This window comes from Passer domesticus, chromosome 19 (genome assembly GCF_036417665.1).
Source record: "Passer domesticus isolate bPasDom1 chromosome 19, bPasDom1.hap1, whole genome shotgun sequence".
NCBI lineage: Eukaryota > Metazoa > Chordata > Aves > Passeriformes > Passeridae > Passer > Passer domesticus.
Genome location: NC_087492.1, coordinates 7,080,486 through 7,148,533, shown reverse-complemented (window position 1 = coordinate 7,148,533; position 68,048 = coordinate 7,080,486). Strand labels below are relative to the sequence as shown.

At 64.9% G+C, this 68,048-nt stretch overlaps 1 protein-coding gene across 1 annotated transcript; it reads left to right on the top strand.

The window, feature by feature from the left end:
- The first annotated feature begins 41,042 nt into the window (after positions 1-41,042).
- Positions 41,043-43,886, top strand: LOC135283892 (serine/threonine-protein kinase pim-1-like). The gene is made up of 7 exons (XM_064395035.1): positions 41,043-41,514; positions 41,671-41,892; positions 41,986-42,089; positions 42,182-42,232; positions 42,545-42,911; positions 43,311-43,487; positions 43,783-43,886. Exons 1-7 carry the CDS (start codon positions 41,043-41,045, stop codon positions 43,884-43,886), a joined length of 1,497 nt encoding a protein of 498 aa, XP_064251105.1.
- Positions 43,887-68,048: the final 24,162 nt, after the last annotated feature.

Below are 68,048 nucleotides of genomic sequence, written 5' to 3'. Positions count from 1 at the left end.
ACCTGAAGGCCTGACCTAAGCCATGATCCTTCCAGCCAGGACCCCACTGTGAGGGGATGGGGAGAGCTCTGTGTGTCAGCCCTGGTCTGGGGGCCAAGCTGGGAGTGATAATTATCCCTTTCCTACCATCCTGTGATCAGTGATTGCCAGTTCTCCAAGGGCCATGACATGTTTCGTGCAGGAGGACGAGGTCCCCGTGTCCGCACAGCCCCGGAATGCCGCGGGCCACAGGCCCTGTCCTGCTCTGCCCCGGCCCAGAGTCATAGAGAGCTGGCAGTCTCCAGTCACCCCATGATTTCTCCTCAGGCCAGGGGAGATTCTGACACTCTGGGGCCTGCCAGGGTCCCACCTCACCTGGGACCTTGTGACAGTTCTACACCTATGGGTGCTTTCCCAGGTGATCCCCATTCCTTCAGGAGTGGCCATTTCCCCCTCATGGTTTGCCCTAAAACGACGGCTCATCCTCAGCCTGGCGGTCATGATGAGGGGACATTGGGGCTTGGCTGGGGCTGGAAATGCTCCCAAATGGCCTTGAACTCCTGAGGGAAGCGGGCCAGCAAGGAGGTGGCACTAGTGCTTTCAGGGAATTGCGAGGAGAGAGAAGGTCTCCTCTGAGCCTCCTCTTCTCCAGGATGAGAGAAACGGTGCTTGGAATGCCCATCTTTCTTTGCATTTACAGAACCTGACAGGCACAGTGAGTGCTTCTGGTGAGGAGGGAGGTGTGTGTGGGGTGTGCAGCCAATCAATAACGATGGTTAATGATGGCTTTGTTAGCCAACAGTGTAAAGGCCATTGCCATGGGCCTCATGGAGCTCACAGGCACAGCAGCCAGAGTGCCCATGGAGATAAAGGCCTCCCAGGCTCTCCGTGGCTGTGGGACACTCAGCTCAGCCCTCCGTGGCTGTGCGGCCCACCGGGGCCAGCAGGAGCCCCATGCCCAAAGCCATGCCAGGCATCCTCTCAGCACAGGCTGAGCCACTCTGGCTGGCAGAATCCTGTGGCACTTCAGCTCTCGGAGCATCCTCTCTGGTTTTGGCTGATCCCAGTGTCCTTGTCCCACACACCCTGGCTCTGCCAAGGACCACTGGCTTCTCTGGCTGCTGAAGGGTGTCCAACAGTGGAGCCACAGTGCCGTGAGGGACAGCGACCTTCCATTTGGGATTGCTTGGACCAGAACAATACCCGTGAGATGTGCTGTTGGATGGGATTCATGCCAGTATGTCCCAGCGGGATGCCCCCAAATCATCTACCCAAAGGGCTGAAAGCCCAAGCAGGTCCGTGCTGGCTCAGTGTTCTCCAGCTGTATCTGACTTGGCAGCAAGGGCTTGGAACTGTCCAGGAAACACCATCCTTCCAATCTAATCCTGACTGCAGGAAAAATGGTGGGATGGTCATGGTTGGCACTGCCGGGAAGCGATGGAAGGACACACCAGTGTCAGCCATGGGCAGCATGAGATACCAGAGGGAAATTCCTGTTGACCTGATTGATTATCCCTCTGCCATGAGGTCACCTGGCTCGTGGGTGATGGGAAGGCAATGCAGGTTTTATTTGAGGGGTTTAAGGGGAGTTCTGATTGTGTCCATCCGAGGATCCGTCTGGATTCTCTCTCCATCAGGTGCGAGATGAGCAGGGACAGGGTGTGCTGGGTGTAGAACTGACTGATGGACTGGTTTGCAATGGGATAGGATCCGTTTTCTTGCCAGAGAGTGGCACCCAGCTGGGTTTGGATTCAGGCTGGGACTCTACAGGATAGCAGCCAGATGGTTTAGATGCTGCTGAGCAGGGCTTGCCCTGTTCAGGGACTTTTCAGTGTCCCTTTGGACAAGCCATGTCCCGTGCTCTGCCAGCAAGGAGGCGACAGCATCACCGCTGCCCTCCTCATGCCTGTGTGCTGCTTAGACAAGAATCTTCCATCCACTCTGCTCCAGAGGGCTCTCGAGTGCCCACGGGGAGCCCATTTTTCCCTCGTGTGGCACTGGGCAGCGCTGGGGCGGGGCAGGGCTGTGATGTCACACGCCTGTCATGCCACAGCACTGTGACATCAGCATGCCTACTTAGGCCGGGCCAGCCCCCGCGGCTGCCAGTGCAGTCGCCATGGGCCGTGCCGGAGCCATGTGTGTCGGTGCCGTGCTCGTGACTGCGCTTGTGCTGCTGCTGGCCGCCGTGGCTCTCTGCTGGGCCATGGGCCGCTGGCAGCCACGGAGGCGGCAGGCAAGGACAGCCAGGAGGCGCAAGCGCCCCGGGCTGCGGCCCAGAGGCACACGGAGGAACCGGGGAGCCCCTGCGGCTCCCAGGCTCCGCAGGCCTCGGGCCACCCCTCGCAAGCGGCCAGGTGCCCCCGCCAGCCCCCTGGGCAGCTCCTGCAGCTGCGGCCCCTGCGTGGCAGTGGCCCGAGAGCTGCAGCAACTGATGAGCTTGCTCTGGGCTCCCAGCGGGACATCTGTGCCGCTCTACTCTGGGATGTGGCAGGCCCTGTGGAAAGAACTGCAGGAGCTGGTGCAGCGAGGCCACCTGCCCTGCTGTGGCTCGCCCAGCTCCTCCAGGAGCCCCCATCCCATTCAGAGGCAGCTCCCAGGAAGCGTCTCCGTCCCTGGGACAGCCTCAAGCCTTGCAAGGATGGCACACCAGGAGACACCCGCCATCCGTGCAAGAAGCTCCGGCTGTCAGAGAACGTCCATCCTGCCAGGAGCCTCGGCTATCTCTGACAGCCGCCATCCCTCAGAGAGGCTCAGTGAGACCTGTCAGCCTGCAGAAGCCGCAGAGCCCGGGCACAGGTCTCCCGGCTCCCTTGGACCCACGGACACGACGGGCGCAACCCTGAGCCATGACGTGGCCAGGGAAAGCCCGCGAGTCCAAGTGGGAGCCCAGCCCGAGGCAGGGGAGCCATCTCAGGAGCAGGTGGCGGAGCAGCCAGTGTCCTGCAGCTGGCACTTACCGGCCCACAGCTCCCGGGACGCTGTGCCGGCTGTGCCAGCGGGCAACAGCCCGTGCCTGGTGGAGGAGATGATCCTGGAGACACCGGGAGACCTCCACGTCCTGGAAGCTGCTCCCAGACAGCCACCGACCAGCAGCAAGTCTCTAGTAGAAGGTGAGATCTTCTGAGGAGCCGTCTGCGGCTCCCCTGGGGCTTGTGAGGGGCATTCCCAGGCCAGGCCAGGCCAGGGCCTCTGAGAGCAGCCTAGTCCCTGGCTGGTCTCAGTGTCTCTGATGGCACGGCTTGAAAAAACCCCTGTGTGGTTTGCAGCTGCTCCTGGGACGGCCCTGTGGCCCAGCTCGGGCTGCAGCCCCGGCCGTGCAGCGGAGCAGGGTCCAGCGCAGGAGGCCGGGGACAGCGAGGGTGCCGCCGTGCCCCGCTGCAGCGGGGCTCCTGCAGCCGCCTGTGCGCGCTGCCCTGGCCCCGCTGTGCCGCTCGCCAGCCCGATGGCTGCAAGGCGGTGGCCGCTGCCCGGCGCGCAGCAGGAAGCAGGTGAGAGCAAGGTGCCCGCGGCGGCCCGGCCCGCTTCAGCCGCGGGCACTGGGGGCCCTGGGCGCAGGGCTGATGGCTGGCTCTTGGCCGCAGGGCAAAAGAAGGAGCTGCAGGAGCTCTACCAGCTGGGCCCGCAGCTGGGCAGCGGTGGCTTCGGCACCGTTTTCTCGGGGACCCGCCTCTCGGACGGCAGCCCGGTAAGTGGCCGGCACGGCCGGGCGTGGCCGCAGGGTCAGGGCCGGGGCCGGGCAGGGCTTGAGCTCAGCCCCCCTGTGTCCATGGCTTGCAGGTGGCCATCAAGCGCGTGGCCCGGGAGAGCGTCCTGCAGTGGGTTGAGTGGGTGAGTGAGCGGGGCCAGCGGGCCGGAGCGGGCCGGAGCGGGCAGGGATAGGCCCGGGGCCCCGGGGGCAGGGGGATGCCGTGGGCTGAACGGGCCAGGGCTCAGGCTGCGAGGCGGAGCGTGGCGGGCCCGGGGATGCCCGACACCGGGGCTGGGTCCAGGCAGGGGGGCAGCTGCCAAGCGTGCCCTGGGCGGGAGGGATCCCCAGCAGCAGGGAGGCTGCCCAAGGGGCCACTGGGGCACGCCGGGCAGGGGCAAGGGGAGGCACAGGGCAGCACCAGGACCGCTGGAGGCATTGTCTCGTTCCCGCAGCCCGAAGGCACCCGTGTTCCCATGGAGATTGTGCTGATGGAGAAGGTGGGCTCTGGCTGCCACAGCATCATCCAGCTCCTGGACTGGTTCGAGCTGCCTGACAGCTTCGTGCTGGTGCTGGAGCGCCCGGAGCGGTCTCAGGATCTCCTGCAGTTGCTGGCGCAGCAGGAGTTCCTGAGCGAGGAGGCGGCGCGCTGGCTTTTCTGGCAGGTGCTGGAGGCCGTGTGGCACTGCACCGCCTGCGGCGTCCTGCACCGGGACATCAAGCCGGAGAACCTCCTCGTGGACCCGGAGAGTGGCGACCTGAAGCTCATCGACTTCGGTTGCGGCACCTTCCTCCAGGAGCAGGCCTACACGCAATTTGCCGGTGAGCCACGGCCCGGGCCCTGCTCCCGCTGCCAGGCCCTGCACTGTGCCATTCCCTCCTGGGCCGTGGGGCGCGGCATTCATCCGGCTGCCGGCCGCCCCGTGCCACGGGGCAGATGCTGTGCCCCAGGAGCCGGCTGCCGGCTCTGCCGACACAGGGGGGCTGCAGAAGCCAGGCCCCGGCCCCTCGGCTTGGCAGGCCTGCGAGGGCTCCGGCTGCTCTTCCGGCCTTCTGTGCCTTGCCCAGCGGTTTCCTGGCTCCGGCCAATTGTCTGGGGCTGCAGGATGCCCTTGGGGGAAGTTGTGTCCGCCGGGGCAGCCCCTGCCTCTGGCAGGAGGCTGGCGCCAGGCTCTGGAAGGCAGCAGCCTGCGCCCGGCCAGCCCCGCCTGTCACCCCTAGGAACACACACGTACAGCCCGCCCGAGTGGATCTGCCTGGGCTGCTACCACGGCCATGCGGCCACCATCTGGTCCCTGGGTGTGCTGCTCTTCGAAATGGTCTGCGGCTACCTGCCCTTCCTGGACGACCACGACATCGTGCAGGGCCAGCTCTTCTTCGGGCAGCAGGTCTCTCCAGGTGGGTGTCAGCCTCCAGCAGCCGGGCTTTGGCAGATGGCAGCGCGCAGCCCGGCCCGGCCCTGGCGCGGCTCGGCGGCAGCTCCATGTGCCCTCAAGGGCCGGCCGCAGGAGCTGGCCCCTCAGGGGCCGGCTGTGGCACCTTGGCTGAAGGAGGTGGCCGTGTGCCGCCGTGCCGCCGTGCCGCAAAGGGCCGCTCTGAGCACTGGCAGCGTGGCCCGGGTTCTGCGGGCGCCGGCAGCAGCCGGGCAGGAGCCTTCTGCCCGTGACCGGCGCTTTGTGCCTTCTCTCCCCAGAGTGCCGCCATCTGATCCGCTGGTGTTTGGCCAAGCACCCCGCGGACCGGCCGGCGCTGCAGGAGATCTTGCGCCACCCTTGGCTCTGCGGCGGGGACCTTTGATGCCCGGCTGGAGCCCCTGCAGCACCCAGGGACCGAGTCCCACGCAGGACTGAGGGCCGCAACAATAAACCTGCCACCAACCCACTGCGGGCTGTCACGTCTGCTCCTTGGTAGCAACTTCAGCTAAAGAAACCTCTTGGGAGAAGGGGCAATCAGAGTGTTCCCTGCAGCCCTTGTCAAGGTTTTGATGCCTCTCCTCCATGGAGGTGGTTGTTCCAGCTCAGGCTGGAGTACGGGTGGTAGGAGGGGCTTTAGCAAGGCAAGAAAGGCAACAGTGAAACAAGAGCTGCCCTGTCAAACTGACAAAGCAACTTGGGCTCACCCGAGGTGACACATGGGCCTGCGTGTGCCTTCCAAAGGCCTCCGGCTGACAGGAGCAGAGACCGTGCGCCTCTCCACAGCTGCAGAACAATTAGAAGTGGCAAGATGTCCTTTCAGGATGAGCCCTGACAAAAGGCTTCCTCTTTCTTGCCCTGAAATGTGAAGCAGGGCTGGGCCTTTGACCAGCTAGGACTGCAGCGTCGCAAGTCCCAGGCACGGAGCCCAGGGGAAATGTTGAGATCCCATGGTGGTGGGCTCATGGGACCCCCACCAAAAAAAAAAAAAAAAAAAAAAAAATCACGGTTTGCCTAAAAATGACAGATCCTCCTCAGCCTGGTGGTCATGATGAGGGGACATTGGGGCGTGGCTGGGGCTGGAAATGCTCCCAAATGGCCTTGAACTCCTGAGGGAAGCGGGCCAGCAAGGAGGTGGCACTAGTGCTTTCAGGGAATTGTGAGGAGAGAGAAGGTCCCCTCTGAGCCTCCTCTTCTCCAGGATGAGAGAAACGGTGCTTGGAATGCCCATCTTTCTTTGCATTTACAGAACCTGACAGGCACAGTGAGTGCTTCTGGTGAGGAGGGAGGTGTGTGTGGGGTGTGCAGCCAATCAATAACGATGGTTAATGATGGCTTTGTTAGCCAACAGTGTAAAGGCCATTGCCATGGGCCTCATGGAGCTCACAGGCACAGCAGCCAGAGTGCCCATGGAGATAAAGGCCTCCCAGGCTCTCCGTGGCTGTGGGACACTCAGCTCAGCCCTCTGTGGCTGTGCGGCCCACCGGGGCCAGCAGGAGCCCCATGCCCAAAGCCATGCCAGGCATCCTCTCAGCACAGGCTGAGCCACTCTGGCTGGCAGAATCCTGTGGCACTTCAGCTCTCGGAGCATCCTCTCTGGTTTTGGCTGATCCCAGTGTCCTTGTCCCACACACCCTGGCTCTGCCAAGGACCACTGGCTTCTCTGGCTGCTGAAGGGTGTCCAACAGTGGAGCCACAGTGCCGTGAGGGACAGCGACCTTCCATTTGGGATTGCTTGGACCAGAACAATACCCGTGAGATGTGCTGTTGGATGGGATTCATGCCAGTATGTCCCAGTGGGATCCCCCCAAATCATCTACCCAAAGGGCTGAAAGCCCAAGCAGGTCCGTGCTGGCTCAGTGTTCTCCAGCTGTATCTGACTTGACAATTCCTGTCGACCTGATTGATTATCCCCCTGCCATGAGGTCACCTGGCTCGTGGGTGATGCGAAGGCAATGCAGGTTTTATTTGAGGGTTTTAACGGGAGTTTGATTGTGTCCATCCAGGATCCGTCTGGATTCTCTCTCCATCAGGTGCGAGATGAGCAGGGACAGGGTGTGCTGGGTGTAGAACTGACTGATGGACTGGTTTGCAATGGGATAGGATCCGTTTTCTTGCCAGAGAGTGGCACCCAGCTGGGTTTGGATTCAGGCTGGGACTCTACAGGATAGCAGCCAGATGGTTTAGATGCTGCTGAGCAGGGCTTGCCCTGTTCAGGGACTTTTCAGTGTCCCTTTGGACAAGCCATGTCCCGTGCTCTGCCAGCAAGGAGGCGACAGCATCACGGCTGCCCTCCTCATGCCTGTGTGCTGCTTAGACAAGAATCTTCCATCCACTCTGCTCCAGAGGGCTCTCGAGTGCCCACGGGGAGCCCATTTTGCCCTCCTGTGGCACTGGGCAGCGCTGGGGCGGGGCAGGGCTGTGATGTCACACGCCTGTCATGCCGCAGCACTGTGACATCAGCATGCCTACTTAGGCCGGGCCAGCCCCCGCGGCTGCCAGTGCAGTCGCCATGGGCCGTGCCGGAGCCATGTGTGTCGGTGCCGTGCTCGTGACTGCGCTTGTGCTGCTGCTGGCCGCCGTGGCTCTCTGCTGGGCCATGGGCCGCTGGCAGCCACGGAGGCGGCAGGCAAGGACAGCCAGGAGGCGCAAGCGCCCCGGGCTGCGGCCCAGAGGCACACGGAGGAACCGGGGAGCCCCTGCGGCTCCCAGGCTCCGCAGGCCTCGGGCCACCCCTCGCAAGCGGCCAGGTGCCCCCGCCAGCCCCCTGGGCAGCTCCTGCAGCTGCGGCCCCTGCGTGGCAGTGGCCGGAGAGCTGCAGCAACTGATGAGCTTGCTCTGGGCTCCCAGCGGGACATCTGTGCCGCTCTACTCTGGGATGTGGCAGGCCCTGTGGAAAGAACTGCAGGAGCTGGTGCAGCGAGGCCACCTGCCCTGCTGTGGCTCGCCCAGCTCCTCCAGGAGCCCCCATCCCATTGAGAGGCAGCTCCCAGGAAGCGTCTCCGTCCCTGGGACAGCCTCAAGCCTTGCAAGGATGGCACACCAGGAGACACCCGCCATCCGTGCAAGAAGCTCCGGCTGTCAGAGAACGTCCATCCTGCCAGGAGCCTCGGCTATCTCTGACAGCCGCCATCCCTCAGAGAGGCTCAGTGAGACCTGTCAGCCTGCAGAAGCCGCAGAGCCCGGGCACAGGTCTCCCGGCTCCCTTGGACCCACGGACACCACGGACGCAACCCTGAGCCATGACGTGGCCAGGGAAAGCCCGCGAGTCCAAGTGGGAGCCCAGCCCGAGGCAGGGGAGCCATCTCAGGAGCAGGTGGCCGAGCAGCCAGTGTCCTGCAGCTGGCACTTACCGGCCCACAGCTCCAGGGACGCTGTGCCGGTTGTGCCAGCGGGCAACAGCCCGAGCCTGGTGGAGGAGATGATCCTGGAGACACCGGGAGACCTCCACGTCCAGGAAGCTGCTCCCAGACAGCCACCGACCAGCAGCAAGGCTCTAGTAGAAGGTGAGATCTTCTGAGGTGCCGTCTGCGGCTCCCCTGGGGCTCGTGAGGGGCATTCCCAGGCCAGGCCAGGCCCGGGCCTCTGAGAGCAGCCTAGTCCCTGGCTGGTCTCAGTGTCTCTGATGGCACGGCTTGAAAAAACCCCTGTGTGGTTTGCAGCTGCTCCTGGGACGCCGCTGTGGCCCAGCTCGGGCTGCAGCCCCGGCCGTGCAGCGGAGCAGGGTCCAGCGCAGGAGGCCGGGGACAGCGAGGGTGCCGCCGTGCCCCGCTGCAGCGGGGCTCCTGCAGCCGCCTGTGCGCGCTGCCCTGGCCCCGCTGTGCCGCTCGCCAGCCCGACGGCTGCAAGGCGGTGGCCGCTGCCCGGCGCGCAGCAGGAAGCAGGTGAGAGCAAGGTGCCCGCGGCGGCCCGGCCCGCTTCAGCCGCGGGCACTGGGGGCCCTGGGCGCAGGGCTGATGGCTGGCTCTTGGCCGCAGGGCAAAAGAAGGAGCTGCAGGAGCTCTACCAGCTGGGCCCGCAGCTGGGCAGCGGTGGCTTCGGCACCGTTTTCTCGGGGACCCGCCTCTCGGACGGCAGCCCGGTAAGTGGCCGGCACGGCCGGGCGTGGCCGCAGGGTCAGGGCCGGGGCCGGGCAGGGCTTGAGCTCAGCCCCCCTGTGTCCATGGCTTGCAGGTGGCCATCAAGCGCGTGGCCCGGGAGAGCGTCCTGCAGTGGGTTGAGTGGGTGAGTGAGCGGGGCCAGCGGGCCGGAGCGGGCCGGGGTGGGCAGGGATAGGCCCGGGGCCCCGGGGGCAGGGGGATGCCGTGGGCTGAACGGGCCAGGGCTCAGGCTGCGAGGCGGAGCGTGGCGGGCCCGGGGATGCCCGACACCGGGGCTGGGTCCAGGCAGGGGGGCAGCTGCCAAGCGTGCCCTGGGAGGGAGGGATCCCCAGCAGCAGGGAGGCTGCCCAAGGGGCCACTGGGGCACGCCGGGCAGGGGCAAGGGGAGGCACGGGGCAGCACCAGGACCGCTGGAGGCATTGTCTCGTTCCCGCAGCCCGAAGGCACCCGTGTTCCCATGGAGATTGTGCTGATGGAGAAGGTGGGCTCTGGCTGCCACAGCATCATCCAGCTCCTGGACTGGTTCGAGCTGCCTGACAGCTTCGTGCTGGTGCTGGAGCGCCCGGAGCGGTCTCAGGATCTCCTGCAGTTGCTGGCGCAGCAGGAGTTCCTGAGCGAGGAGGCGGCGCGCTGGCTTTTCTGGCAGGTGCTGGAGGCCGTGTGGCACTGCACCGCCTGCGGCGTCCTGCACCGGGACATCAAGCCGGAGAACCTCCTCGTGGACCCGGAGAGTGGCGACCTGAAGCTCATCGACTTCGGTTGCGGCACCTTCCTCCAGGAGCAGGCCTACACGCAATTTGCCGGTGAGCCACGGCCCGGGCCCTGCTCCCGCTGCCAGGCCCTGCACTGTGCCATTCCCTCCTGGGCCGTGGGGCGCAGCATTCAGCCGGCTGCCGGCCGCCCCGTGCCACGGGGCAGATGCTGTGCCCCAGGAGCCGGCTGCCGGCTCTGCCGACACAGGGGGGCTGCAGAAGCCAGGCCCCGGCCCCTCGGCTTGGCAGGCCTGCGAGGGCTCCGGCTGCTCTTCCGGCCTTCTGTGCCTTGCCCAGCGGTTTCCTGGCTCCGGCCAACTCTCTGGGGCTGCAGGGTGCCCTTGGGGGAAGTTGTGTCCGCCGGGGCAGCCCCTGCCTCTGGCAGGAGGCTGGCGCCAGGCTCTGGAAGGCAGCAGCCTGCGCCCGGCCAGCCCCGCCTGTCTCCCCTAGGAACACACACGTACAGCCCGCCCGAGTGGATCTGCCTGGGCTGCTACCACGGCCATGCGGCCACCATCTGGTCCCTGGGTGTGCTGCTCTACGAAATGGTCTGCGGCTACCTGCCCTTCCAGGACGACCACGACATCGTGCAGGGCCAGCTCTTCTTCGGGCAGCAGGTCTCTCCAGGTGGGTGTCAGCCTCCAGCAGCCGGGCTTTGGCAGATGGCAGCGCGCAGCCCGGCCCGGCCCTGGCGCGGCTCGGCGGCAGCTCCATGTGCCCTCAAGGGCCGGCCGCAGGAGCTGGCCCCTCAGGGGCCGGCTGTGGCACCTTGGCTGAAGGAGGTGGCCGTGTGCCGCCGTGCCGCCGTGCCGCAAAGGGCCGCTCTGAGCACTGGCAGCGTGGCCCGGGTTCTGCGGGCGCCGGCAGCAGCCGGGCAGGAGCCTTCTGCCCGTGACCGGCGCTTTGTGCCTTCTCTCCCCAGAGTGCCGCCATCTGATCCGCTGGTGTTTGGCCAAGCACCCCGCGGACCGGCCGGCGCTGCAGGAGATCTTGCGCCACCCTTGGCTCTGCGGCGGGGACCTTTGATGCCCGGCTGGAGCCCCTGCAGCACCCAGGGACCGAGTCCCACGCAGGACTGAGGGCCGCAACAATAAACCTGCCACCAACCCACTGCGGGCTGTCACGTCTGCTCCTTGGTAGCAACTTCAGCTAAAGAGACCTCTTGGGAGAAGGGGTAATCAGAGCAGCCCTTGTCAAGGTTTTGATGCCTCTCCTCCATGGAGGTGGTTGTTCCAGCTCAGGCTGGAGTACGGGTGGTAGGAGGGGCTTTAGCAAGGCAAGAAAGGCAACAGTGAAACAAGAGCTGCCCTGTCAAACTGACAAAGCAACTTGGGCTCACCCGAGGTGACACATGGGCCTGCGTGTGCCTTCCAAAGGCCTCCGGCTGGCAGGAGCAGAGACCGTGCGCCTCTCCACTGCTGTAGAACAATTAGAAGTGGCAAAATGTCCTTTCAGGATGAGCCCTGACAAAAGGCTTCCTCTTTCTTGCCCTGAAATGTGAAGCAGGGCTGGGCCTTTGACCAGCTGGGACTGCAGCGTCGCAAGTCCCAGGCACGGAGCCCAGGGGAAATGTTGAGATCCCATGGTGTTGGGCTCATGGGACTCCCACCAAAAAAAAAAAAAAAAAAAAAAAAAAAAAAATCACGGTTTGCCTAAAAATGACAGATCCTCCTCAGCCTGGTGGTCATGATGAGGGGACATTGGGGCGTGGCTGGGGCTGGAAATGCTCCCAAATGGCCTTGAACTCCTGAGGGAAGCGGGCCAGCAAGGAGGTGGCACTAGTGCTTTCAGGGAATTGTGAGGAGAGAGAAGGTCTCCTCTGAGCCTCCTCTTCTCCAGGATGAGAGAAACGGTGCTTGGAATGCCCATCTTTCTTTGCATTTACAGAACCTGACAGGCACAGTGAGTGCTTCTGGTGAGGAGGGAGGTGTGTGTGGGGTGTGCAGCCAATCAATAACGATGGTTAATGATGGCTTTGTTAGCCAACAGTGTAAAGGCCATTGCCATGGGCCTCATGGAGCTCACAGGCACAGCAGCCAGAGTGCCCATGGAGATAAAGGCCTCCCAGGCTCTCCGTGGCTGTGGGACACTCAGCTCAGCCCTCCGTGGCTGTGCGGCCCACCGGGGCCAGCAGGAGCCCCATGCCCAAAGCCATGCCAGGCATCCTCTCAGCACAGGCTGAGCCACTCTGGCTGGCAGAATCCTGTGGCACTTCAGCTCTCGGAGCATCCTCTCTGGTTTTGGCTGATCCCAGTGTCATTGTCCCACACACCCTGGCTCTGCCAAGGACCACTGGCTTCTCTGGCTGCTGAAGGGTGTCCAACAGTGGAGCCACAGTGCCGTGAGGGACAGCGACCTTCCATTTGGGATTGCTTGGACCAGAACAATACCCGTGAGATGTGCTGTTGGATGGGATTCATGCCAGTATGTCCCAGCGGGATCCCCCCAAATCATCTACCCAAGGGGCTGAAAGCCCAAGCAGGTCCGTGCTGGCTCAGTGTTCTCCAGCTGTATCTGACTTGACAATTCCTGTCGACCTGATTGATTATCCCCCTGCCATAAGGTCACCTGGCTCGTGGGTGATGCGAAGGCAATGCAGGTTTTATTTGAGGGGTTTAAGGGGAGTTTGATTGTGTCCATCCGAGGATCCGTCTGGATTCTCTCTCCATCAGGTGCGAGATGAGCAGGGACAGGGTGTGCTGGGTGTAGAACTGACTGATGGACTGGTTTGCAATGGGATAGGATCCGTTTTCTTGCCAGAGAGTGGCACCCAGCTGGGTTTGGATTCAGGCTGGGACTCTACAGGATAGCAGCCAGATGGTTTAGATGCTGCTGAGCAGGGCTTGCCCTGTTCAGGGACTTTTCAGTGTCCCTTTGGACAAGCCATGTCCCGTGCTCTGCCAGCAAGGAGGCGACAGCATCACGGCTGCCCTCCTCATGCCTGTGTGCTGCTTAGACAAGAATCTTCCATCCACTCTGCTCCAGAGGGCTCTCGAGTGCCCACGGGGAGCCCATTTTTCCCTCCTGTGGCACTGGGCAGCGCTGGGGCGGGGCAGGGCTGTGATGTCACACGCCTGTCATGCCGCAGCACTGTGACATCAGCATGCCTACTTAGGCCGGGCCAGCCCCCGCGGCTGCCAGTGCAGTCGCCATGGGCCGTGCCGGAGCCATGTGTGTCGGTGCCGTGCTCGTGACTGCGCTTGTGCTGCTGCTGGCCGCCGTGGCTCTCTGCTGGGCCATGGGCCGCTGGCAGCCACGGAGGCGGCAGGCAAGGACAGCCAGGAGGCGCAAGCGCCCCGGGCTGCGGCCCAGAGGCACACGGAGGAACCGGGGAGCCCCTGCGGCTCCCAGGCTCCGCAGGCCTCGGGCCACCCCTCGCAAGCGGCCAGGTGCCCCCGCCAGCCCCCTGGGCAGCTCCTGCAGCTGCGGCCCCTGTGTGGCAGTGGCCCGAGAGCTGCAGCAACTGATGAGCTTGCTCTGGGCTCCCAGCGGGACATCTGTGCCGCTCTACTCTGGGATGTGGCAGGCCCTGTGGAAAGAACTGCAGGAGCTGGTGCAGCGAGGCCACCTGCCCTGCTGTGGCTCGCCCAGCTCCTCCAGGAGCCCCCATCCCATTGAGAGGCAGCTCCCAGGAAGCGTCTCCGTCCCTGGGACAGCCTCAAGCCTTGCAAGGATGGCACACCAGGAGACACCCGCCATCCATGCAAGAAGCTCCGGCTGTCAGAGAACGTCCATCCTGCCAGGAGCCTCGGCTATCTCTGACAGCCGCCATCCCTCAGAGAGGCTCAGTGAGACCTGTCAGCCTGCAGAAGCCGCAGAGCCCGGGCACAGGTCTCCCGGCTCCCTTGGACCCACGGACACCACGGACGCAACCCTGAGCCATGACGTGGCCAGGGAAAGCCCGCGAGTCCAAGTGGGAGCCCAGCCCGAGGCAGGGGAGCCATCTCAGGAGCAGGTGGCGGAGCAGCCAGTGTCCTGCAGCTGGCACTTACCGGCCCACAGCTCCCGGGACGCTGTGCCGGCTGTGCCAGCGGGCAACAGCCCGTGCCTGGTGGAGGAGATGATCCTGGAGACACTGGGAGACCTCCACGTCCAGGAAGCTGCTCCCAGACTGCCACCGACCAGCAGCAAGGCTCTAGTAGAAGGTGAGATCTTCTGAGGTGCCGTCTGCGGCTCCCCTGGGGCTCGTGAGGGGCATTCCCAGGCCAGGCCAGGCCAGGGCCTCTGAGAGCAGCCTAGTCCCTGGCTGGTCTCAGTGTCTCTGATGGCACGGCTTGAAAAAACCCCTGTGTGGTTTGCAGCTGCTCCTGGGACACCCCTGTGGCCCAGCTCGGGCTGCAGCCCCGGCCGTGCAGTGGAGCAGGGTCCAGCGCAGGAGGCCGGGGACAGCGAGGGTGCCGCCGTGCCCCGCTGCAGCGGGGCTCCTGCAGCCGCCTGTGCGCGCTGCCCTGGCCCCGCTGTGCCGCTCGCCAGCCTGACGGCTGCAAGGCGGTGGCCGCTGCCCGGCGCGCAGCAGGAAGCAGGTGAGAGCAAGGAGCCCACGGCGGCCCGGCCCGCTTCAGCCGCGGGCACTGGGGGCCCTGGGCGCAGGGCTGATGGCTGGCTCTTGGCTGCAGGGCAAAAGAAGGAGCTGCAGGAGCTCTACCAGCTGGGCCCGCAGCTGGGCAGCGGTGGCTTCGGCACCGTTTTCTCGGGGACCCGCCTCTCGGACGGCAGCCCGGTAAGTGGCCGGCACGGCCGGGCGTGGCCGCAGGGTCAGGGCCGGGGCCGGGCAGGGCTTGAGCTCAGCCCCCCTGTGTCCATGGCTTGCAGGTGGCCATCAAGCGCGTGGCCCGGGAGAGCGTCCTGCAGTGGGTTGAGTGGGTGAGTGAGCGGGGCCAGCGGGCCGGAGCGGGCCGGGGCGGGCAGGGATAAGCCCAGGGCCCCGGGGGCAGGGGGATGCCGTGGGCTGAACGGGCCAGGGCTCAGGCTGCGAGGCGGAGCGTGGCGGGCCCGGGGATGCCCGACACCGGGGCTGGGTCCAGGCAGGGGGGCAGCTGCCAAGCGTGCCCTGGGCGGGAGGGATCCCCAGCAGCAGGGAGGCTGCCCAAGGGGCCACTGGGGCACGCCGGGCAGGGGCAAGGGGAGGCACGGGGCAGCACCAGGACCGCTGGAGGCATTGTCTCGTTCCCGCAGCCCGAAGGCACCCGTGTTCCCATGGAGATTGTGCTGATGGAGAAGGTGGGCTCTGGCTGCCACAGCATCATCCAGCTCCTGGACTGGTTCGAGCTGCCTGACAGCTTCGTGCTGGTGCTGGAGCGCCCGGAGCGGTCTCAGGATCTCCTGCAGTTGCTGGCGCAGCAGGAGTTCCTGAGCGAGGAGGCGGCGCGCTGGCTTTTCTGGCAGGTGCTGGAGGCCGTGTGGCACTGCACCGCCTGCGGCGTCCTGCACCGGGACATCAAGCCGGAGAACCTCCTCGTGGACCCGGAGAGTGGCGACCTGAAGCTCATCGACTTCGGTTGCGGCACCTTCCTCCAGGAGCAGGCCTACACGCAATTTGCCGGTGAGCCACGGCCCGGGCCCTGCTCCCGCTGCCAGGCCCTGCACTGTGCCATTCCCTCCTGGGCCGTGGGGCGCAGCATTCAGCCGGCTGCCGGCCGCCCCGTGCCACGGGGCAGATGCTGTGCCCCAGGAGCCGGCTGCCGGCTCTGCCGACACAGGGGGGCTGCAGAAGCCAGGCCCCGGCCCCTCGGCTTGGCAGGCCTGCGAGGGCTCCGGCTGCTCTTCCGGCCTTCTGTGCCTTGCCCAGCGGTTTCCTGGCTCCGGCCAACTCTCTGGGGCTGCAGGGTGCCCTTGGGGGAAGTTGTGTCCGCCGGGGCAGCCCCTGCCTCTGGCAGGAGGCTGGCGCCAGGCTCTGGAAGGCAGCAGCCTGCGCCCGGCCAGCCCCGCCTGTCTCCCCTAGGAACACACACGTACAGCCCGCCCGAGTGGATCTGCCTGGGCTGCTACCACGGCCATGCGGCCACCATCTGGTCCCTGGGTGTGCTGCTCTACGAAATGGTCTGCGGCTACCTGCCCTTCCAGGACGACCACGACATCGTGCGGGGCCAGCTCTTCTTCGGGCAGCAGGTCTCTCCAGGTGGGTGTCAGCCTCCAGCAGCCGGGCTTTGGCAGATGGCAGCGCGCAGCCCGGCCCGGCCCTGGCGCGGCTCGGCGGCAGCTCCATGTGCCCTCAAGGGCCGGCCGCAGGAGCTGGCCCCTCAGGGGCCGGCTGTGGCACCTTGGCTGAAGGAGGTGGCCGTGTGCCGCCGTGCCGCCGTGCCGCAAAGGGCCGCTCTGAGCACTGGCAGCGTGGCCCGGGTTCTGCGGGCGCCGGCAGCAGCCGGGCAGGAGCCTTCTGCCCGTGACCGGCGCTTTGTGCCTTCTCTCCCCAGAGTGCCGCCATCTGATCCGCTGGTGTTTGGCCAAGCACCCCGCGGACCGGCCGGCGCTGCAGGAGATCTTGCGCCACCCTTGGCTCTGCGGCGGGGACCTTTGATGCCCGGCTGGAGCCCCTGCAGCACCCAGGGACCGAGTCCCACGCAGGACTGAGGGCCACAACAATAAACCAGCCACCAACCCACTGCGGGCTGTCACGTCTGCTCCTTGGTAGCAACTTCAGCTAAAGAAACCTCTTGGGAGAAGGGGCAATCAGAGTGTTCCCTGCAGCCCTTGTCAAGGTTTTGATGCCTCTCCTCCATGGAGGTGGTTGTTCCAGCTCAGGCTGGAGTACGGGTGGTAGGAGGGGCTTTAGCAAGGCAAGAAAGGCAACAGTGAAACAAGAGCTGCCCTGTCAAACTGACAAAGCAACTTGGGCTCACCCGAGGTGACACATGGGCCTGCGTGTGCCTTCCAAAGGCCTCCGGCTGGCAGGAGCAGAGACCGTGCGCCTCTCCACTGCTGTAGAACAATTAGAAGTGGCAAAATGTCCTTTCAGGATGAGCCCTGACAAAAGGCTTCCTCTTTCTTGCCCTGAGATGGGAAGCAGGGCTGGGCCTTTGACCAGCTGGGACTGCAGCGTCGCAAGTCCCAGGCATGGAGCCCAGGGGAAATGTTGAGATGCTGGAGTCACTCCCATGGTGTTGGGCTCATTGGATCCCCCATTAAAAAAACCAAAAAACCCACAGTTTGCCCTAAAATGACGGCTCAACCTCAGCTTGATGAGGGGACATTGGGGCTTGGCTGGGGCTGGAAATGCTCCCAAATGGCCTTGAACTCCTGAGGGAAGCGGGCCAGCAAGGAGGTGGCACTAGTGCTTTCAGGGAATTGCGAGGAGAGAGAAGGTCCCCTCTGAGCCTCCTCTTCTCCAGGATGAGAGAAACGGTGCTTGGAATGCCCATCTTTCTTTGCATTTACAGAACCTGACAGGCACAGTGAGTGCTTCTGGTGAGGAGGGAGGTGTGTGTGGGGTGTGCAGCCAATCAATAACGATGGTTAATGATGGCTTTGTTAGCCAACAGTGTAAAGGCCATTGCCATGGGCCTCATGGAGCTCACAGGCACAGCAGCCAGAGTGCCCATGGAGATAAAGGCCTCCCAGGCTCTCCGTGGCTGTGGGACACTCAGCTCAGCCCTCCGTGGCTGTGCGGCCCACCGGGGCCAGCAGGAGCCCCATGCCCAAAGCCATGCCAGGCATCCTCTCAGCACAGGCTGAGCCACTCTGGCTGGCAGAATCCTGTGGCACTTCAGCTCTCGGAGCATCCTCTCTGGTTTTGGCTGATCCCAGTGTCCTTGTCCCACACACCCTGGCTCTGCCAAGGACCACTGGCTTCTCTGGCTGCTGAAGGGTGTCCAACAGTGGAGCCACAGTGCCGTGAGGGACAGCGACCTTCCATTTGGGATTGCTTGGACCTGAACAATACCCGTGAGATGTGCTGTTGGATGGGATTCATGCCAGTATGTCCCAGCGGGATCCCCCCAAATCATCTACCCAAGGGGCTGAAAGCCCAAGCAGGTCCGTGCTGGCTCAGTGTTCTCCAGCTGTATCTGACTTGACAATTCCTGTCGACCTGATTGATTATCCCCCTGCCATGAGGTCACCTGGCTCGTGGGTGATGCGAAGGCAATGCAGGTTTTATTTGAGGGGTTTAAGGGGAGTTTGATTGTGTCCATCCGAGGATCCGTCTGGATTCTCTCTCCATCAGGTGCGAGATGAGCAGGGACAGGGTGTGCTGGGTGTAGAACTGACTGATGGACTGGTTTGCAATGAGATAGGATCCGTTTTCTTGCCAGAGAGTGGCACCCAGCTGGGTTTGGATTCAGGCTGGGACTCTACAGGATAGCAGCCAGATGGTTTAGATGCTGCTGAGCAGGGCTTGCCCTGTTCAGGGACTTTTCAGTGTCCCTTTGGACAAGCCATGTCCCGTGCTCTGCCAGCAAGGAGGCGACAGCATCACGACTGCCCTCCTCATGCCTGTGTGCTGCTTAGACAAGAATCTTCCATCCACTGTGCTCCAGAGGGCTCTCGTGTGCCCACCGGGAGCCCATTTTTCCCTCCTGTGGCACTGGGCAGCGCTGGGGCGGGGCAGGGCTGTGATGTCACACGCCTGTCATGCCGCAGCACTGTGACATCAGCATGCCTACTTAGGCCGGGCCAGCCCCCGCGGCTGCCAGTGCAGTCGCCATGGGCCGTGCCGGAGCCATGTGTGTCGGTGCCGTGCTCGTGACTGCGCTTGTGCTGCTGCTGGCCGCCGTGGCTCTCTGCTGGGCCATGGGCCGCTGGCAGCCACGGAGGCGGCAGGCAAGGACAGCCAGGAGGCGCAAGCGCCCCGGGCTGCGGCCCAGAGGCACACGGAGGAACCGGGGAGCCCCTGCGGCTCCCAGGCTCCGCAGGCCTCGGGCCACCCCTCGCAAGCGGCCAGGTGCCCCCGCCAGCCCCCTGGGCAGCTCCTGCAGCTGCGGCCCCTGCGTGGCAGTGGCCCGAGAGCTGCAGCAACTGATGAGCTTGCTCTGGGCTCCCAGCGGGACATCTGTGCCGCTCTACTCTGCGATGTGGCAGGCCCTGTGGAAAGAACTGCAGGAGCTGGTGAAGCGAGGCCACCTGCCCTGCTGTGGCTCGCCCAGCTCCTCCAGGAGCCCCCATCCCATTGAGAGGCAGCTCCCAGGAAGCGTCTCCGTCCCTGGGACAGCCTCAAGCCTTGCAAGGATGGCACACCAGGAGACACCCGCCATCCATGCAAGAAGCTCCGGCTGTCAGAGAACGTCCATCCTGCCAGGAGCCTCGGCTATCTCTGACAGCCGCCATCCCTCAGAGAGGCTCAGTGAGACCTGTCAGCCTGCAGAAGCCGCAGAGCCCGGGCACAGGTCTCCCGGCTCCCTTGGACCCACGGACACCACGGACGCAACCCTGAGCCATGACGTGGCCAGGGAAAGCCCGCGAGTCCAAGTGGGAGCCCAGCCCGAGGCAGGGGAGCCATCTCAGGAGCAGGTGGCGGAGCAGCCAGTGTCCTGCAGCTGGCACTTACCGGTCCACAGCTCCCGGGACGCTGTGCCGGCTGTGCCAGCGGGCAACAGCCCGTGCCTGGTGGAGGAGATGATCCTGGAGACACCGGGAGACCTCCACGTCCAGGAAGCTGCTCCCAGACTGCCACCGACCAGCAGCAAGTCTCTAGTAGAAGGTGAGATCTTCTGAGGAGCCGTCTGCGGCTCCCCTGGGGCTCGTGAGGGGCATTCTCAGGCCAGGCCATGCCCGGGCCTCTGAGAGCAGCCTAGTCCCTGGCTGGTCTCAGTGTCTCTGATGGCACGGCTTGAAAAAACCCCTGTGTGGTTTGCAGCTGCTCCTGGGACGCCCCTGTGGCCCAGCTCGGGCTGCAGCCCCGGCCGTGCAGCGGAGCAGGGTCCAGCGCAGGAGGCCGGGGACAGCGAGGGTGCCGCCGTGCCCCGCTGCAGCGGGGCTCCTGCAGCCGCCTGTGCGCGCTGCCCTGGCCCCGCTGTGCCGCTCGCCAGCCTGACGGCTGCAAGGCGGTGGCCGCTGCCCGGCGCGCAGCAGGAAGCAGGTGAGAGCAAGGTGCCCGCGGCGGCCCGGCCCGCTTCAGCCGCAGGCACTGGGGGCCCTGGGCGCAGGGCTGATGGCTGGCTCTTGGCTGCAGGGCAAAAGAAGGAGCTGCAGGAGCTCTACCAGCTGGGCCCGCAGCTGGGCAGCGGTGGCTTCGGCACCGTTTTCTCGGGGACCCGCCTCTCGGACGGCAGCCCGGTAAGTGGCCGGCACGGCCGGGCGTGGCCGCAGGGTCAGGGCCGGGGCCGGGCAGGGCTTGAGCTCAGCCCCCCTGTGTCCATGGCTTGCAGGTGGCCATCAAGCGCGTGGCCCGGGAGAGCGTCCTGCAGTGGGTTGAGTGGGTGAGTGAGCGGGGCCAGCGGGCCGGAGCGGGCCGGGGCGGGCAGGGATAAGCCCAGGGCCCCGGGGGCAGGGGGATGCCGTGGGCTGAACGGGCCAGGGCTCAGGCTGCGAGGCGGAGCGTGGCGGGCCCGGGGATGCCCGACACCGGGGCTGGGTCCAGGCAGGGGGGCAGCTGCCAAGCGTGCCCTGGGCGGGAGGGATCCCCAGCAGCAGGGAGGCTGCCCAAGGGGCCACTGGGGCACGACGGGCAGGGGCAAGGGGAGGCACGGGGCAGCACCAGGACCGCTGGAGGCATTGTCTCGTTCCCGCAGCCCGAAGGCACCCGTGTTCCCATGGAGATTGTGCTGATGGAGAAGGTGGGCTCTGGCTGCCACAGCATCATCCAGCTCCTGGACTGGTTCGAGCTGCCTGACAGCTTCGTGCTGGTGCTGGAGCGCCCGGAGCGGTCTCAGGATCTCCTGCAGTTGCTGGCGCAGCAGGAGTTCCTGAGCGAGGAGGCGGCGCGCTGGCTTTTCTGGCAGGTGCTGGAGGCCGTGTGGCACTGCACCGCCTGCGGCGTCCTGCACCGGGACATCAAGCCGGAGAACCTCCTCGTGGACCCGGAGAGTGGCGACCTGAAGCTCATCGACTTCGGTTGCGGCACCTTCCTCCAGGAGCAGGCCTACACGCAATTTGCCGGTGAGCCACGGCCCGGGCCCTGCTCCCGCTGCCAGGCCCTGCACTGTGCCATTCCCTCCTGGGCCGTGGGGCGCAGCATTCAGCCGGCTGCCGGCCGCCCCGTGCCACGGGGCAGATGCTGTGCCCCAGGAGCCGGCTGCCGGCTCTGCCGACACAGGGGGGCTGCCGAAGCCAGGCCCCGGCCCCTCGGCTTGGCAGGCCTGCGAGGGCTCCGGCTGCTCTTCCGGCCTTCTGTGCCTTGCCCAGCGGTTTCCTGGCTCCGGCCAACTCTCTGGGGCTGCAGGGTGCCCTTGGGGGAAGTTGTGTCCGCCGGGGCAGCCCCTGCCTCTGGCAGGAGGCTGGCACCAGGCTCTGGAAGGCAGCAGCCTGCGCCCGGCCAGCCCCGCCTGTCTCCCCTAGGAACACACACGTACAGCCCGCCCGAGTGGATCTGCCTGGGCTGCTACCACGGCCATGCGGCCACCATCTGGTCCCTGGGTGTGCTGCTCTACGAAATGGTCTGCGGCTACCTGCCCTTCCAGGACGACCACGACATCGTGCAGGGCCAGCTCTTCTTCGGGCAGCAGGTCTCTCCAGGTGGGTGTCAGCCTCCAGCAGCCGGGCTTTGGCAGATGGCAGCGCGCAGCCCGGCCCGGCCCTGGCGCGGCTCGGCGGCAGCTCCATGTGCCCTCAAGGGCCGGCCGCAGGAGCTGGCCCCTCAGGGGCCGGCTGTGGCACCTTGGCTGAAGGAGGTGGCCGTGTGCCGCCGTGCCGCCGTGCCGCAAAGGGCCGCTCTGAGCACTGGCAGCGTGGCCCGGGTTCTGCGGGCGCCGGCAGCAGCCGGGCAGGAGCCTTCTGCCCGTGACCGGCGCTTTGTGCCTTCTCTCCCCAGAGTGCCGCCATCTGATCCGCTGGTGTTTGGCCAAGCACCCCGCGGACCGGCCGGCGCTGCAGGAGATCTTGCGCCACCCTTGGCTCTGCGGCGGGGACCTTTGATGCCCGGCTGGAGCCCCTGCAGCACCCAGGGACCGAGTCCCACGCAGGACTGAGGGCCGCAACAATAAACCTGCCACCAACCCACTGCGGGCTGTCACGTCTGCTCCTTGGTAGCAACTTCAGCTAAAGAGACCTCTTGGGAGAAGGGGTAATCAGAGCAGCCCTTGTCAAGGTTTTGATGCCTCTCCTCCATGGAGGTGGTTGTTCCAGCTCAGGCTGGAGTACGGGTGGTAGGAGGGGCTTTAGCAAGGCAAGAAAGGCAACAGTGAAACAAGAGCTGCCCTGTCAAACTGACAAAGCAACTTGGGCTCACCCGAGGTGACACATGGGCCTGCGTGTGCCTTCCAAGGGCCACCGGCTGACAGGAGCAGAGACCGTGCGCCTCTCCACAGCTGGAGAACAATTAGAAGTGGCAAGATGTCCTTTCAGGATGAGCCCTGACAAAAGGCTTCCTCTTTCTTGCCCTGAAATGTGAAGCAGGGCTGGGCCTTTGACCAGCTGGGACTGCAGCGTCGCAAGTCCCAGGCACGGAGCCCAGGGGAAATGTTGAGATCCCATGGTGGTGGGCTCATGGGACCCCCACCAAAAAAAAAAAAAAAAAAAAAAAAAATCACGGTTTGCCTAAAAATGACAGATCCTCCTCAGCCTGGTGGTCATGATGAGGGGACATTGGGGCGTGGCTGGGGCTGGAAATGCTCCCAAATGGCCTTGAACTCCTGAGGGAAGCGGGCCAGCAAGGAGGTGGCACTAGTGCTTTCAGGGAATTGTGAGGAGAGAGAAGGTCTCCTCTGAGCCTCCTCTTCTCCAGGATGAGAGAAACGGTGCTTGGAATGCCCATCTTTCTTTGCATTTACAGAACCTGACAGGCACAGTGAGTGCTTCTGGTGAGGAGGGAGGTGTGTGTGGGGTGTGCAGCCAATCAATAACGATGGTTAATGATGGCTTTGTTAGCCAACAGTGTAAAGGCCATTGCCATGGGCCTCATGGAGCTCACAGGCACAGCAGCCAGAGTGCCCATGGAGATAAAGGCCTCCCAGGCTCTCCGTGGCTGTGGGACACTCAGCTCAGCCCTCCGTGGCTGTGCGGCCCACCGGGGCCAGCAGGAGCCCCATGCCCAAAGCCATGCCAGGCATCCTCTCAGCACAGGCTGAGCCACTCTGGCTGGCAGAATCCTGTGGCACTTCAGCTCTCGGAGCATCCTCTCTGGTTTTGGCTGATCCCAGTGTCCTTGTCCCACACACCCTGGCTCTGCCAAGGACCACTGGCTTCTCTGGCTGCTGAAGGGTGTCCAACAGTGGAGCCACAGTGCCGTGAGGGACAGCGACCTTCCATTTGGGATTGCTTGGACCTGAACAATACCCGTGAGATGTGCTGTTGGATGGGATTCATGCCAGTATGTCCCAGCGGGATCCCCCCAAATCATCTACCCAAGGGGCTGAAAGCCCAAGCAGGTCCGTGCTGGCTCAGTGTTCTCCAGCTGTATCTGACTTGACAATTCCTGTCGACCTGATTGATTATCCCCCTGCCATGAGGTCACCTGGCTCGTGGGTGATGCGAAGGCAATGCAGGTTTTATTTGAGGGGTTTAAGGGGAGTTTGATTGTGTCCATCCGAGGATCCGTCTGGATTCTCTCTCCATCAGGTGCGAGATGAGCAGGGACAGGGTGTGCTGGGTGTAGAACTGACTGATGGACTGGTTTGCAATGAGATAGGATCCGTTTTCTTGCCAGAGAGTGGCACCCAGCTGGGTTTGGATTCAGGCTGGGACTCTACTGGATAGCACCCAGATGGTTTAGATGCTGCTGAGCAGGGCTTGCCCTGTTCAGGGACTTTTCAGTGTCCCTTTGGACAAGCCATGTCCTGTGCTCTGCCAGCAAGGAGGCGACAGCATCACGGCTGCCCTCCTCATGCCTGTGTGCTGCTTAGACAAGAATCTTCCATCCACTCTGCTCCAGAGGGCTCTCGAGTGCCCACGGGGAGCCCATTTTTCCCTCCTGTGGCACTGGGCAGCGCTGGGGCGGGGCAGGGCTGTGATGTCACGCGCCTGTCATGCCGCAGCACTGTGACATCAGCATGCCTACTTAGGCCGGGCCAGCCCCCGCGGCTGCCAGTGCAGTCGCCATGGGCCGTGCCGGAGCCATGTGTGTCGGTGCCGTGCTCGTGACTGCGCTTGTGCTGCTGCTGGCCGCCGTGGCTCTCTGCTGGGCCATGGGCCGCTGGCAGCCACGGAGGCGGCAGGCAAGGACAGCCAGGAGGCGCAAGCGCCCCGGGCTGCGGCCCAGAGGCACACGGAGGAACCGGGGAGCCCCTGCGGCTCCCAGGCTCCGCAGGCCTCGGGCCACCCCTCGCAAGCGGCCAGGTGCCCCCGCCAGCCCCCTGGGCAGCTCCTGCAGCTGCGGCCCCTGCGTGGCAGTGGCCCGAGAGCTGCAGCAACTGATGAGCTTGCTCTGGGCTCCCAGCGGGACATCTGTGCCGCTCTACTCTGGGATGTGGCAGGCCCTGTGGAAAGAACTGCAGGAGCTGGTACAGCGAGGCCACCTGCCCTGCTGTGGCTCGCCCAGCTCCTCCAGGAGCCCCCATCCCATTGAGAGGCAGCTCCCAGGAAGCGTCTCTGTCCCTGGGACAGCCTCAAGCCTTGCAAGGATGGCACACCAGGAGACACCCGCCATCCATGCAAGAAGCTCCGGCTGTCAGAGAACGTCCATCCTGCCAGGAGCCTCGGCTATCTCTGACAGCCGCCATCCCTCAGAGAGGCTCAGTGAGACCTGTCAGCCTGCAGAAGCCGCAGAGCCCGGGCACAGGTCTCCCGGCTCCCTTGGACCCACGGACACCACGGACGCAACCCTGAGCCATGACGTGGCCAGGGAAAGCCCGCGAGTCCAAGTGGGAGCCCAGCCCGAGGCAGGGGAGCCATCTCAGGAGCAGGTGGCGGAGCAGCCAGTGTCCTGCAGCTGGCACTTACCAGTCCACAGCTCCCGGGACGCTGTGCCGGCTGTGCCAGCGGGCAACAGCCCGTGCCTGGTGGAGGAGATGATCCTGGAGACACCGGGAGACCTCCACGTCCAGGAAGCTGCTCCCAGACTGCCACCGACCAGCAGCAAGTCTCTAGTAGAAGGTGAGATCTTCTGAGGAGCCGTCTGCGGCTCCCCTGGGGCTCGTGAGGGGCATTCTCAGGCCAGGCCATGCCCGGGCCTCTGAGAGCAGCCTAGTCCCTGGCTGGTCTCAGTGTCTCTGATGGCACGGCTTGAAAAAACCCCTGTGTGGTTTTCAGCTGCTCCTGGGACGCCCCTGTGGCCCAGCTCGGGCTGCAGCCCCGGCCGTGCAGCGGAGCAGGGTCCAGCGCAGGAGGCCGGGGACAGCGAGGGTGCCGCCGTGCCCCGCTGCAGCGGGGCTCCTGCAGCCGCCTGTGCGCGCTGCCCTGGCCCCGCTGTGCCGCTCGCCAGCCCGACGGCTGCAAGGCGGTGGCCGCTGCCCGGCGCGCAGCAGGAAGCAGGTGAGAGCAAGGAGACCGCGGCGGCCCGGCCCGCTTCAGCCGCGGGCACTGGGGGCCCTGGGCGCAGGGCTGATGGCTGGCTCTTGGCTGCAGGGCAAAAGAAGGAGCTGCAGGAGCTCTACCAGCTGGGCCCGCAGCTGGGCAGCGGTGGCTTCGGCACCGTTTTCTCGGGGACCCGCCTCTCGGACGGCAGCCCGGTAAGTGGCCGGCACGGCCGGGCGTGGCCGCAGGGTCAGGGCCGGGGCCGGGCAGGGCTTGAGCTCAGCCCCCCTGTGTCCATGGCTTGCAGGTGGCCATCAAGCGCGTGGCCCGGGAGAGCGTCCTGCAGTGGGTTGAGTGGGTGAGTGAGCGGGGCCAGCGGGCCGGAGCGGGCCGGAGCGGGCAGGGATAAGCCCAGGGCCCCGGGGGCAGGGGGATGCCGTGGGCTGAACGGGCCAGGGCTCAGGCTGCGAGGCGGAGCGTGGCGGGCCCGGGGATGCCCGACACCGGGGCTGGGTCCAGGCAGGGGGGCAGCTGCCAAGCGTGCCCTGGGCGGGAGGGATCCCCAGCAGCAGGGAGGCTGCCCAAGGGGCCACTGGGGCACGCCGGGCAGGGGCAAGGGGAGGCACGGGGCAGCACCAGGACCGCTGGAGGCATTGTCTCGTTCCCGCAGCCCGAAGGCACCCGTGTTCCCATGGAGATTGTGCTGATGGAGAAGGTGGGCTCTGGCTGCCACAGCATCATCCAGCTCCTGGACTGGTTCGAGCTGCCTGACAGCTTCGTGCTGGTGCTGGAGCGCCCGGAGCGGTCTCAGGATCTCCTGCAGTTGCTGGCGCAGCAGGAGTTCCTGAGCGAGGAGGCGGCGCGCTGGCTTTTCTGGCAGGTGCTGGAGGCCGTGTGGCACTGCACCGCCTGCGGCGTCCTGCACCGGGACATCAAGCCGGAGAACCTCCTCGTGGACCCGGAGAGTGGCGACCTGAAGCTCATCGACTTCGGTTGCGGCACCTTCCTCCAGGAGCAGGCCTACACGCAATTTGCCGGTGAGCCACGGCCCGGGCCCTGCTCCCGCTGCCAGGCCCTGCACTGTGCCATTCCCTCCTGGGCCGTGGGGCGCAGCATTCAGCCGGCTGCCGGCCGCCCCGTGCCACGGGGCAGATGCTGTGCCCCAGGAGCCGGCTGCCGGCTCTGCCGACACAGGGGGGCTGCAGAAGCCAGGCCCCGGCCCCTCGGCTTGGCAGGCCTGCGAGGGCTCCGGCTGCTCTTCCGGCCTTCTGTGCCTTGCCCAGCGGTTTCCTGGCTCCGGCCAACTCTCTGGGGCTGCAGGGTGCCCTTGGGGGAAGTTGTGTCCGCCGGGGCAGCCCCTGCCTCTGGCAGGAGGCTGGCACCAGGCTCTGGAAGGCAGCAGCCTGCGCCCGGCCAGCCCCGCCTGTCTCCCCTAGGAACACACACGTACAGCCCGCCCGAGTGGATCTGCCTGGGCTGCTACCACGGCCATGCGGCCACCATCTGGTCCCTGGGTGTGCTGCTCTACGAAATGGTCTGCGGCTACCTGCCCTTCCAGGACGACCACGACATCGTGCAGGGCCAGCTCTTCTTCGGGCAGCAGGTCTCTCCAGGTGGGTGTCAGCCTCCAGCAGCCGGGCTTTGGCAGATGGCAGCGCGCAGCCCGGCCCGGCCCTGGCGCGGCTCGGCGGCAGCTCCATGTGCCCTCAAGGGCCGGCCGCAGGAGCTGGCCCCTCAGGGGCCGGCTGTGGCACCTTGGCTGAAGGAGGTGGCCGTGTGCCGCCGTGCCGCCGTGCCGCAAAGGGCCGCTCTGAGCACTGGCAGCGTGGCCCGGGTTCTGCGGGCGCCGGCAGCAGCCGGGCAGGAGCCTTCTGCCCGTGACCGGCGCTTTGTGCCTTCTCTCCCCAGAGTGCCGCCATCTGATCCGCTGGTGTTTGGCCAAGCACCCCGCGGACCGGCCGGCGCTGCAGGAGATCTTGCGCCACCCTTGGCTCTGCGGCGGGGACCTTTGATGCCCGGCTGGAGCCCCTGCAGCACCCAGGGACCGAGTCCCACGCAGGACTGAGGGCCGCAACAATAAACCTGCCACCAACCCACTGCGGGCTGTCACGTCTGCTCCTTGGTAGCAACTTCAGCTAAAGAGACCTCTTGGGAGAAGGGGTAATCAGAGCAGCCCTTGTCAAGGTTTTGATGCCTCTCCTCCATGGAGGTGGTTGTTCCAGCTCAGGCTGGAGTACGGGTGGTAGGAGGGGCTTTAGCAAGGCAAGAAAGGCAACAGTGAAACAAGAGCTGCCCTGTCAAACTGACAAAGCAACTTGGGCTCACCCGAGGTGACACATGGGCCTTCGTGTGCCTTCCAAGGGCCTCCGGCTGGCAGGAGCAGAGACCGTGCGCCTCTCCACAGCTGGAGAACAATTAGAAGTGGCAAGATGTCCTTTCAGGATGAGCCCTGACAAAAGGCTTCCTCTTTCTTGCCCTGAAATGTGAAGCAGGGCTGGGCCTTTGACCAGCTGGGACTGCAGCGTCGCAAGTCCCAGGCACGGAGCCCAGGGGAAATGTTGAGATCCCATGGTGGTGGGCTCATGGGACCCCCACCAAAAAAAAAAAAAAAAAAAAAAAATCACGGTTTGCCTAAAAATGACAGATCCTCCTCAGCCTGGTGGTCATGATGAGGGGACATTGGGGCGTGGCTGGGGCTGGAAATGCTCCCAAATGGCCTTGAACTCCTGAGGGAAGCGGGCCAGCAAGGAGGTGGCACTAGTGCTTTCAGGGAATTGTGAGGAGAGAGAAGGTCTCCTCTGAGCCTCCTCTTCTCCAGGATGAGAGAAACGGTGCTTGGAATGCCCATCTTTCTTTGCATTTACAGAACCTGACAGGCACAGTGAGTGCTTCTGGTGAGGAGGGAGGTGTGTGTGGGGTGTGCAGCCAATCAATAACGATGGTTAATGATGGCTTTGTTAGCCAACAGTGTAAAGGCCATTGCCATGGGCCTCATGGAGCTCACAGGCACAGCAGCCCGAGTGCCCATGGAGATAAAGGCCTCCCAGGCTCTCCGTGGCTGTGGGACACTCAGCTCAGCCCTCCGTGGCTGTGCGGCCCACCGGGGCCAGCAGGAGCCCCATGCCCAAAGCCATGCCAGGCATCCTCTCAGCACAGGCTGAGCCACTCTGGCTGGCAGAATCCTGTGGCACTTCAGCTCTCGGAGCATCCTCTCTGGTTTTGGCTGATCCCAGTGTCCTTGTCCCACACACCCTGGCTCTGCCAAGGACCACTGGCTTCTCTGGCTGCTGAAGGGTGTCCAACAGTGGAGCCACAGTGCCGTGAGGGACAGCGACCTTCCATTTGGGATTGCTTGGACCTGAACAATACCCGTGAGATGTGCTGTTGGATGGGATTCATGCCAGTATGTCCCAGCGGGATCCCCCCAAATCATCTACCCAAGGGGCTGAAAGCCCAAGCAGGTCCGTGCTGGCTCAGTGTTCTCCAGCTGTATCTGACTTGACAATTCCTGTCGACCTGATTGATTATCCCCCTGCCATGAGGTCACCTGGCTCGTGGGTGATGCGAAGGCAATGCAGGTTTTATTTGAGGGGTTTAAGGGGAGTTTGATTGTGTCCATCCGAGGATCCGTCTGGATTCTCTCTCCATCAGGTGCGAGATGAGCAGGGACAGGGTGTGCTGGGTGTAGAACTGACTGATGGACTGGTTTGCAATGAGATAGGATCCGTTTTCTTGCCAGAGAGTGGCACCCAGCTGGGTTTGGATTCAGGCTGGGACTCTACTGGATAGCACCCAGATGGTTTAGATGCTGCTGAGCAGGGCTTGCCCTGTTCAGGGACTTTTCAGTGTCCCTTTGGACAAGCCATGTCCCGTGCTCTGCCAGCAAGGAGGCGACAGCATCACGGCTGCCCTCCTCATGCCTGTGTGCTGCTTAGACAAGAATCTTCCATCCACTCTGCTCCAGAGGGCTCTCGAGTGCCCACGGGGAGCCCATTTTTCCCTCCTGTGGCACTGGGCAGCCCTGGGGCGGGGCAGGGCTGTGATGTCACACGCCTGTCATGCCACAGCACTGTGACATCAGCATGCCTACTTAGGCCGGGCCAGCCCCCGCGGCTGCCAGTGCAGTCGCCATGGGCCGTGCCGGAGCCATGTGTGTCGGTGCCGTGCTCGTGACTGCGCTTGTGCTGCTGCTGGCCGCCGTGGCTCTCTGCTGGGCCATGGGCCGCTGGCAGCCACGGAGGCGGCAGGCAAGGACAGCCAGGAGGCGCAAGCGCCCCGGGCTGCGGCCCAGAGGCACACGGAGGAACCGGGGAGCCCCTGCGGCTCCCAGGCTCCGCAGGCCTCGGGCCACCCCTCGCAAGCGGCCAGGTGCCCCCGCCAGCCCCCTGGGCAGCTCCTGCAGCTGCGGCCCCTGCGCGGCAGTGGCCCGAGAGCTGCAGCAACTGATGAGCTTGCTCTGGGCTCCCAGCGGGACATCTGTGCCGCTCTACTCTGGGATGTGGCAGGCCCTGTGGAAAGAACTGCAGGAGCTGGTGCAGCGAGGCCACCTGCCCTGCTGTGGCTCGCCCAGCTCCTCCAGGAGCCCCCATCCCATTGAGAGGCAGCTCCCAGGAAGCGTCTCTGTCCCTGGGACAGCCTCAAGCCTTGCAAGGATGGCACACCAGGAGACACCCGCCATCCATGCAAGAAGCTCCGGCTGTCAGAGAACGTCCATCCTGCCAGGAGCCTCGGCTATCTCTGACAGCCGCCATCCCTCAGAGAGGCTCAGTGAGACCTGTCAGCCTGCAGAAGCCGCAGAGCCCGGGCACAGGTCTCCCGGCTCCCTTGGACCCACGGACACCACGGACGCAACCCTGAGCCATGACGTGGCCAGGGAAAGCCCGCGAGTCCAAGTGGGAGCCCAGCCCGAGGCAGGGGAGCCATCTCAGGAGCAGGTGGCGGAGCAGCCAGTGTCCTGCAGCTGGCACTTACCAGTCCACAGCTCCCGGGACGCTGTGCCGGCTGTGCCAGCGGGCAACAGCCCGTGCCTGGTGGAGGAGATGATCCTGGAGACACCGGGAGACCTCCACGTCCAGGAAGCTGCTCCCAGACTGCCACCGACCAGCAGCAAGTCTCTAGTAGAAGGTGAGATCTTCTGAGGAGCCGTCTGCGGCTCCCCTGGGGCTCGTGAGGGGCATTCTCAGGCCAGGCCATGCCCGGGCCTCTGAGAGCAGCCTAGTCCCTGGCTGGTCTCAGTGTCTCTGATGGCACGGCTTGAAAAAACCCCTGTGTGGTTTGCAGCTGCTCCTGGGACGCCCCTGTGGCCCAGCTCGGGCTGCAGCCCCGGCCGTGCAGCGGAGCAGGGTCCAGCGCAGGAGGCCGGGGACAGCGAGGGTGCCGCCGTGCCCCGCTGCAGCGGGGCTCCTGCAGCCGCCTGTGCGCGCTGCCCTGGCCCCGCTGTGCCGCTCGCCAGCCCGACGGCTGCAAGGCGGTGGCCGCTGCCCGGCGCGCAGCAGGAAGCAGGTGAGAGCAAGGAGACCGCGGCGGCCCGGCCCGCTTCAGCCGCGGGCACTGGGGGCCCTGGGCGCAGGGCTGATGGCTGGCTCTTGGCTGCAGGGCAAAAGAAGGAGCTGCAGGAGCTCTACCAGCTGGGCCCGCAGCTGGGCAGCGGTGGCTTCGGCACCGTTTTCTCGGGGACCCGCCTCTCGGACGGCAGCCCGGTAAGTGGCCGGCACGGCCGGGCGTGGCCGCAGGGTCAGGGCCGGGGCCGGGCAGGGCTTGAGCTCAGCCCCCCTGTGTCCATGGCTTGCAGGTGGCCATCAAGCGCGTGGCCCGGGAGAGCGTCCTGCAGTGGGTTGAGTGGGTGAGTGAGCGGGGCCAGCGGGCCGGAGCGGGCCGGAGCGGGCAGGGATAAGCCCAGGGCCCCGGGGGCAGGGGGATGCCGTGGGCTGAACGGGCCAGGGCTCAGGCTGCGAGGCGGAGCGTGGCGGGCCCGGGGATGCCCGACACCGGGGCTGGGTCCAGGCAGGGGGGCAGCTGCCAAGCGTGCCCTGGGCGGGAGGGATCCCCAGCAGCAGGGAGGCTGCCCAAGGGGCCACTGGGGCACGACGGGCAGGGGCAAGGGGAGGCACAGGGCAGCACCAGGACCGCTGGAGGCATTGTCTCGTTCCCGCAGCCCGAAGGCACCCGTGTTCCCATGGAGATTGTGCTGATGGAGAAGGTGGGCTCTGGCTGCCACAGCATCATCCAGCTCCTGGACTGGTTCGAGCTGCCTGACAGCTTCGTGCTGGTGCTGGAGCGCCCGGAGCGGTCTCAGGATCTCCTGCAGTTGCTGGCGCAGCAGGAGTTCCTGAGCGAGGAGGCGGCGCGCTGGCTTTTCTGGCAGGTGCTGGAGGCCGTGTGGCACTGCACCGCCTGCGGCGTCCTGCACCGGGACATCAAGCCGGAGAACCTCCTCGTGGACCCGGAGAGTGGCGACCTGAAGCTCATCGACTTCGGTTGCGGCACCTTCCTCCAGGAGCAGGCCTACACGCAATTTGCCGGTGAGCCACGGCCCGGGCCCTGCTCCCGCTGCCAGGCCCTGCACTGTGCCATTCCCTCCTGGGCCGTGGGGCGCAGCATTCAGCCGGCTGCCGGCCGCCCCGTGCCACGGGGCAGATGCTGTGCCCCAGGAGCCGGCTGCCGGCTCTGCCGACACAGGGGGGCTGCAGAAGCCAGGCCCCGGCCCCTCGGCTTGGCAGGCCTGCGAGGGCTCCGGCTGCTCTTCCGGCCTTCTGTGCCTTGCCCAGCGGTTTCCTGGCTCCGGCCAACTCTCTGGGGCTGCAGGGTGCCCTTGGGGGAAGTTGTGTCCGCCGGGGCAGCCCCTGCCTCTGGCAGGAGGCTGGCACCAGGCTCTGGAAGGCAGCAGCCTGCGCCCGGCCAGCCCCGCCTGTCTCCCCTAGGAACACACACGTACAGCCCGCCCGAGTGGATCTGCCTGGGCTGCTACCACGGCCATGCGGCCACCATCTGGTCCCTGGGTGTGCTGCTCTACGAAATGGTCTGCGGCTACCTGCCCTTCCAGGACGACCACGACATCGTGCAGGGCCAGCTCTTCTTCGGGCAGCAGGTCTCTCCAGGTGGGTGTCAGCCTCCAGCAGCCGGGCTTTGGCAGATGGCAGCGCGCAGCCCGGCCCGGCCCTGGCGCGGCTCGGCGGCAGCTCCATGTGCCCTCAAGGGCCGGCCGCAGGAGCTGGCCCCTCAGGGGCCGGCTGTGGCACCTTGGCTGAAGGAGGTGGCCGTGTGCCGCCGTGCCGCCGTGCCGCAAAGGGCCGCTCTGAGCACTGGCAGCGTGGCCCGGGTTCTGCGGGCGCCGGCAGCAGCCGGGCAGGAGCCTTCTGCCCGTGACCGGCGCTTTGTGCCTTCTCTCCCCAGAGTGCCGCCATCTGATCCGCTGGTGTTTGGCCAAGCACCCCGCGGACCGGCCGGCGCTGCAGGAGATCTTGCGCCACCCTTGGCTCTGCGGCGGGGACCTTTGATGCCCGGCTGGAGCCCCTGCAGCACCCAGGGACCGAGTCCCACGCAGGACTGAGGGCCGCAACAATAAACCTGCCACCAACCCACTGCGGGCTGTCACGTCTGCTCCTTGGTAGCAACTTCAGCTAAAGAGACCTCTTGGGAGAAGGGGTAATCAGAGCAGCCCTTGTCAAGGTTTTGATGCCTCTCCTCCATGGAGGTGGTTGTTCCAGCTCAGGCTGGAGTACGGGTGGTAGGAGGGGCTTTAGCAAGGCAAGAAAGGCAACAGTGAAACAAGAGCTGCCCTGTCAAACTGACAAAGCAACTTGGGCTCACCCGAGGTGACACATGGGCCTTCGTGTGCCTTCCAAGGGCCTCCGGCTGGCAGGAGCAGAGACCGTGCGCCTCTCCACAGCTGGAGAACAATTAGAAGTGGCAAGATGTCCTTTCAGGATGAGCCCTGACAAAAGGCTTCCTCTTTCTTGCCCTGAAATGTGAAGCAGGGCTGGGCCTTTGACCAGCTGGGACTGCAGCGTCGCAAGTCCCAGGCACGGAGCCCAGGGGAAATGTTGAGATCCCATGGTGGTGGGCTCATGGGACCCCCACCAAAAAAAAAAAAAAAAAAAAAAAAAATCACGGTTTGCCTAAAAATGACAGATCCTCCTCAGCCTGGTGGTCATGATGAGGGGACATTGGGGCGTGGCTGGGGCTGGAAATGCTCCCAAATGGCCTTGAACTCCTGAGGGAAGCGGGCCAGCAAGGAGGTGGCACTAGTGCTTTCAGGGAATTGTGAGGAGAGAGAAGGTCTCCTCTGAGCCTCCTCTTCTCCAGGATGAGAGAAACGGTGCTTGGAATGCCCATCTTTCTTTGCATTTACAGAACCTGACAGGCACAGTGAGTGCTTCTGGTGAGGAGGGAGGTGTGTGTGGGGTGTGCAGCCAATCAATAACGATGGTTAATGATGGCTTTGTTAGCCAACAGTGTAAAGGCCATTGCCATGGGCCTCATGGAGCTCACAGGCACAGCAGCCCGAGTGCCCATGGAGATAAAGGCCTCCCAGGCTCTCCGTGGCTGTGGGACACTCAGCTCAGCCCTCCGTGGCTGTGCGGCCCACCGGGGCCAGCAGGAGCCCCATGCCCAAAGCCATGCCAGGCATCCTCTCAGCACAGGCTGAGCCACTCTGGCTGGCAGAATCCTGTGGCACTTCAGCTCTCGGAGCATCCTCTCTGGTTTTGGCTGATCCCAGTGTCCTTGTCCCACACACCCTGGCTCTGCCAAGGACCACTGGCTTCTCTGGCTGCTGAAGGGTGTCCAACAGTGGAGCCACAGTGCCGTGAGGGACAGCGACCTTCCATTTGGGATTGCTTGGACCTGAACAATACCCGTGAGATGTGCTGTTGGATGGGATTCATGCCAGTATGTCCCAGCGGGATCCCCCCAAATCATCTACCCAAGGGGCTGAAAGCCCAAGCAGGTCCGTGCTGGCTCAGTGTTCTCCAGCTGTATCTGACTTGACAATTCCTGTCGACCTGATTGATTATCCCCCTGCCATGAGGTCACCTGGCTCGTGGGTGATGCGAAGGCAATGCAGGTTTTATTTGAGGGGTTTAAGGGGAGTTTGATTGTGTCCATCCGAGGATCCGTCTGGATTCTCTCTCCATCAGGTGCGAGATGAGCAGGGACAGGGTGTGCTGGGTGTAGAACTGACTGATGGACTGGTTTGCAATGAGATAGGATCCGTTTTCTTGCCAGAGAGTGGCACCCAGCTGGGTTTGGATTCAGGCTGGGACTCTACTGGATAGCACCCAGATGGTTTAGATGCTGCTGAGCAGGGCTTGCCCTGTTCAGGGACTTTTCAGTGTCCCTTTGGACAAGCCATGTCCCGTGCTCTGCCAGCAAGGAGGCGACAGCATCACCGCTGCCCTCCTCATGCCTGTGTGCTGCTTAGACAAGAATCTTCCATCCACTCTGCTCCAGAGGGCTCTCGAGTGCCCACGGGGAGCCCATTTTTCCCTCCTGTGGCACTGGGCAGCGCTGGGGCGGGGCAGGGCTGTGATGTCACGCGCCTGTCATGCCGCAGCACTGTGACATCAGCATGCCTACTTAGGCCGGGCCAGCCCCCGCGGCTGCCAGTGCAGTCGCCATGGGCCGTGCCGGAGCCATGTGTGTCGGTGCCGTGCTCGTGACTGCGCTTGTGCTGCTGCTGGCCGCCGTGGCTCTCTGCTGGGCCATGGGCCGCTGGCAGCCACGGAGGCGGCAGGCAAGGACAGCCAGGAGGCGCAAGCGCCCCGGGCTGCGGCCCAGAGGCACACGGAGGAACCGGGGAGCCCCTGCGGCTCCCAGGCTCCGCAGGCCTCGGGCCACCCCTCGCAAGCGGCCAGGTGCCCCCGCCAGCCCCCTGGGCAGCTCCTGCAGCTGCGGCCCCTGCGTGGCAGTGGCCCGAGAGCTGCAGCAACTGATGAGCTTGCTCTGGGCTCCCAGCGGGACATCTGTGCCGCTCTACTCTGGGATGTGGCAGGCCCTGTGGAAAGAACTGCAGGAGCTGGTACAGCGAGGCCACCTGCCCTGCTGTGGCTCGCCCAGCTCCTCCAGGAGCCCCCATCCCATTGAGAGGCAGCTCCCAGGAAGCGTCTCTGTCCCTGGGACAGCCTCAAGCCTTGCAAGGATGGCACACCAGGAGACACCCGCCATCCATGCAAGAAGCTCCGGCTGTCAGAGAACGTCCATCCTGCCAGGAGCCTCGGCTATCTCTGACAGCCGCCATCCCTCAGAGAGGCTCAGTGAGACCTGTCAGCCTGCAGAAGCCGCAGAGCCCGGGCACAGGTCTCCCGGCTCCCTTGGACCCACGGACACCACGGACGCAACCCTGAGCCATGACGTGGCCAGGGAAAGCCCGCGAGTCCAAGTGGGAGCCCAGCCCGAGGCAGGGGAGCCATCTCAGGAGCAGGTGGCGGAGCAGCCAGTGTCCTGCAGCTGGCACTTACCAGTCCACAGCTCCCGGGACGCTGTGCCGGCTGTGCCAGCGGGCAACAGCCCGTGCCTGGTGGAGGAGATGATCCTGGAGACACCGGGAGACCTCCACGTCCAGGAAGCTGCTCCCAGACTGCCACCGACCAGCAGCAAGTCTCTAGTAGAAGGTGAGATCTTCTGAGGAGCCGTCTGCGGCTCCCCTGGGGCTCGTGAGGGGCATTCTCAGGCCAGGCCATGCCCGGGCCTCTGAGAGCAGCCTAGTCCCTGGCTGGTCTCAGTGTCTCTGATGGCACGGCTTGAAAAAACCCCTGTGTGGTTTGCAGCTGCTCCTGGGACGCCCCTGTGGCCCAGCTCGGGCTGCAGCCCCGGCCGTGCAGCGGAGCAGGGTCCAGCGCAGGAGGCCGGGGACAGCGAGGGTGCCGCCGTGCCCCGCTGCAGCGGGGCTCCTGCAGCCGCCTGTGCGCGCTGCCCTGGCCCCGCTTTGCCGCTCGCCAGCCTGACGGCTGCAAGGCGGTGGCCGCTGCCCGGCGCGCAGCAGGAAGCAGGTGAGAGCAAGGAGCCCGCGGCGGCCCGGCCCGCTTCAGCCGCGGGCACTGGGGGCCCTGGGCGCAGGGCTGATGGCTGGCTCTTGGCCGCAGGGCAAAAGAAGGAGCTGCAGGAGCTCTACCAGCTGGGCCCGCAGCTGGGCAGCGGTGGCTTCGGCACCGTTTTCTCGGGGACCCGCCTCTCGGACGGCAGCCCGGTAAGTGGCCGGCACGGCCGGGCGTGGCCGCAGGGTCAGGGCCGGGGCCGGGCAGGGCTTGAGCTCAGCCCCCCTGTGTCCATGGCTTGCAGGTGGCCATCAAGCGCGTGGCCCGGGAGAGCGTCCTGCAGTGGGTTGAGTGGGTGAGTGAGCGGGGCCAGCGGGCTGGAGCGGGCCGGAGCGGGCAGGGATAAGCCCAGGGCCCCGGGGGCAGGGGGATGCCGTGGGCTGAACGGGCCAGGGCTCAGGCTGCGAGGCGGAGCGTGGCGGGCCCGGGGATGCCCGACACCGGGGCTGGGTCCAGGCAGGGGGGCAGCTGCCAAGCGTGCCCTGGGCGGGAGGGATCCCCAGCAGCAGGGAGGCTGCCCAAGGGGCCACTGGGGCACGCCGGGCAGGGGCAAGGGGAGGCACGGGGCAGCACCAGGACCGCTGGAGGCATTGTCTCGTTCCCGCAGCCCGAAGGCACCCGTGTTCCCATGGAGATTGTGCTGATGGAGAAGGTGGGCTCTGGCTGCCACAGCATCATCCAGCTCCTGGACTGGTTCGAGCTGCCTGACAGCTTCGTGCTGGTGCTGGAGCGCCCGGAGCGGTCTCAGGATCTCCTGCAGTTGCTGGCGCAGCAGGAGTTCCTGAGCGAGGAGGCGGCGCGCTGGCTTTTCTGGCAGGTGCTGGAGGCCGTGTGGCACTGCACCGCCTGCGGCGTCCTGCACCGGGACATCAAGCCGGAGAACCTCCTCGTGGACCCGGAGAGTGGCGACCTGAAGCTCATCGACTTCGGTTGCGGCACCTTCCTCCAGGAGCAGGCCTACACGCAATTTGCCGGTGAGCCACGGCCCGGGCCCTGCTCCCGCTGCCAGGCCCTGCACTGTGCCATTCCCTCCTGGGCCGTGGGGCGCAGCATTCAGCCGGCTGCCGGCCGCCCCGTGCCACGGGGCAGATGCTGTGCCCCAGGAGCCGGCTGCCGGCTCTGCCGACACAGGGGGGCTGCAGAAGCCAGGCCCCGGCCCCTCGGCTTGGCAGGCCTGCGAGGGCTCCGGCTGCTCTTCCGGCCTTCTGTGCCTTGCCCAGCGGTTTCCTGGCTCCGGCCAACTCTCTGGGGCTGCAGGGTGCCCTTGGGGGAAGTTGTGTCCGCCGGGGCAGCCCCTGCCTCTGGCAGGAGGCTGGCACCAGGCTCTGGAAGGCAGCAGCCTGCGCCCGGCCAGCCCCGCCTGTCTCCCCTAGGAACACACCCGTACAGCCCGCCCGAGTGGATCTGCCTGGGCTGCTACCACGGCCATGCGGCCACCATCTGGTCCCTGGGTGTGCTGCTCTACGAAATGGTCTGCGGCTACCTGCCCTTCCAGGACGACCACGACATCGTGCAGGGCCAGCTCTTCTTCGGGCAGCAGGTCTCTCCAGGTGGGTGTCAGCCTCCAGCAGCCGGGCTTTGGCAGATGGCAGCGCGCAGCCCGGCCCGGCCCTGGCGCGGCTCGGCGGCAGCTCCATGTGCCCTCAAGGGCCGGCCGCAGGAGCTGGCCCCTCAGGGGCCGGCTGTGGCACCTTGGCTGAAGGAGGTGGCCGTGTGCCGCCGTGCCGCCGTGCCGCAAAGGGCCGCTCTGAGCACTGGCAGCGTGGCCCGGGTTCTGCGGGCGCCGGCAGCAGCCGGGCAGGAGCCTTCTGCCCGTGACCGGCGCTTTGTGCCTTCTCTCCCCAGAGTGCCGCCATCTGATCCGCTGGTGTTTGGCCAAGCACCCCGCGGACCGGCCGGCGCTGCAGGAGATCTTGCGCCACCCTTGGCTCTGCGGCGGGGACCTTTGATGCCCGGCTGGAGCCCCTGCAGCACCCAGGGACCGAGTCCCACGCAGGACTGAGGGCCGCAACAATAAACCTGCCACCAACCCACTGCGGGCTGTCACGTCTGCTCCTTGGTAGCAACTTCAGCTAAAGAGACCTCTTGGGAGAAGGGGTAATCAGAGTGTTCCCTGCAGCCCTTGTCAAGGTTTTGATGCCTCTCCTCCATGGAGGTGGTTGTTCCAGCTCAGGCTGGAGTACGGGTGGTAGGAGGGGCTTTAGCAAGGCAAGAAAGGCAACAGTGAAACAAGAGCTGCCCTGTCAAACTGACAAAGCAACTTGGGCTCACCCGAGGTGACACATGGGCCTGCGTGTGCCTTCCAAGGGCCACCGGCTGACAGGAGCAGAGACCGTGCGCCTCTCCACAGCTGGAGAACAATTAGAAGTGGCAAGATGTCCTTTCAGGATGAGCCCTGACAAAAGGCTTCCTCTTTCTTGCCCTGAAATGTGAAGCAGGGCTGGGCCTTTGACCAGCTGGGACTGCAGCGTCGCAAGTCCCAGGCACGGAGCCCAGGGGAAATGTTGAGATCCCATGGTGTTGGGCTCATGGGACCCCCACCAAAAAAAAAAAAAAAAAAAAAAAAAAATCACGGTTTGCCTAAAAATGACAGATCCTCCTCAGCCTGGTGGTCATGATGAGGGGACATTGGGGCGTGGCTGGGGCTGGAAATGCTCCCAAATGGCCTTGAACTCCTGAGGGAAGCGGGCCAGCAAGGAGGTGGCACTAGTGCTTTCAGGGAATTGTGAGGAGAGAGAAGGTCTCCTCTGAGCCTCCTCTTCTCCAGGATGAGAGAAACGGTGCTTGGAATGCCCATCTTTCTTTGCATTTACAGAACCTGACAGGCACAGTGAGTGCTTCTGGTGAGGAGGGAGGTGTGTGTGGGGTGTGCAGCCAATCAATAACGATGGTTAATGATGGCTTTGTTAGCCAACAGTGTAAAGGCCATTGCCATGGGCCTCATGGAGCTCACAGGCACAGCAGCCCGAGTGCCCATGGAGATAAAGGCCTCCCAGGCTCTCCGTGGCTGTGGGACACTCAGCTCAGCCCTCCGTGGCTGTGCGGCCCACCGGGGCCAGCAGGAGCCCCATGCCCAAAGCCATGCCAGGCATCCTCTCAGCACAGGCTGAGCCACTCTGGCTGGCAGAATCCTGTGGCACTTCAGCTCTCGGAGCATCCTCTCTGGTTTTGGCTGATCCCAGTGTCCTTGTCCCACACACCCTGGCTCTGCCAAGGACCACTGGCTTCTCTGGCTGCTGAAGGGTGTCCAACAGTGGAGCCACAGTGCCGTGAGGGACAGCGACCTTCCATTTGGGATTGCTTGGACCTGAACAATACCCGTGAGATGTGCTGTTGGATGGGATTCATGCCAGTATGTCCCAGCGGGATCCCCCCAAATCATCTACCCAAGGGGCTGAAAGCCCAAGCAGGTCCGTGCTGGCTCAGTGTTCTCCAGCTGTATCTGACTTGACAATTCCTGTCGACCTGATTGATTATCCCCCTGCCATGAGGTCACCTGGCTCGTGGGTGATGCGAAGGCAATGCAGGTTTTATTTGAGGGGTTTAAGGGGAGTTTGATTGTGTCCATCCGAGGATCCGTCTGGATTCTCTCTCCATCAGGTGCGAGATGAGCAGGGACAGGGTGTGCTGGGTGTAGAACTGACTGATGGACTGGTTTGCAATGAGATAGGATCCGTTTTCTTGCCAGAGAGTGGCACCCAGCTGGGTTTGGATTCAGGCTGGGACTCTACTGGATAGCACCCAGATGGTTTAGATGCTGCTGAGCAGGGCTTGCCCTGTTCAGGGACTTTTCAGTGTCCCTTTGGACAAGCCATGTCCCGTGCTCTGCCAGCAAGGAGGCGACAGCATCACGGCTGCCCTCCTCATGCCTGTGTGCTGCTTAGACAAGAATCTTCCATCCACTCTGCTCCAGAGGGCTCTCGAGTGCCCACGGGGAGCCCATTTTTCCCTCCTGTGGCACTGGGCAGCCCTGGGGCGGGGCAGGGCTGTGATGTCACACGCCTGTCATGCCACAGCACTGTGACATCAGCATGCCTACTTAGGCCGGGCCAGCCCCCGCGGCTGCCAGTGCAGTCGCCATGGGCCGTGCCGGAGCCATGTGTGTCGGTGCCGTGCTCGTGACTGCGCTTGTGCTGCTGCTGGCCGCCGTGGCTCTCTGCTGGGCCATGGGCCGCTGGCAGCCACGGAGGCGGCAGGCAAGGACAGCCAGGAGGCGCAAGCGCCCCGGGCTGCGGCCCAGAGGCACACGGAGGAACCGGGGAGCCCCTGCGGCTCCCAGGCTCCGCAGGCCTCGGGCCACCCCTCGCAAGCGGCCAGGTGCCCCCGCCAGCCCCCTGGGCAGCTCCTGCAGCTGCGGCCCCTGCGTGGCAGTGGCCCGAGAGCTGCAGCAACTGATGAGCTTGCTCTGGGCTCCCAGCGGGACATCTGTGCCGCTCTACTCTGGGATGTGGCAGGCCCTGTGGAAAGAACTGCAGGAGCTGGTGCAGCGAGGCCACCTGCCCTGCTGTGGCTCGCCCAGCTCCTCCAGGAGCCCCCATCCCATTGAGAGGCAGCTCCCAGGAAGCGTCTCTGTCCCTGGGACAGCCTCAAGCCTTGCAAGGATGGCACACCAGGAGACACCCGCCATCCATGCAAGAAGCTCCGGCTGTCAGAGAACGTCCATCCTGCCAGGAGCCTCGGCTATCTCTGACAGCCGCCATCCCTCAGAGAGGCTCAGTGAGACCTGTCAGCCTGCAGAAGCCGCAGAGCCCGGGCACAGGTCTCCCGGCTCCCTTGGACCCACGGACACGACGGGCGCAACCCTGAGCCATGACGTGGCCAGGGAAAGCCCGCGAGTCCAAGTGGGAGCCCAGCCCGAGGCAGGGGAGCCATCTCAGGAGCAGGTGGCGGAGCAGCCAGTGTCCTGCAGCTGGCACTTACCAGTCCACAGCTCCCGGGACGCTGTGCCGGCTGTGCCAGCGGGCAACAGCCCGTGCCTGGTGGAGGAGATGGTCCTGGAGACACCGGGAGACCTCCACGTCCAGGAAGCTGCTCCCAGACTGCCACCAACCAGCAGCAAGTCTCTAGTAGAAGGTGAGATCTTCTGAGGAGCCGTCTGCGGCTCCCCTGGGGCTCGTGAGGGGCATTCTCAGGCCAGGCCATGCCCGGGCCTCTGAGAGCAGCCTAGTCCCTGGCTGGTCTCAGTGTCTCTGATGGCACGGCTTGAAAAAACCCCTGTGTGGTTTGCAGCTGCTCCTGGGACGCCCCTGTGGCCCAGCTCGGGCTGCAGCCCCGGCCGTGCAGCGGAGCAGGGTCCAGCGCAGGAGGCCGGGGACAGCGAGGGTGCCGCCGTGCCCCGCTGCAGCGGGGCTCCTGCAGCCGCCTGTGCGCGCTGCCCTGGCCCCGCTGTGCCGCTCGCCAGCCCGACGGCTGCAAGGCGGTGGCCGCTGCCCGGCGCGCAGCAGGAAGCAGGTGAGAGCAAGGAGCCCGCGGCGGCCCGGCCCGCTTCAGCCGCGGGCACTGGGGGCCCTGGGCGCAGGGCTGATGGCTGGCTCTTGGCCGCAGGGCAAAAGAAGGAGCTGCAGGAGCTCTACCAGCTGGGCCCGCAGCTGGGCAGCGGTGGCTTCGGCACCGTTTTCTCGGGGACCCGCCTCTCGGACGGCAGCCCGGTAAGTGGCCGGCACGGCCAGGCGTGGCCGCAGGGTCAGGGCCGGGGCCGGGCAGGGCTTGAGCTCAGCCCCCCTGTGTCCATGGCTTGCAGGTGGCCATCAAGCGCGTGGCCCGGGAGAGCGTCCTGCAGTGGGTTGAGTGGGTGAGTGAGCGGGGCCAGCGGGCCGGAGCGGGCCGGGGCGGGCAGGGATAAGCCCAGGGCCCCGGGGGCAGGGGGATGCCGTGGGCTGAACGGGCCAGGGCTCAGGCTGCGAGGCGGAGCGTGGCGGGCCCGGGGATGCCCGACACCGGGGCTGGGTCCAGGCAGGGGGGCAGCTGCCAAGCGTGCCCTGGGCGGGAGGGATCCCCAGCAGCAGGGAGGCTGCCCAAGGGGCCACTGGGGCACGCCGGGCAGGGGCAAGGGGAGGCACGGGGCAGCACCAGGACCGCTGGAGGCATTGTCTCGTTCCCGCAGCCCGAAGGCACCCGTGTTCCCATGGAGATTGTGCTGATGGAGAAGGTGGGCTCTGGCTGCCACAGCATCATCCAGCTCCTGGACTGGTTCGAGCTGCCTGACAGCTTCGTGCTGGTGCTGGAGCGCCCGGAGCGGTCTCAGGATCTCCTGCAGTTGCTGGCGCAGCAGGAGTTCCTGAGCGAGGAGGCGGCGCGCTGGCTTTTCTGGCAGGTGCTGGAGGCCGTGTGGCACTGCACCGCCTGCGGCGTCCTGCACCGGGACATCAAGCCGGAGAACCTCCTCGTGGACCCGGAGAGTGGCGACCTGAAGCTCATCGACTTCGGTTGCGGCACCTTCCTCCAGGAGCAGGCCTACACGCAATTTGCCGGTGAGCCACGGCCCGGGCCCTGCTCCCGCTGCCAGGCCCTGCACTGTGCCATTCCCTCCTGGGCCGTGGGGCGCAGCATTCAGCCGGCTGCCGGCCGCCCCGTGCCACGGGGCAGATGCTGTGCCCCAGGAGCCGGCTGCCGGCTCTGCCGACACAGGGGGGCTGCAGAAGCCAGGCCCCGGCCCCTCGGCTTGGCAGGCCTGCGAGGGCTCCGGCTGCTCTTCCGGCCTTCTGTGCCTTGCCCAGCGGTTTCCTGGCTCCGGCCAACTCTCTGGGGCTGCAGGGTGCCCTTGGGGGAAGTTGTGTCCGCCGGGGCAGCCCCTGCCTCTGGCAGGAGGCTGGCACCAGGCTCTGGAAGGCAGCAGCCTGCGCCCGGCCAGCCCCGCCTGTCTCCCCTAGGAACACACACGTACAGCCCGCCCGAGTGGATCTGCCTGGGCTGCTACCACGGCCATGCGGCCACCATCTGGTCCCTGGGTGTGCTGCTCTACGAAATGGTCTGCGGCTACCTGCCCTTCCAGGACGACCACGACATCGTGCAGGGCCAGCTCTTCTTCGGGCAGCAGATCTCTCCAGGTGGGTGTCAGCCTCCAGCAGCCGGGCTTTGGCAGATGGCAGCGCGCAGCCCGGCCCGGCCCTGGCGCGGCTCGGCGGCAGCTCCATGTGCCCTCAAGGGCCGGCCGCAGGAGCTGGCCCCTCAGGGGCCGGCTGTGGCACCTTGGCTGAAGGAGGTGGCCGTGTGCCGCCGTGCCGCCGTGCCGCAAAGGGCCGCTCTGAGCACTGGCAGCGTGGCCCGGGTTCTGCGGGCGCCGGCAGCAGCCGGGCAGGAGCCTTCTGCCCGTGACCGGCGCTTTGTGCCTTCTCTCCCCAGAGTGCCGCCATCTGATCCGCTGGTGTTTGGCCAAGCACCCCGCGGACCGGCCGGCGCTGCAGGAGATCTTGCGCCACCCTTGGCTCTGCGGCGGGGACCTTTGATGCCCGGCTGGAGCCCCTGCAGCACCCAGGGACCGAGTCCCACGCAGGACTGAGGGCCGCAACAATAAACCTGCCACCAACCCACTGCGGGCTGTCACGTCTGCTCCTTGGTAGCAACTTCAGCTAAAGAGACCTCTTGGGAGAAGGGGTAATCAGAGCAGCCCTTGTCAAGGTTTTGATGCCTCTCCTCCATGGAGGTGGTTGTTCCAGCTCAGGCTGGAGTACGGGTGGTAGGAGGGGCTTTAGCAAGGCAAGAAAGGCAACAGTGAAACAAGAGCTGCCCTGTCAAACTGACAAAGCAACTTGGGCTCACCCGAGGTGACACATGGGCCTGCGTGTGCCTTCCAAGGGCCACCGGCTGACAGGAGCAGAGACCGTGCGCCTCTCCACAGCTGGAGAACAATTAGAAGTGGCAAGATGTCCTTTCAGGATGAGCCCTGACAAAAGGCTTCCTCTTTCTTGCCCTGAAATGTGAAGCAGGGCTGGGCCTTTGACCAGCTGGGACTGCAGCGTCGCAAGTCCCAGGCACGGAGCCCAGGGGAAATGTTGAGATCCCATGGTGTTGGGCTCATGGGACCCCCACCAAAAAAAAAAAAAAAAAAAAAAAAAAATCACGGTTTGCCTAAAAATGACAGATCCTCCTCAGCCTGGTGGTCATGATGAGGGGACATTGGGGCGTGGCTGGGGCTGGAAATGCTCCCAAATGGCCTTGAACTCCTGAGGGAAGCGGGCCAGCAAGGAGGTGGCACTAGTGCTTTCAGGGAATTGTGAGGAGAGAGAAGGTCTCCTCTGAGCCTCCTCTTCTCCAGGATGAGAGAAACGGTGCTTGGAATGCCCATCTTTCTTTGCATTTACAGAACCTGACAGGCACAGTGAGTGCTTCTGGTGAGGAGGGAGGTGTGTGTGGGGTGTGCAGCCAATCAATAACGATGGTTAATGATGGCTTTGTTAGCCAACAGTGTAAAGGCCATTGCCATGGGCCTCATGGAGCTCACAGGCACAGCAGCCCGAGTGCCCATGGAGATAAAGGCCTCCCAGGCTCTCCGTGGCTGTGGGACACTCAGCTCAGCCCTCCGTGGCTGTGCGGCCCACCGGGGCCAGCAGGAGCCCCATGCCCAAAGCCATGCCAGGCATCCTCTCAGCACAGGCTGAGCCACTCTGGCTGGCAGAATCCTGTGGCACTTCAGCTCTCGGAGCATCCTCTCTGGTTTTGGCTGATCCCAGTGTCCTTGTCCCACACACCCTGGCTCTGCCAAGGACCACTGGCTTCTCTGGCTGCTGAAGGGTGTCCAACAGTGGAGCCACAGTGCCGTGAGGGACAGCGACCTTCCATTTGGGATTGCTTGGACCTGAACAATACCCGTGAGATGTGCTGTTGGATGGGATTCATGCCAGTATGTCCCAGCGGGATCCCCCCAAATCATCTACCCAAGGGGCTGAAAGCCCAAGCAGGTCCGTGCTGGCTCAGTGTTCTCCAGCTGTATCTGACTTGACAATTCCTGTCGACCTGATTGATTATCCCCCTGCCATGAGGTCACCTGGCTCGTGGGTGATGCGAAGGCAATGCAGGTTTTATTTGAGGGGTTTAAGGGGAGTTTGATTGTGTCCATCCGAGGATCCGTCTGGATTCTCTCTCCATCAGGTGCGAGATGAGCAGGGACAGGGTGTGCTGGGTGTAGAACTGACTGATGGACTGGTTTGCAATGAGATAGGATCCGTTTTCTTGCCAGAGAGTGGCACCCAGCTGGGTTTGGATTCAGGCTGGGACTCTACTGGATAGCACCCAGATGGTTTAGATGCTGCTGAGCAGGGCTTGCCCTGTTCAGGGACTTTTCAGTGTCCCTTTGGACAAGCCATGTCCCGTGCTCTGCCAGCAAGGAGGCGACAGCATCACCGCTGCCCTCCTCATGCCTGTGTGCTGCTTAGACAAGAATCTTCCATCCACTCTGCTCCAGAGGGCTCTCGAGTGCCCACGGGGAGCCCATTTTTCCCTCCTGTGGCACTGGGCAGCCCTGGGGCGGGGCAGGGCTGTGATGTCACACGCCTGTCATGCCACAGCACTGTGACATCAGCATGCCTACTTAGGCCGGGCCAGCCCCCGCGGCTGCCAGTGCAGTCGCCATGGGCCGTGCCGGAGCCATGTGTGTCGGTGCCGTGCTCGTGACTGCGCTTGTGCTGCTGCTGGCCGCCGTGGCTCTCTGCTGGGCCATGGGCCGCTGGCAGCCACGGAGGCGGCAGGCAAGGACAGCCAGGAGGCGCAAGCGCCCCGGGCTGCGGCCCAGAGGCACACGGAGGAACCGGGGAGCCCCTGCGGCTCCCAGGCTCCGCAGGCCTCGGGCCACCCCTCGCAAGCGGCCAGGTGCCCCCGCCAGCCCCCTGGGCAGCTCCTGCAGCTGCGGCCCCTGCGTGGCAGTGGCCCGAGAGCTGCAGCAACTGATGAGCTTGCTCTGGGCTCCCAGCGGGACATCTGTGCCGCTCTACTCTGGGATGTGGCAGGCCCTGTGGAAAGAACTGCAGGAGCTGGTGAAGCGAGGCCACCTGCCCTGCTGTGGCTCGCCCAGCTCCTCCAGGAGCCCCCATCCCATTGAGAGGCAGCTCCCAGGAAGCGTCTCCGTCCCTGGGACAGCCTCAAGCCTTGCAAGGATGGCACACCAGGAGACACCCGCCATCCATGCAAGAAGCTCCGGCTGTCAGAGAACGTCCATCCTGCCAGGAGCCTCGGCTATCTCTGACAGCCGCCATCCCTCAGAGAGGCTCAGTGAGACCTGTCAGCCTGCAGAAGCCGCAGAGCCCGGGCACAGGTCTCCCGGCTCCCTTGGACCCACGGACACCACGGACGCAACCCTGAGCCATGACGTGGCCAGGGAAAGCCCGCGAGTCCAAGTGGGAGCCCAGCCCGAGGCAGGGGAGCCATCTCAGGAGCAGGTGGCGGAGCAGCCAGTGTCCTGCAGCTGGCACTTACCAGTCCACAGCTCCCGGGACGCTGTGCCGGCTGTGCCAGCGGGCAACAGCCCGTGCCTGGTGGAGGAGATGATCCTGGAGACACCGGGAGACCTCCACGTCCAGGAAGCTGCTCCCAGACTGCCACCGACCAGCAGCAAGGCTCTAGTAGAAGGTGAGATCTTCTGAGGAGCCGTCTGCGGCTCCCCTGGGGCTCGTGAGGGGCATTCTCAGGCCAGGCCAGGCCAGGGCCTCTGAGAGCAGCCTAGTCCCTGGCTGGTCTCAGTGTCTCTGATGGCACGGCTTGAAAAAACCCCTGTGTGGTTTGCAGCTGCTCCTGGGACGCCCCTGTGGCCCAGCTCGGGCTGCAGCCCCGGCCGTGCAGCGGAGCAGGGTCCAGCGCAGGAGGCCGGGGACAGCGAGGGTGCCGCCGTGCCCCGCTGCAGCGGGGCTCCTGCAGCCGCCTGTGCGCGCTGCCCTGGCCCCGCTGTGCCGCTCGCCAGCCCGATGGCTGCAAGGCGGTGGCCGCTGCCCGGCGCGCAGCAGGAAGCAGGTGAGAGCAAGGAGCCCGCGGCGGCCCGGCCCGCTTCAGCCACGGGCACTGGGGGCCCTGGGCGCAGGGCTGATGGCTGGCTCTTGGCCGCAGGGCAAAAGAAGGAGCTGCAGGAGCTCTACCAGCTGGGCCCGCAGCTGGGCAGCGGTGGCTTCGGCACCGTTTTCTCGGGGACCCGCCTCTCGGACGGCAGCCCGGTAAGTGGCCGGCACGGCCGGGCGTGGCCGCAGGGTCAGGGCCGGGGCCGGGCAGGGCTTGAGCTCAGCCCCCCTGTGTCCATGGCTTGCAGGTGGCCATCAAGCGCGTGGCCCGGGAGAGCGTCCTGCAGTGGGTTGAGTGGGTGAGTGAGCGGGGCCAGCGGGCCGGAGCGGGCCGGAGCGGGCAGGGATAAGCCCAGGGCCCCGGGGGCAGGGGGATGCCGTGGGCTGAACGGGCCAGGGCTCAGGCTGCGAGGCGGAGCGTGGCGGGCCCGGGGATGCCCGACACCGGGGCTGGGTCCAGGCAGGGGGGCAGCTGCCAAGCGTGCCCTGGGCGGGAGGGATCCCCAGCAGCAGGGAGGCTGCCCAAGGGGCCACTGGGGCACGCCGGGCAGGGGCAAGGGGAGGCACGGGGCAGCACCAGGACCGCTGGAGGCATTGTCTCGTTCCCGCAGCCCGAAGGCACCCGTGTTCCCATGGAGATTGTGCTGATGGAGAAGGTGGGCTCTGGCTGCCACAGCATCATCCAGCTCCTGGACTGGTTCGAGCTGCCTGACAGCTTCGTGCTGGTGCTGGAGCGCCCGGAGCGGTCTCAGGATCTCCTGCAGTTGCTGGCGCAGCAGGAGTTCCTGAGCGAGGAGGCGGCGCGCTGGCTTTTCTGGCAGGTGCTGGAGGCCGTGTGGCACTGCACCGCCTGCGGCGTCCTGCACCGGGACATCAAGCCGGAGAACCTCCTCGTGGACCCGGAGAGTGGCGACCTGAAGCTCATCGACTTCGGTTGCGGCACCTTCCTCCAGGAGCAGGCCTACACGCAATTTGCCGGTGAGCCACGGCCCGGGCCCTGCTCCCGCTGCCAGGCCCTGCACTGTGCCATTCCCTCCTGGGCCGTGGGGCGCAGCATTCAGCCGGCTGCCGGCCGCCCCATGCCACGGGGCAGATGCTGTGCCCCAGGAGCCGGCTGCCGGCTCTGCCGACACAGGGGGGCTGCAGAAGCCAGGCCCCGGCCCCTCGGCTTGGCAGGCCTGCGAGGGCTCCGGCTGCTCTTCCGGCCTTCTGTGCCTTGCCCAGCGGTTTCCTGGCTCCGGCCAACTCTCTGGGGCTGCAGGGTGCCCTTGGGGGAAGTTGTGTCCGCCGGGGCAGCCCCTGCCTCTGGCAGGAGGCTGGCACCAGGCTCTGGAAGGCAGCAGCCTGCGCCCGGCCAGCCCCGCCTGTCTCCCCTAGGAACACACACGTACAGCCCGCCCGAGTGGATCTGCCTGGGCTGCTACCACGGCCATGCGGCCACCATCTGGTCCCTGGGTGTGCTGCTCTACGAAATGGTCTGCGGCTACCTGCCCTTCCAGGACGACCACGACATCGTGCAGGGCCAGCTCTTCTTCGGGCAGCAGGTCTCTCCAGGTGGGTGTCAGCCTCCAGCAGCCGGGCTTTGGCAGATGGCAGCGCGCAGCCCGGCCCGGCCCTGGCGCGGCTCGGCGGCAGCTCCATGTGCCCTCAAGGGCCGGCCGCAGGAGCTGGCCCCTCAGGGGCCGGCTGTGGCACCTTGGCTGAAGGAGGTGGCCGTGTGCCGCCGTGCCGCCGTGCCGCAAAGGGCCGCTCTGAGCACTGGCAGCGTGGCCCGGGTTCTGCGGGCGCCGGCAGCAGCCGGGCAGGAGCCTTCTGCCCGTGACCGGCGCTTTGTGCCTTCTCTCCCCAGAGTGCCGCCATCTGATCCGCTGGTGTTTGGCCAAGCACCCCGCGGACCGGCCGGCGCTGCAGGAGATCTTGCGCCACCCTTGGCTCTGCGGCGGGGACCTTTGATGCCCGGCTGGAGCCCCTGCAGCACCCAGGGACCGAGTCCCACGCAGGACTGAGGGCCACAACAATAAACCAGCCACCAACCCACTGCGGGCTGTCACGTCTGCTCCTTGGTAGCAACTTCAGCTAAAGAGACCTCTTGGGAGAAGGGGTAATCAGAGCAGCCCTTGTCAAGGTTTTGATGCCTCTCCTCCATGGAGGTGGTTGTTCCAGCTCAGGCTGGAGTACGGGTGGTAGGAGGGGCTTTAGCAAGGCAAGAAAGGCAACAGTGAAACAAGAGCTGCCCTGTCAAACTGACAAAGCAACTTGGGCTCACCCGAGGTGACACATGGGCCTGCGTGTGCCTTCCAAGGGCCACCGGCTGACAGGAGCAGAGACCGTGCGCCTCTCCACAGCTGGAGAACAATTAGAAGTGGCAAGATGTCCTTTCAGGATGAGCCCTGACAAAAGGCTTCCTCTTTGTTGCCCTGAAATGTGAAGCAGGGCTGGGCCTTTGACCAGCTGGGACTGCAGCGTCGCAAGTCCCAGGCACGGAGCCCAGGGGAAATGTTGAGATCCCATGGTGGTGGGCTCATGGGACCCCCACCAAAAAAAAAAAAAAAAAAAAAAAAAATCACGGTTTGCCTAAAAATGACAGATCCTCCTCAGCCTGGTGGTCATGATGAGGGGACATTGGGGCGTGGCTGGGGCTGGAAATGCTCCCAAATGGCCTTGAACTCCTGAGGGAAGCGGGCCAGCAAGGAGGTGGCACTAGTGCTTTCAGGGAATTGTGAGGAGAGAGAAGGTCTCCTCTGAGCCTCCTCTTCTCCAGGATGAGAGAAACGGTGCTTGGAATGCCCATCTTTCTTTGCATTTACAGAACCTGACAGGCACAGTGAGTGCTTCTGGTGAGGAGGGAGGTGTGTGTGGGGTGTGCAGCCAATCAATAACGATGGTTAATGATGGCTTTGTTAGCCAACAGTGTAAAGGCCATTGCCATGGGCCTCATGGAGCTCACAGGCACAGCAGCCCGAGTGCCCATGGAGATAAAGGCCTCCCAGGCTCTCCGTGGCTGTGGGACACTCAGCTCAGCCCTCCGTGGCTGTGCGGCCCACCGGGGCCAGCAGGAGCCCCATGCCCAAAGCCATGCCAGGCATCCTCTCAGCACAGGCTGAGCCACTCTGGCTGGCAGAATCCTGTGGCACTTCAGCTCTCGGAGCATCCTCTCTGGTTTTGGCTGATCCCAGTGTCCTTGTCCCACACACCCTGGCTCTGCCAAGGACCACTGGCTTCTCTGGCTGCTGAAGGGTGTCCAACAGTGGAGCCACAGTGCCGTGAGGGACAGCGACCTTCCATTTGGGATTGCTTGGACCTGAACAATACCCGTGAGATGTGCTGTTGGATGGGATTCATGCCAGTATGTCCCAGCGGGATCCCCCCAAATCATCTACCCAAGGGGCTGAAAGCCCAAGCAGGTCCGTGCTGGCTCAGTGTTCTCCAGCTGTATCTGACTTGACAATTCCTGTCGACCTGATTGATTATCCCCCTGCCATGAGGTCACCTGGCTCGTGGGTGATGCGAAGGCAATGCAGGTTTTATTTGAGGGGTTTAAGGGGAGTTTGATTGTGTCCATCCGAGGATCCGTCTGGATTCTCTCTCCATCAGGTGCGAGATGAGCAGGGACAGGGTGTGCTGGGTGTAGAACTGACTGATGGACTGGTTTGCAATGAGATAGGATCCGTTTTCTTGCCAGAGAGTGGCACCCAGCTGGGTTTGGATTCAGGCTGGGACTCTACTGGATAGCACCCAGATGGTTTAGATGCTGCTGAGCAGGGCTTGCCCTGTTCAGGGACTTTTCAGTGTCCCTTTGGACAAGCCATGTCCCGTGCTCTGCCAGCAAGGAGGCGACAGCATCACGGCTGCCCTCCTCATGCCTGTGTGCTGCTTAGACAAGAATCTTCCATCCACTCTGCTCCAGAGGGCTCTCGAGTGCCCACGGGGAGCCCATTTTTCCCTCCTGTGGCACTGGGCAGCCCTGGGGCGGGGCAGGGCTGTGATGTCACACGCCTGTCATGCCACAGCACTGTGACATCAGCATGCCTACTTAGGCCGGGGCAGCCCCCGTGGCTGCCAGTGCAGTCGCCATGGGCCGTGCCGGAGCCATGTGTGTCGGTGCCGTGCTCGTGACTGCGCTTGTGCTGCTGCTGGCCGCCGTGGCTCTCTGCTGGGCCATGGGCCGCTGGCAGCCACGGAGGCGGCAGGCAAGGACAGCCAGGAGGCGCAAGCGCCCCGGGCTGCGGCCCAGAGGCACACGGAGGAACCGGGGAGCCCCTGCGGCTCCCAGGCTCCGCAGGCCTCGGGCCACCCCTCGCAAGCGGCCAGGTGCCCCCGCCAGCCCCCTGGGCAGCTCCTGCAGCTGCGGCCCCTGTGTGGCAGTGGCCCGAGAGCTGCAGCAACTGATGAGCTTGCTCTGGGCTCCCAGCGGGACATCTGTGCCGCTCTACTCTGGGATGTGGCAGGCCCTGTGGAAAGAACTGCAGGAGCTGGTGAAGCGAGGCCACCTGCCCTGCTGTGGCTCGCCCAGCTCCTCCAGGAGCCCCCATCCCATTGAGAGGCAGCTCCCAGGAAGCGTCTCTGTCCCTGGGACAGCCTCAAGCCTTGCAAGGATGGCACACCAGGAGACACCCGCCATCCATGCAAGAAGCTCCGGCTGTCAGAGAACGTCCATCCTGCCAGGAGCCTCGGCTATCTCTGACAGCCGCCATCCCTCAGAGAGGCTCAGTGAGACCTGTCAGCCTGCAGAAGCCGCAGAGCCCGGGCACAGGTCTCCCGGCTCCCTTGGACCCACGGACACCACGGACGCAACCCTGAGCCATGACGTGGCCAGGGAAAGCCCGCGAGTCCAAGTGGGAGCCCAGCCCGAGGCAGGGGAGCCATCTCAGGAGCAGGTGGCGGAGCAGCCAGTGTCCTGCAGCTGGCACTTACCAGTCCACAGCTCCCGGGACGCTGTGCCGGCTGTGCCAGCGGGCAACAGCCCGTGCCTGGTGGAGGAGATGATCCTGGAGACACCGGGAGACCTCCACGTCCAGGAAGCTGCTCCCAGACTGCCACCGACCAGCAGCAAGTCTCTAGTAGAAGGTGAGATCTTCTGAGGAGCCGTCTGCGGCTCCCCTGGGGCTCGTGAGGGGCATTCTCAGGCCAGGCCATGCCCGGGCCTCTGAGAGCAGCCTAGTCCCTGGCTGGTCTCAGTGTCTCTGATGGCACGGCTTGAAAAAACCCCTGTGTGGTTTGCAGCTGCTCCTGGGACGCCCCTGTGGCCCAGCTCGGGCTGCAGCCCCGGCCGTGCAGCGGAGCAGGGTCCAGCGCAGGAGGCCGGGGACAGCGAGGGTGCCGCCGTGCCCCGCTGCAGCGGGGCTCCTGCAGCCGCCTGTGCGCGCTGCCCTGGCCCCGCTGTGCCGCTCGCCAGCCTGACGGCTGCAAGGCGGTGGCCGCTGCCCGGCGCGCAGCAGGAAGCAGGTGAGAGCAAGGAGCCCGCGGCGGCCCGGCCCGCTTCAGCCGCGGGCACTGGGGGCCCTGGGCGCAGGGCTGATGGCTGGCTCTTGGCCGCAGGGCAAAAGAAGGAGCTGCAGGAGCTCTACCAGCTGAGCCCGCAGCTGGGCAGCGGTGGCTTCGGCACCGTTTTCTCGGGGACCCGCCTCTCGGACGGCAGCCCGGTAAGTGGCCGGCACGGCCGGGCGTGGCCGCAGGGTCAGGGCCGGGGCCGGGCAGGGCTTGAGCTCAGCCCCCCTGTGTCCATGGCTTGCAGGTGGCCATCAAGCGCGTGGCCCGGGAGAGCGTCCTGCAGTGGGTTGAGTGGGTGAGTGAGCGGGGCCAGCGGGCCGGAGCGGGCCGGGGCAGGCAGGGATAAGCCCAGGGCCCCGGGGGCAGGGGGATGCCGTGGGCTGAACGGGCCAGGGCTCAGGCTGCGAGGCGGAGCGTGGCGGGCCCGGGGATGCCCGACACCGGGGCTGGGTCCAGGCAGGGGGGCAGCTGCCAAGCGTGCCCTGGGCGGGAGGGATCCCCAGCAGCAGGGAGGCTGCCCAAGGGGCCACTGGGGCACGCCGGGCAGGGGCAAGGGGAGGCACGGGGCAGCACCAGGACCGCTGGAGGCATTGTCTCGTTCCCGCAGCCCGAAGGCACCCGTGTTCCGATGGAGATTGTGCTGATGGAGAAGGTGGGCTCTGGCTGCCACAGCATCATCCAGCTCCTGGACTGGTTCGAGCTGCCTGACAGCTTCGTGCTGGTGCTGGAGCGCCCGGAGCGGTCTCAGGATCTCCTGCAGTTGCTGGCGCAGCAGGAGTTCCTGAGCGAGGAGGCGGCGCGCTGGCTTTTCTGGCAGGTGCTGGAGGCCGTGTGGCACTGCACCGCCTGCGGCGTCCTGCACCGGGACATCAAGCCGGAGAACCTCCTCGTGGACCCGGAGAGTGGCGACCTGAAGCTCATCGACTTCGGTTGCGGCACCTTCCTCCAGGAGCAGGCCTACACGCAATTTGCCGGTGAGCCACGGCCCGGGCCCTGCTCCCGCTGCCAGGCCCTGCACTGTGCCATTCCCTCCTGGGCCGTGGGGCGCAGCATTCAGCCGGCTGCCGGCCGCCCCATGCCACGGGGCAGATGCTGTGCCCCAGGAGCCGGCTGCCGGCTCTGCCGACACAGGGGGGCTGCAGAAGCCAGGCCCCGGCCCCTCGGCTTGGCAGGCCTGCGAGGGCTCCGGCTGCTCTTCCGGCCTTCTGTGCCTTGCCCAGCGGTTTCCTGGCTCCGGCCAACTCTCTGGGGCTGCAGGGTGCCCTTGGGGGAAGTTGTGTCCGCCGGGGCAGCCCCTGCCTCTGGCAGGAGGCTGGCACCAGGCTCTGGAAGGCAGCAGCCTGCGCCCGGCCAGCCCCGCCTGTCTCCCCTAGGAACACACCCGTACAGCCCGCCCGAGTGGATCTGCCTGGGCTGCTACCACGGCCATGCGGCCACCATCTGGTCCCTGGGTGTGCTGCTCTACGAAATGGTCTGCGGCTACCTGCCCTTCCAGGACGACCACGACATCGTGCAGGGCCAGCTCTTCTTCGGGCAGCAGGTCTCTCCAGGTGGGTGTCAGCCTCCAGCAGCCGGGCTTTGGCAGATGGCAGCGCGCAGCCCGGCCCGGCCCTGGCGCGGCTCGGCGGCAGCTCCATGTGCCCTCAAGGGCCGGCCGCAGGAGCTGGCCCCTCAGGGGCCGGCTGTGGCACCTTGGCTGAAGGAGGTGGCCGTGTGCCGCCGTGCCGCCGTGCCGCAAAGGGCCGCTCTGAGCACTGGCAGCGTGGCCCGGGTTCTGCGGGCGCCGGCAGCAGCCGGGCAGGAGCCTTCTGCCCGTGACCGGCGCTTTGTGCCTTCTCTCCCCAGAGTGCCGCCATCTGATCCGCTGGTGTTTGGCCAAGCACCCCGCGGACCGGCCGGCGCTGCAGGAGATCTTGCGCCACCCTTGGCTCTGCGGCGGGGACCTTTGATGCCCGGCTGGAGCCCCTGCAGCACCCAGGGACCGAGTCCCACGCAGGACTGAGGGCCGCAACAATAAACCTGCCACCAACCCACTGCGGGCTGTCACGTCTGCTCCTTGGTAGCAACTTCAGCTAAAGAGACCTCTTGGGAGAAGGGGTAATCAGAGCAGCCCTTGTCAAGGTTTTGATGCCTCTCCTCCATGGAGGTGGTTGTTCCAGCTCAGGCTGGAGTACGGGTGGTAGGAGGGGCTTTAGCAAGGCAAGAAAGGCAACAGTGAAACAAGAGCTGCCCTGTCAAACTGACAAAGCAACTTGGGCTCACCCGAGGTGACACATGGGCCTGCGTGTGCCTTCCAAGGGCCACCGGCTGACAGGAGCAGAGACCGTGCGCCTCTCCACAGCTGGAGAACAATTAGAAGTGGCAAGATGTCCCTTCAGGATGAGCCCTGACAAAAGGCTTCCTCTTTCTTGCCCCGAAATGTGAAGCAGGGCTGGGCCTTTGACCAGCTGGGACTGCAGCGTCGCAAGTCCCAGGCACGGAGCCCAGGGGAAATGTTGAGATCCCATGGTGGTGGGCTCATGGGACCCCCACCAAAAAAAAAAAAAAAAAAAAAAAAAAATCACGGTTTGCCTAAAAATGACAGATCCTCCTCAGCCTGGTGGTCATGATGAGGGGACATTGGGGCGTGGCTGGGGCTGGAAATGCTCCCAAATGGCCTTGAACTCCTGAGGGAAGCGGGCCAGCAAGGAGGTGGCACTAGTGCTTTCAGGGAATTGCGAGGAGAGAGAAGGTCCCCTCTGAGCCTCCTCTTCTCCAGGATGAGAGAAATGGTGCTTGGAATGCCCATCTTTCTTTGCATTTACAGAACCTGACAGGCACAGTGAGTGCTTCTGGTGAGGAGGGAGGTGTGTGTGGGGTGTGCAGCCAATCAATAACGATGGTTAATGATGGCTTTGTTAGCCAACAGTGTAAAGGCCATTGCCATGGGCCTCATGGAGCTCACAGGCACAGCAGCCAGAGTGCCCATGGAGATAAAGGCCTCCCAGGCTCTCCGTGGCTGTGGGACACTCAGCTCAGCCCTCCGTGGCTGTGCGGCCCACCGGGGCCAGCAGGAGCCCCATGCCCAAAGCCATGCCAGGCATCCTCTCAGCACAGGCTGAGCCACTCTGGCTGGCAGAATCCTGTGGCACTTCAGCTCTCGGAGCATCCTCTCTGGTTTTGGCTGATCCCAGTGTCCTTGTCCCACACACCCTGGCTCTGCCAAGGACCACTGGCTTCTCTGGCTGCTGAAGGGTGTCCAACAGTGGAGCCACAGTGCCGTGAGGGACAGCGACCTTCCATTTGGGATTGCTTGGACCTGAACAATACCCGTGAGATGTGCTGTTGGATGGGATTCATGCCAGTATGTCCCAGCGGGATCCCCCCAAATCATCTACCCAAGGGGCTGAAAGCCCAAGCAGGTCCGTGCTGGCTCAGTGTTCTCCAGCTGTATCTGACTTGACAATTCCTGTCGACCTGATTGATTATCCCCCTGCCATGAGGTCACCTGGCTCGTGGGTGATGCGAAGGCAATGCAGGTTTTATTTGAGGGGTTTAAGGGGAGTTTGATTGTGTCCATCCGAGGATCCGTCTGGATTCTCTCTCCATCAGGTGCGAGATGAGCAGGGACAGGGTGTGCTGGGTGTAGAACTGACTGATGGACTGGTTTGCAATGAGATAGGATCCGTTTTCTTGCCAGAGAGTGGCACCCAGCTGGGTTTGGATTCAGGCTGGGACTCTACTGGATAGCACCCAGATGGTTTAGATGCTGCTGAGCAGGGCTTGCCCTGTTCAGGGACTTTTCAGTGTCCCTTTGGACAAGCCATGTCCCGTGCTCTGCCAGCAAGGAGGCGACAGCATCACGGCTGCCCTCCTCATGCCTGTGTGCTGCTTAGACAAGAATCTTCCATCCACTCTGCTCCAGAGGGCTCTCGAGTGCCCACGGGGAGCCCATTTTTCCCTCCTGTGGCACTGGGCAGCCCTGGGGCGGGGCAGGGCTGTGATGTCACACGCCTGTCATGCCACAGCACTGTGACATCAGCATGCCTACTTAGGCCGGGGCAGCCCCCGTGGCTGCCAGTGCAGTCGCCATGGGCCGTGCCGGAGCCATGTGTGTCGGTGCCGTGCTCGTGACTGCGCTTGTGCTGCTGCTGGCCGCCGTGGCTCTCTGCTGGGCCATGGGCCGCTGGCAGCCACGGAGGCGGCAGGCAAGGACAGCCAGGAGGCGCAAGCGCCCCGGGCTGCGGCCCAGAGGCACACGGAGGAACCGGGGAGCCCCTGCGGCTCCCAGGCTCCGCAAGCCTCGGGCCACCCCTCGCAAGCGGCCAGGTGCCCCCGCCAGCCCCCTGGGCAGCTCCTGCAGCTGCGGCCCCTGTGTGGCAGTGGCCCGAGAGCTGCAGCAACTGATGAGCTTGCTCTGGGCTCCCAGCGGGACATCTGTGCCGCTCTACTCTGGGATGTGGCAGGCCCTGTGGAAAGAACTGCAGGAGCTGGTGAAGCGAGGCCACCTGCCCTGCTGTGGCTCGCCCAGCTCCTCCAGGAGCCCCCATCCCATTGAGAGGCAGCTCCCAGGAAGCGTCTCTGTCCCTGGGACAGCCTCAAGCCTTGCAAGGATGGCACACCAGGAGACACCCGCCATCCATGCAAGAAGCTCCGGCTGTCAGAGAACGTCCATCCTGCCAGGAGCCTCGGCTATCTCTGACAGCCGCCATCCCTCAGAGAGGCTCAGTGAGACCTGTCAGCCTGCAGAAGCCGCAGAGCCCGGGCACAGGTCTCCCGGCTCCCTTGGACCCACGGACACGACGGGCGCAACCCTGAGCCATGACGTGGCCAGGGAAAGCCCGCGAGTCCAAGTGGGAGCCCAGCCCGAGGCAGGGGAGCCATCTCAGGAGCAGGTGGCGGAGCAGCCAGTGTCCTGCAGCTGGCACTTACCAGTCCACAGCTCCCGGGACGCTGTGCCGGCTGTGCCAGCGGGCAACAGCCCGTGCCTGGTGGAGGAGATGATCCTGGAGACACCGGGAGACCTCCACGTCCAGGAAGCTGCTCCCAGACTGCCACCGACCAGCAGCAAGTCTCTAGTAGAAGGTGAGATCTTCTGAGGAGCCGTCTGCGGCTCCCCTGGGGCTCGTGAGGGGCATTCTCAGGCCAGGCCATGCCCGGGCCTCTGAGAGCAGCCTAGTCCCTGGCTGGTCTCAGTGTCTCTGATGGCACGGCTTGAAAAAACCCCTGTGTGGTTTGCAGCTGCTCCTGGGACGCCCCTGTGGCCCAGCTCGGGCTGCAGCCCCGGCCGTGCAGCGGAGCAGGGTCCAGCGCAGGAGGCCGGGGACAGCGAGGGTGCCGCCGTGCCCCGCTGCAGCGGGGCTCCTGCAGCCGCCTGTGCGCGCTGCCCTGGCCCCGCTGTGCCGCTCGCCAGCCTGACGGCTGCAAGGCGGTGGCCGCTGCCCGGCGCGCAGCAGGAAGCAGGTGAGAGCAAGGAGCCCGCGGCGGCCCGGCCCGCTTCAGCCGCGGGCACTGGGGGCCCTGGGCGCAGGGCTGATGGCTGGCTCTTGGCCGCAGGGCAAAAGAAGGAGCTGCAGGAGCTCTACCAGCTGAGCCCGCAGCTGGGCAGCGGTGGCTTCGGCACCGTTTTCTCGGGGACCCGCCTCTCGGACGGCAGCCCGGTAAGTGGCCGGCACGGCCGGGCGTGGCCGCAGGGTCAGGGCCGGGGCCGGGCAGGGCTTGAGCTCAGCCCCCCTGTGTCCATGGCTTGCAGGTGGCCATCAAGCGCGTGGCCCGGGAGAGCGTCCTGCAGTGGGTTGAGTGGGTGAGTGAGCGGGGCCAGCGGGCCGGAGCGGGCCGGGGCGGGCAGGGATAAGCCCAGGGCCCCGGGGGCAGGGGGATGCCGTGGGCTGAACGGGCCAGGGCTCAGGCTGCGAGGCGGAGCGTGGCGGGCCCGGGGATGCCCGACACCGGGGCTGGGTCCAGGCAGGGGGGCAGCTGCCAAGCGTGCCCTGGGCGGGAGGGATCCCCAGCAGCAGGGAGGCTGCCCAAGGGGCCACTGGGGCACGCCGGGCAGGGGCAAGGGGAGGCACGGGGCAGCACCAGGACCGCTGGAGGCATTGTCTCGTTCCCGCAGCCCGAAGGCACCCGTGTTCCCATGGAGATTGTGCTGATGGAGAAGGTGGGCTCTGGCTGCCACAGCATCATCCAGCTCCTGGACTGGTTCGAGCTGCCTGACAGCTTCGTGCTGGTGCTGGAGCGCCCGGAGCGGTCTCAGGATCTCCTGCAGTTGCTGGCGCAGCAGGAGTTCCTGAGCGAGGAGGCGGCGCGCTGGCTTTTCTGGCAGGTGCTGGAGGCCGTGTGGCACTGCACCGCCTGCGGCGTCCTGCACCGGGACATCAAGCCGGAGAACCTCCTCGTGGACCCGGAGAGTGGCGACCTGAAGCTCATCGACTTCGGTTGCGGCACCTTCCTCCAGGAGCAGGCCTACACGCAATTTGCCGGTGAGCCACGGCCCGGGCCCTGCTCCCGCTGCCAGGCCCTGCACTGTGCCATTCCCTCCTGGGCCGTGGGGCGCAGCATTCAGCCGGCTGCCGGCCGCCCCGTGCCACGGGGCAGATGCTGTGCCCCAGGAGCCGGCTGCCGGCTCTGCCGACACAGGGGGGCTGCAGAAGCCAGGCCCCGGCCCCTCGGCTTGGCAGGCCTGCGAGGGCTCCGGCTGCTCTTCCGGCCTTCTGTGCCTTGCCCAGCGGTTTCCTGGCTCCGGCCAACTCTCTGGGGCTGCAGGGTGCCCTTGGGGGAAGTTGTGTCCGCCGGGGCAGCCCCTGCCTCTGGCAGGAGGCTGGCACCAGGCTCTGGAAGGCAGCAGCCTGCGCCCGGCCAGCCCCGCCTGTCTCCCCTAGGAACACACACGTACAGCCCGCCCGAGTGGATCTGCCTGGGCTGCTACCACGGCCATGCGGCCACCATCTGGTCCCTGGGTGTGCTGCTCTACGAAATGGTCTGCGGCTACCTGCCCTTCCAGGACGACCACGACATCGTGCAGGGCCAGCTCTTCTTCGGGCAGCAGGTCTCTCCAGGTGGGTGTCAGCCTCCAGCAGCCGGGCTTTGGCAGATGGCAGCGCGCAGCCCGGCCCGGCCCTGGCGCGGCTCGGCGGCAGCTCCATGTGCCCTCAAGGGCCGGCCGCAGGAGCTGGCCCCTCAGGGGCCGGCTGTGGCACCTTGGCTGAAGGAGGTGGCCGTGTGCCGCCGTGCCGCCGTGCCGCAAAGGGCCGCTCTGAGCACTGGCAGCGTGGCCCGGGTTCTGCGGGCGCCGGCAGCAGCCGGGCAGGAGCCTTCTGCCCGTGACCGGCGCTTTGTGCCTTCTCTCCCCAGAGTGCCGCCATCTGATCCGCTGGTGTTTGGCCAAGCACCCCGCGGACCGGCCGGCGCTGCAGGAGATCTTGCGCCACCCTTGGCTCTGCGGCGGGGACCTTTGATGCCCGGCTGGAGCCCCTGCAGCACCCAGGGACCGAGTCCCACGCAGGACTGAGGGCCGCAACAATAAACCTGCCACCAACCCACTGCGGGCTGTCACGTCTGCTCCTTGGTAGCAACTTCAGCTAAAGAGACCTCTTGGGAGAAGGGGTAATCAGAGCAGCCCTTGTCAAGGTTTTGATGCCTCTCCTCCATGGAGGTGGTTGTTCCAGCTCAGGCTGGAGTACGGGTGGTAGGAGGGGCTTTAGCAAGGCAAGAAAGGCAACAGTGAAACAAGAGCTGCCCTGTCAAACTGACAAAGCAACTTGGGCTCACCCGAGGTGACACATGGGCCTGCGTGTGCCTTCCAAGGGCCACCGGCTGACAGGAGCAGAGACCGTGCGCCTCTCCACAGCTGGAGAACAATTAGAAGTGGCAAGATGTCCTTTCAGGATGAGCCCTGACAAAAGGCTTCCTCTTTCTTGCCCTGAAATGTGAAGCAGGGCTGGGCCTTTGACCAGCTGGGACTGCAGCGTCGCAAGTCCCAGGCACGGAGCCCAGGGGAAATGTTGAGATCCCATGGTGGTGGGCTCATGGGACCCCCACCAAAAAAAAAAAAAAAAAAAAAAAAATCACGGTTTGCCTAAAAATGACAGATCCTCCTCAGCCTGGTGGTCATGATGAGGGGACATTGGGGCGTGGCTGGGGCTGGAAATGCTCCCAAATGGCCTTGAACTCCTGAGGGAAGCGGGCCAGCAAGGAGGTGGCACTAGTGCTTTCAGGGAATTGTGAGGAGAGAGAAGGTCTCCTCTGAGCCTCCTCTTCTCCAGGATGAGAGAAACGGTGCTTGGAATGCCCATCTTTCTTTGCATTTACAGAACCTGACAGGCACAGTGAGTGCTTCTGGTGAGGAGGGAGGTGTGTGTGGGGTGTGCAGCCAATCAATAACGATGGTTAATGATGGCTTTGTTAGCCAACAGTGTAAAGGCCATTGCCATGGGCCTCATGGAGCTCACAGGCACAGCAGCCAGAGTGCCCATGGAGATAAAGGCCTCCCAGGCTCTCCGTGGCTGTGGGACACTCAGCTCAGCCCTCCGTGGCTGTGCGGCCCACCGCCATGCACCCCACCCAAAAGCCATGCCAGGCATCCTCTCAGCACAGGCTGAGCCACTCTGGCTGGCAGAATCCTGTGGCACTTCAGCTCTCGGAGCATCCTCTCTGGTTTTGGCTGATCCCAGTGTCCTTGTCCCACACACCCTGGCTCTGCCAAGGACCACTGGCTTCTCTGGCTGCTGAAGGGTGTCCAACAGTGGAGCCACAGTGCCGTGAGGGACAGCGACCTTCCATTTGGGATTGCTTGGACCTGAACAATACCCGTGAGATGTGCTGTTGGATGGGATTCATGCCAGTATGTCCCAGCGGGATCCCCCCAAATCATCTACCCAAGGGGCTGAAAGCCCAAGCAGGTCTGTGCTGGCTCAGTGTTCTCCAGCTGTATCTGACTTGACAATTCCTGTCGACCTGATTGATTATCCCCCTGCCATGAGGTCACCTGGCTCGTGGGTGATGCGAAGGCAATGCAGGTTTTATTTGAGGGGTTTAAGGGGAGTTTGATTGTGTCCATCCGAGGATCCGTCTGGATTCTCTCTCCATCAGGTGCGAGATGAGCAGGGACAGGGTGTGCTGGGTGTAGAACTGACTGATGGACTGGTTTGCAATGAGATAGGATCCGTTTTCTTGCCAGAGAGTGGCACCCAGCTGGGTTTGGATTCAGGCTGGGACTCTACTGGATAGCACCCAGATGGTTTAGATGCTGCTGAGCAGGGCTTGCCCTGTTCAGGGACTTTTCAGTGTCCCTTTGGACAAGCCATGTCCCGTGCTCTGCCAGCAAGGAGGCGACAGCATCACGGCTGCCCTCCTCATGCCTGTGTGCTGCTTAGACAAGAATCTTCCATCCACTCTGCTCCAGAGGGCTCTCGAGTGCCCACGGGGAGCCCATTTTTCCCTCCTGTGGCACTGGGCAGCCCTGGGGCGGGGCAGGGCTGTGATGTCACACGCCTGTCATGCCACAGCACTGTGACATCAGCATGCCTACTTAGGCCGGGCCAGCCCCCGCGGCTGCCAGTGCAGTCGCCATGGGCCGTGCCGGAGCCATGTGTGTCGGTGCCGTGCTCGTGACTGCGCTTGTGCTGCTGCTGGCCGCCGTGGCTCTCTGCTGGGCCATGGGCCGCTGGCAGCCACGGAGGCGGCAGGCAAGGACAGCCAGGAGGCGCAAGCGCCCCGGGCTGCGGCCCAGAGGCACACGGAGGAACCGGGGAGCCCCTGCGGCTCCCAGGCTCCGCAGGCCTCGGGCCACCCCTCGCAAGCGGCCAGGTGCCCCCGCCAGCCCCCTGGGCAGCTCCTGCAGCTGCGGCCCCTGCGTGGCAGTGGCCCGAGAGCTGCAGCAACTGATGAGCTTGCTCTGGGCTCCCAGCGGGACATCTGTGCCGCTCTACTCTGGGATGTGGCAGGCCCTGTGGAAAGAACTGCAGGAGCTGGTGCAGCGAGGCCACCTGCCCTGCTGTGGCTCGCCCAGCTCCTCCAGGAGCCCCCATCCCATTCAGAGGCAGCTCCCAGGAAGCGTCTCCGTCCCTGGGACAGCCTCAAGCCTTGCAAGGATGGCACACCAGGAGACACCCGCCATCCATGCAAGAAGCTCCGGCTGTCAGAGAACGTCCATCCTGCCAGGAGCCTCGGCTATCTCTGACAGCCGCCATCCCTCAGAGAGGCTCAGTGAGACCTGTCAGCCTGCAGAAGCCGCAGAGCCCGGGCACAGGTCTCCCGGCTCCCTTGGACCCACGGACACCACGGACGCAACCCTGAGCCATGACGTGGCCAGGGAAAGCCCGCGAGTCCAAGTGGGAGCCCAGCCCGAGGCAGGGGAGCCATCTCAGGAGCAGGTGGCGGAGCAGCCAGTGTCCTGCAGCTGGCACTTACCAGTCCACAGCTCCCGGGACGCTGTGCCGGCTGTGCCAGCGGGCAACAGCCCGTGCCTGGTGGAGGAGATGATCCTGGAGACACCGGGAGACCTCCACGTCCAGGAAGCTGCTCCCAGACTGCCACCGACCAGCAGCAAGTCTCTAGTAGAAGGTGAGATCTTCTGAGGAGCCGTCTGCGGCTCCCCTGGGGCTCGTGAGGGGCATTCTCAGGCCAGGCCATGCCCGGGCCTCTGAGAGCAGCCTAGTCCCTGGCTGGTCTCAGTGTCTCTGATGGCACGGCTTGAAAAAACCCCTGTGTGGTTTGCAGCTGCTCCTGGGACGCCCCTGTGGCCCAGCTCGGGCTGCAGCCCCGGCCGTGCAGCGGAGCAGGGTCCAGCGCAGGAGGCCGGGGACAGCGAGGGTGCCGCCGTGCCCCGCTGCAGCGGGGCTCCTGCAGCCGCCTGTGCGCGCTGCCCTGGCCCCGCTGTGCCGCTCGCCAGCCTGACGGCTGCAAGGCGGTGGCCGCTGCCCGGCGCGCAGCAGGAAGCAGGTGAGAGCAAGGAGCCCGCGGCGGCCCGGCCCGCTTCAGCCGCGGGCACTGGGGGCCCTGGGCGCAGGGCTGATGGCTGGCTCTTGGCTGCAGGGCAAAAGAAGGAGCTGCAGGAGCTCTACCAGCTGGGCCCGCAGCTGGGCAGCGGTGGCTTCGGCACCGTTTTCTCGGGGACCCGCCTCTCGGACGGCAGCCCGGTAAGTGGCCGGCACGGCCGGGCGTGGCCGCAGGGTCAGGGCCGGGGCCGGGCAGGGCTTGAGCTCAGCCCCCCTGTGTCCATGGCTTGCAGGTGGCCATCAAGCGCGTGGCCCGGGAGAGCGTCCTGCAGTGGGTTGAGTGGGTGAGTGAGCGGGGCCAGCGGGCCGGAGCGGGCCGGAGCGGGCAGGGATAGGCCCGGGGCCCCGGGGGCAGGGGGATGCCGTGGGCTGAACGGGCCAGGGCTCAGGCTGCGAGGCGGAGCGTGGCGGGCCCGGGGATGCCCGACACCGGGGCTGGGTCCAGGCAGGGGGGCAGCTGCCAAGCGTGCCCTGGGCGGGAGGGATCCCCAGCAGCAGGGAGGCTGCCCAAGGGGCCACTGGGGCACGCCGGGCAGGGGCAAGGGGAGGCACGGGGCAGCACCAGGACCGCTGGAGGCATTGTCTCGTTCCCGCAGCCCGAAGGCACCCGTGTTCCGATGGAGATTGTGCTGATGGAGAAGGTGGGCTCTGGCTGCCACAGCATCATCCAGCTCCTGGACTGGTTCGAGCTGCCTGACAGCTTCGTGCTGGTGCTGGAGCGCCCGGAGCGGTCTCAGGATCTCCTGCAGTTGCTGGCGCAGCAGGAGTTCCTGAGCGAGGAGGCGGCGCGCTGGCTTTTCTGGCAGGTGCTGGAGGCCGTGTGGCACTGCACCGCCTGCGGCGTCCTGCACCGGGACATCAAGCCGGAGAACCTCCTCGTGGACCCGGAGAGTGGCGACCTGAAGCTCATCGACTTCGGTTGCGGCACCTTCCTCCAGGAGCAGGCCTACACGCAATTTGCCGGTGAGCCACGGCCCGGGCCCTGCTCCCGCTGCCAGGCCCTGCACTGTGCCATTCCCTCCTGGGCCGTGGGGCGCAGCATTCAGCCGGCTGCCGGCCGCCCCGTGCCACGGGGCAGATGCTGTGCCCCAGGAGCCGGCTGCCGGCTCTGCCGACACAGGGGGGCTGCAGAAGCCAGGCCCCGGCCCCTCGGCTTGGCAGGCCTGCGAGGGCTCCGGCTGCTCTTCCGGCCTTCTGTGCCTTGCCCAGCGGTTTCCTGGCTCCGGCCAACTCTCTGGGGCTGCAGGGTGCCCTTGGGGGAAGTTGTGTCCGCCGGGGCAGCCCCTGCCTCTGGCAGGAGGCTGGCACCAGGCTCTGGAAGGCAGCAGCCTGCGCCCGGCCAGCCCCGCCTGTCTCCCCTAGGAACACACACGTACAGCCCGCCCGAGTGGATCTGCCTGGGCTGCTACCACGGCCATGCGGCCACCATCTGGTCCCTGGGTGTGCTGCTCTACGAAATGGTCTGCGGCTACCTGCCCTTCCAGGACGACCACGACATCGTGCAGGGCCAGCTCTTCTTCGGGCAGCAGGTCTCTCCAGGTGGGTGTCAGCCTCCAGCAGCCGGGCTTTGGCAGATGGCAGCGCGCAGCCCGGCCCGGCCCTGGCGCGGCTCGGCGGCAGCTCCATGTGCCCTCAAGGGCCGGCCGCAGGAGCTGGCCCCTCAGGGGCCGGCTGTGGCACCTTGGCTGAAGGAGGTGGCCGTGTGCCGCCGTGCCGCCGTGCCGCAAAGGGCCGCTCTGAGCACTGGCAGCGTGGCCCGGGTTCTGCGGGCGCCGGCAGCAGCCGGGCAGGAGCCTTCTGCCCGTGACCGGCGCTTTGTGCCTTCTCTCCCCAGAGTGCCGCCATCTGATCCGCTGGTGTTTGGCCAAGCACCCCGCGGACCGGCCGGCGCTGCAGGAGATCTTGCGCCACCCTTGGCTCTGCGGCGGGGACCTTTGATGCCCGGCTGGAGCCCCTGCAGCACCCAGGGACCGAGTCCCACGCAGGACTGAGGGCCGCAACAATAAACCTGCCACCAACCCACTGCGGGCTGTCACGTCTGCTCCTTGGTAGCAACTTCAGCTAAAGAGACCTCTTGGGAGAAGGGGTAATCAGAGCAGCCCTTGTCAAGGTTTTGATGCCTCTCCTCCATGGAGGTGGTTGTTCCAGCTCAGGCTGGAGTACGGGTGGTAGGAGGGGCTTTAGCAAGGCAAGAAAGGCAACAGTGAAACAAGAGCTGCCCTGTCAAACTGACAAAGCAACTTGGGCTCACCCGAGGTGACACATGGGCCTGCGTGTGCCTTCCAAGGGCCACCGGCTGACAGGAGCAGAGACCGTGCGCCTCTCCACAGCTGGAGAACAATTAGAAGTGGCAAGATGTCCTTTCAGGATGAGCCCTGACAAAAGGCTTCCTCTTTCTTGCCCTGAAATGTGAAGCAGGGCTGGGCCTTTGACCAGCTGGGACTGCAGCGTCGCAAGTCCCAGGCACGGAGCCCAGGGGAAATGTTGAGATCCCATGGTGGTGGGCTCATGGGACCCCCACCAAAAAAAAAAAAAAAAAAAAAAAAAATCACGGTTTGCCTAAAAATGACAGATCCTCCTCAGCCTGGTGGTCATGATGAGGGGACATTGGGGCGTGGCTGGGGCTGGAAATGCTCCCAAATGGCCTTGAACTCCTGAGGGAAGCGGGCCAGCAAGGAGGTGGCACTAGTGCTTTCAGGGAATTGTGAGGAGAGAGAAGGTCTCCTCTGAGCCTCCTCTTCTCCAGGATGAGAGAAACGGTGCTTGGAATGCCCATCTTTCTTTGCATTTACAGAACCTGACAGGCACAGTGAGTGCTTCTGGTGAGGAGGGAGGTGTGTGTGGGGTGTGCAGCCAATCAATAACGATGGTTAATGATGGCTTTGTTAGCCAACAGTGTAAAGGCCATTGCCATGGGCCTCATGGAGCTCACAGGCACAGCAGCCAGAGTGCCCATGGAGATAAAGGCCTCCCAGGCTCTCCGTGGCTGTGGGACACTCAGCTCAGCCCTCCGTGGCTGTGCGGCCCACCGGGGCCAGCAGGAGCCCCATGCCCAAAGCCATGCCAGGCATCCTCTCAGCACAGGCTGAGCCACTCTGGCTGGCAGAATCCTGTGGCACTTCAGCTCTCGGAGCATCCTCTCTGGTTTTGGCTGATCCCAGTGTCCTTGTCCCACACACCCTGGCTCTGCCAAGGACCACTGGCTTCTCTGGCTGCTGAAGGGTGTCCAACAGTGGAGCCACAGTGCCGTGAGGGACAGCGACCTTCCATTTGGGATTGCTTGGACCTGAACAATACCCGTGAGATGTGCTGTTGGATGGGATTCATGCCAGTATGTCCCAGCGGGATCCCCCCAAATCATCTACCCAAGGGGCTGAAAGCCCAAGCAGGTCCGTGCTGGCTCAGTGTTCTCCAGCTGTATCTGACTTGACAATTCCTGTCGACCTGATTGATTATCCCCCTGCCATGAGGTCACCTGGCTCGTGGGTGATGCGAAGGCAATGCAGGTTTTATTTGAGGGGTTTAAGGGGAGTTTGATTGTGTCCATCCGAGGATCCGTCTGGATTCTCTCTCCATCAGGTGCGAGATGAGCAGGGACAGGGTGTGCTGGGTGTAGAACTGACTGATGGACTGGTTTGCAATGAGATAGGATCCGTTTTCTTGCCAGAGAGTGGCACCCAGCTGGGTTTGGATTCAGGCTGGGACTCTACTGGATAGCACCCAGATGGTTTAGATGCTGCTGAGCAGGGCTTGCCCTGTTCAGGGACTTTTCAGTGTCCCTTTGGACAAGCCATGTCCCGTGCTCTGCCAGCAAGGAGGCGACAGCATCACCGCTGCCCTCCTCATGCCTGTGTGCTGCTTAGACAAGAATCTTCCATCCACTCTGCTCCAGAGGGCTCTCGAGTGCCCACGGGGAGCCCATTTTTCCCTCCTGTGGCACTGGGCAGCCCTGGGGCGGGGCAGGGCTGTGATGTCACACGCCTGTCATGCCACAGCACTGTGACATCAGCATGCCTACTTAGGCCGGGCCAGCCCCCGCGGCTGCCAGTGCAGTCGCCATGGGCCGTGCCGGAGCCATGTGTGTCGGTGCCGTGCTCGTGACTGCGCTTGTGCTGCTGCTGGCCGCCGTGGCTCTCTGCTGGGCCATGGGCCGCTGGCAGCC

Excerpts from the sequence above, each read along its gene's own strand:
- LOC135283892 (XM_064395035.1), top strand. The coding sequence starts at position 41,043 with ATGGCACACCAGGAGACACCCGCCATCCATGCAAGAAGCTCCGGCTGT. Across the intron at positions 42,090-42,181 it reads GCCTCTCGGACGGCAGCCCG|GTGGCCATCAAGCGCGTGGC; the intron begins GTAAGTGGCCGG and ends CATGGCTTGCAG. Across the intron at positions 43,488-43,782 it reads CGGGCAGCAGATCTCTCCAG|AGTGCCGCCATCTGATCCGC; the intron begins GTGGGTGTCAGC and ends TTCTCTCCCCAG.